Source organism: Hordeum vulgare, chromosome 7H (assembly GCF_904849725.1).
Source record: "Hordeum vulgare subsp. vulgare chromosome 7H, MorexV3_pseudomolecules_assembly, whole genome shotgun sequence".
Classification (NCBI taxonomy): domain Eukaryota; kingdom Viridiplantae; phylum Streptophyta; class Magnoliopsida; order Poales; family Poaceae; genus Hordeum; species Hordeum vulgare.
In genome coordinates, this window is record NC_058524.1 from 30,356,675 (window position 1) to 30,428,763 (window position 72,089).

A 72,089-nucleotide genomic window follows, 5' to 3' on the forward strand; every position below is an offset into this window, starting at 1 on the left:
CACCATTGAGACAATGCAAGGTCATGAGCGTGATTACGCTAATGAGATCGCAGAGCTATCTCAAGCTCTTGATAATGAACAAACCACCAAGGAATCTCTTGAGGAAACCTTTGCTCTAGAATTATCTAGATTAAAGGGATCATATGATAGAGCTCTCGAGGTGGCTAATGATTTTAGAACTAAAAATGATAAGCTTCAAGTTGCTCATGCTAAACTCCTTGAGGACTATGAGCACCTCGGAAATGGCTCAAGGGCTATTAAGAGCTCGCTCATCGAACTCACCGAGTCTCATGCTCAACTTGAAGCTTCATATGCTAAAGAGCTTGCCAAGGTGCCTTCTCCTCTTATTGCTAATGATGATGCTTGTGCTACTAACTCTACTTCTTGTGAAGCATCCATTTTAAAGGAGAATGTTGAGCTAAGGGCTCAACTAGAGTTGCTATCTAGCAATTATGGGAAATTGGAAGAAAGTCATGTAATGGTCACAAGCTCTCATGATGATCTTCTAGCATCCCATAATGTGCTAAAATTAGCTCATGGGGCTATTACTATCGAGTGAGCCTCATGTGGACATTAGCACTACTTCTAGTCAAAAAGCTATATTGCCATGTGCTAGTCCTTGTAATTCATCTACTCATAATGTTGCTACATCTTGTGATGAATTACTCTCCATGCCTTGTTGCTCTAACAATGAAGCTTATACTTCCTCTAGTACTTGTGTTGATACTAACCATGTAGAGGAAATCAAAGAGCTCAAGGCCCAAGTCACTTCCTTGAAGAAAGACTTGGAAAAGAGTCATGAAGGGATGTCCACACTCAACAATGTCTTGTGTGGACAAAAATCCCCGAATGATAAAAATGGACTTGGATTCAACTCCAACAAGAAGAAGAAATCCAAAAGCTTCAAGAAGAAGGGCCAAGAACAAGTCAAGAATTTGGCCAAGATTATTTGCTTCAAGTGCAAAATTGAAGGGCACCATGTTAGATCTTGCCCACTGAAGAAGAAGCCCCAAAGTCACAAGCAACAAGGGAAGAGGCCACAAGTGCACTCGCATACTCAACTACAAGTTGAAGAAAGGCCCCTTCCCAAGAAGACCCAATCCAACACTCCTCATGTTGAGAAATCAATAGGGAAGAAATTAAAGGGTAGATGTTGCTACTTATGTCGTGAGAAGGGTCACTTCGCTTCTTCTTGCACGAGAGGTAATTTATCCAACCCAATCATTATTGATGATATCTATTCTGTTGGGAAGGATAAGGTTGGCAATGTGTTTGCCAAGTTTGTTGGTACTCAAAGTGGTATCAAGAAAAGTACCATTTGGGTTGCCAAGCCTATTGTGACTAACCTCTTAGGACCCAACGTGGTTGGGGACCAACAAGCTCAAACTTGATCAATAGGTGAATATGGAGGACATTAGAGACTTGGATACATAATGAAGAATTAAGGGGTCTTCATTATTCATATTATCTCAAGCCAAGTCATTTGGATTATCGAGTTTCTATCTTATATCCAATGTGCCTCCTTACGGTAACTTGTACTTAAACTATTTACATTGTTAGTTGCTTGCCCCTTTTGCATGTTGTGGTTTTGTACCTTGCATGTGTTTGTATATGTTGTGCTTCCAACTTGCTTATCTTGAGTAAGCGAATATGTGTATGTTGGTTTGCATATCATGTTCATGTGAGTCTTCTATTGAGCCTTATTGCATCTTGTTTGTATCTTTCATTGGCTCTTGTGAGAGATTAATGGATTATTTCATTATGGGGGAGTGATGTGCTTTGCACACCTCACGATCCTATAAATGTGTATACATGGGGAATACCACTTAGTATTGATATTTCAAGATTATCTAGTTTCTATGTGGTATGTCTTACTCATGAGAAATTCAAATTCTAAATGGTCCATTAATTATCTCTTGTTGGTTTTTCATTTGCCACTTGTTAATATTGTTGGGTTATCACATTATGGGGGAGTAATATGCTATGTGCATATTACAAGCCTAGAGAATGTGTACATTTGAGGTATTGCCACTTAGTGTTGATATTGTAAATTATCTTGTTCCTAGGTGGCATGTTTGCTCTACAAGTGTCATTTGCTTGCGTTTTATGGGTAAAGATGATCTTGGATATATTTGCGATCTACCAATGAGTATCATTTCCAAAATACTTCTTGTCCTTGACAATTGGTATTCCCATCACGTGGTAGGAATTGCTAATCGTCTTTACATTGGATCTTGTGTTTCGTTTGTCTTCCTTGCCTCTTGTGGATCTATTTTAACTTGTCTAGTGTTTTTATAGATATATAGAAAGTGATGATCCCATCTTGTGCATTTTGTATTTAAATGCAAATTCTATATAATGCACAACCCTTGGGGGAGCTATCCTATTTTCTTTAGAACACTCTCTTTATTTGCCCATCATAAAATCTTTTGATCCCCATCAAGTGTATGTTGATGGGAGGCAAGTCTTGCTCTTTATGATGCTTTGTGCCATCACGAAAATTTGTCGAGGGTTTGGTTTGTTGGAACCTAGCTCTCTTTTGGAAACTAGATACCTCGTGTCTGTTTTTCTTCAATTGGTGTCTTGTTTCCTTGTTATTTGGCATGTGTCAATGGATATCTCATGCCTTGTTGTATATTTTATTTGATATCCCTCAAGTAATAGTTTTTCATTTGCTATCTTATTATCACTTGATACCTTGTCTTTTGGTATCTTATCAACTATATGTTGATTGGATTCTTGAAAGCCTTGAGCATGCATATTTACTATATGTATTTCCTTTGGCATGCTCTCTTTCTTTGACCCAATATATAGGGGAAACTCCACCTTGTCATAAAATGGCTAACGTGTGCATGAAATTCAAATTCATATCTATATGCACATATGTATGTGGAGTTTGTCCTGTGTATTGTTGGTTTTCTAACTCTTTGGTCCCAATGAGTTTGGGCACCTTTTTGTTTGTTTTGTTGTTCCAGGAACAATTGGAGATGCATTGGATGCTCGTCTCACCTATAAGGAAGGTGTTGAGACCATGTGATTATTGGAGCCAAGTTAGGATGATCAAAGAACAACTATCTACTACATCAATCCAATGTTGTCTCGGTAACAAGTATCTACTTCATGCATTCTTTTCTTTGCAGGGTGCATCATGGCATGAATCTCTTGATTCGTTCTTGTAGTACTTGTTTCCTCTCTCAAAGCATCCTAACGATGATGTCTTATTACTAGTTGGGATGTCTTTGATGTTCGTATGTTGGAAGTTCATATTGTACAATAAGAAAATATTAGGCCATGTGCTATGCTTCCAAGCAAAAGTTCTTATTGATATATTTATGACTTCCTTTTGGATATCTAGTTTGTTCCTTCTTGTAACCATTTCGTGTGTACATTCTTCTTTGTGGATATATATATCATCATGATTGTCTTCTACTTAGAATCTTTTACACATGAGAGAAGTTACATCTCTAATTGATATCCTCTTTTCTTTTTCGTCCACCGTTGCATTTCCTTTTTTAGTTTTTGGTGGCTTCGTGAAAGGATTTGTCTTGAGTGCGTATCTTATTTTACTACATCTTAATGCACTCTGTGGCCGTGAAGATTATTGTTCCTCATGCCTGTCTTGATGAGGGTTTTGCCATTTCGACTGGTATCCCTCCTCTCTTGAGAAGGTTCTTATTTCCTATCTTCACCATGGGTTGTCACAAGCGTTGGTTCTTATTTTGTTTATTAGTAAGCTTGTGAACCCAGTTTCTAGTATCTGTGTGTGGGAATGATATGTCTTGCACTTTGTGTCTCATTTCATCAAGACTATGTTGATGAGTAATGTTCATCCTGATCTCAGTCTTCTCAAGTGCCTTGCCATGACTCACACACATTATTTTGGTTGAGCCTAATCTTAAGTTGCTTCTTTTACATATTGCTCAACCACTTGTTTTGTGCAAGAGATTTGCTTATTGTCTCATCTTTCTTCTTGCACCCGTTGTGTGTTTTTATTAATTTTGGGGGAGCAACGATCCTATTTTGTGCACTTGTATCATATACAAAAATCTCTTATTAGTGCACAAATCGTGGGGACTTTCTCTAGTTTTGATAAAACACTCCGTTGCTTTTATCATAATATATTTTATTCATGTGGTTCGAAGGACCATATGATTGTTTGTTCCATCCGGTATCTTTTGATTGCTTGCCTCTATTTTGGTATGTCCTTGTGGCATACGATTCCTTTATTTGCAATCTTTGGGTCCTCAATATAGTTTGTTTTCCTCCAACTACTTATCATTGTATTTGTGTATTTCTTTGCACTCATTTGCTGAGAAGTACACACTTTTTGGAGACCACCAAATATATTGGCTTTCTAAACTTTTCGTCCATTTTGGCAATCGATGCCAATGGGGGAGAAGTTTAGAGAGTTTAGTTTACTTTGGATATGTTTAGAGGGGTTTGCTTTTATTGCGTAAGCATTTACATCTTGCACGCATGCATTATTGTTTTGTATGTGTGCGGTTGGTTATGCTTATTTCCTTATATAAACTCTTTTGAAGTAGTTGTCATCAATTACCAAAATGGGGGAGATTGTTAGAGCATATATCTCCATATGTGGTTTTGGTACTTGATGACAATTCCTATGGACTAATGGTTGCCTTAAGTTACATTTATAGGATTTGTCCATAGGCACTTCTTGAAGTCCATCTGTTGGGTTCAAGGAGTTTATATGATGACCAAGATGGTATTCAAGGAATTATCCAAAGAATGGTCATAGAGACACATGGTTGATCAAGATCTCAGACAAAGAGTAAATCAAGATGATCAACACACAAAGCGTACAAGATGTACCGAGAGGGATCAAGTGATCCCATGGTATGGTAAGCATTGTCCATTACGTGTTTGTGTACTAACCCATGGTCTTCGTGAGAGTTCTATGTGGGGGTTAGGTGTGATTCCATGGGCTTGCGTCAAAGGGAAGATCTCATACAACCCATGGAGTATGACGTCAAGTTGTGATCATCATCAATGGTTGATCAAGATCTCAGACAAAGAGTAAATCAAGATGATCAACACACAAAGCGTACAAGATGTACCGAGAGAGATCAAGTGATCCCATGGTATGGTAAGCATTGTCCATTACGTGTTTGTGTACTAACCCATGGTCTTCGTGAGAGTTCTATGTGGGGGTTAGGTGTGTTTCCATGGGCTTGCGTCAAAGGGAAGATCTCATACAACCCATGGAGTATGACGTCAAGTTGTGATCGTCATCAAGATTGCGATGTGCAAGTTCAAGTGGATCAGCACGAAGATAGCATGCTTGAAGCTTGCCGTCCATTGTGGTGGCAATGGACTTGTGAAGATATGCTGAAGAGTGGCTCACCCATAGTGAGTATGGGGGAGCAATCAACTAGTCTTCATCAAGCCAAGGCAATCAAGAAAGGTGGTCCATCTTGAGGAAGCCAAGATCATCATCATCTAGCTCAAGAGGACGAGGTGCAAGGTATAGGTTTGCCCTTGATAGGTTTTCTGGTTAGGATAGATTGTTGTACTATCAAGGGGGGCTCTCAAGTGAGTAGCTTGATCGTATCGTTCGTTGAGAGCTCAAACCATTTGCATCCTTGCATCATACTTCTTGGTTCTTGTTTGGTGTTTCTCTTTGTGAGTTTTAGAGCTTATGGTCATCTTCGTGACAAGCTCGAGTTCATCGAAAACGGAGTCCATATGCATCTACTATGATGTTTTCGATGTTGGAGTTTTTGTCGGTTCTTCATTCATAGAGGTCTCACATCTCTATATCATTGGCATTTTCATATCTGCATGGTCGCTGTTTGGATAGCTCTTGTCGTCCTGAATCCAACAAGCTTGGGTTTGCTCGATTCAGAGCTCATATGCGAAAGTTATGGCTGTTTCAGTGGCGAGCGGTAGTACCGCTGGACCTAACGGTAGTACCGCTGGACCTAGCGGTAGTACCGCTAGAGTTGGCGGTAGTACCGCTGGCCCTAGCGGTAGTACCGCTGGCTGGCGGTAGTACCGCCACTGGTCAGCGATAGTACCGCTCCAGGAGCTTAGTACCGCCTGCCTAGCGGTTGTTCGTGGACGGACCTTTTTGCGAAGACTTTCTTGGCGGTGGTAGTGCCTTTGCACTACTAGGGGCCCAGCGGTAGTACCGCTGGAGTGCCAGCGGTAGTACCGCTGCAATCAGCGGTAGTACCGCTGGAGTGCCAGCGGTAGTACTGCTGCAGCCAGCGGTAGTACCGCTGAACTCGGGGAGATAGTGGGGGTAACGGTCTGATTCCTTCCCCCACTATATAAAGGGGGTCTTCTTCTGTTGGGAAACGTCGCATGGGAAACAAAAAATTTTCTACGCGCACGAAGACCTATCATGGTGATGTCCATCTACGAGAGGGGATGAGTGATCTACGTACCCTTGTAGATCGCACAGCAGAAGCGTTAGAGAACGCGGTTGATGTAGTGGAACGTCCTCACGTCCCTCGATCCGCCCCGCGAACAATCCCGCGATCAGTCCCACGATCTAGTACCGAACGGACGGCACCTCCGCGTTCAGCACACGTACAGCTCGACGATGATCTCGGCCTTCTTGATCCAGCAAGAGAGACGGAGAGGTAGAAGAGTTCTCCGGTAGCGTGACGGCGCTCCGGAGGTTGGTGATGATCTTGTCTCAGCAGGGCTCCGCCCGAGCTCCGCAGAAACACGATCTAGAGGAAAAACTATGGAGGTATGTGGTCGGGCAGCCGTGAGAAAGTCGTCTCAAATCTGCCCTAAAAGCCCCATATATATAGGAGGAGGGAGGGGGACCTTGCCTTGGGGTCCAAGGGATCCCCAAGGGGTCGGCCGAGCCAGGGGGGAGGACTCTCCCCCCCCCCCCAAACCGAGTCCTACTTGGTTTGGTGGGAGGGAGTCCTTCCCCCTTCCCACTTCTTCCTTTTTTTTCTTTCCTTTGATTTTTTCTCTCTTGGCGCATAGGGGATTGGTGGGCTGTCCCACCAGCCCACTAAGGGCTGGTGTGACCCCCCAAATGCCTATGGGCTTCCCCGGAGTGGGTTGCCCCCCTCCGGTGAACTCCCGGAACCCATTCGTCATTCCCGGTACATTCCCGGTAACTCCGAAAACCTTCCGGTAATCAAATGAGGTCATCCTATATATCAATCTTCGTTTCCGGACTATTCCGGAAACCCTCGTGACGTCCGTGATCTCATCTGGGACTCCGAACAACATTCGGTAACCAACCATATAACTCAAATACGCATAAAACAACGTCGAACCTTAAGTGTGCAGACCCTGCGGGTTCGAGAACTATGTAGACATGACCCGAGAGACTCCTCGGTCAATATCCAACAGCGGGACCTGGATGCCCATATTGGATCCTACATATTCTACGAAGATCTTATCGTTTGAATCTCAGTGCCAAGGATTCGTATAATCCCGTATGTCATTCCCTTTGTCCTTCGGTATGTTACTTGCCCTAGATTCGATCGTCAGTATCCGTATACCTATTTCAACCTCGTTTACCGGCAAGTCTCTTTACTCGTTCCGTAATACAAGATCCCGCAACTTACACTAAGTTACATTGCTTGCAAGGCTTGTGTGTGATGTTGTATTACCGAGTGGGCCCCGAGATACCTCTCCGTCACACGGAGTGACAAATCCCAGTCTTGATCCATACTAACTCAACTAACACCTTCGGAGATACCTGTAGAGCATCTTTATAGTCACCCAGTTACGTTGCGACGTTTGATACACACAAAGCATTCCTCCGGTGTCAGTGAGTTATATGATCTCATGGTCATAGGAATAAATACTTGACACGCAGAAAACAGTAGCAACAAAATGACACGATCAACATGCTACGTCTATTAGTTTGGGTCTAGTCCATCACGTGATTCTCCCAATGACGTGATCCAGTTATCAAGCAACAACACCTTGTTCATAATCAGAAGACACTGACTATCATCGATCAACTGGCTAGCCAACTAGAGGCATGCTAGGGACGGTGTTTTGTCTATGTATCCACACATGTAAATGAGTCTTCATTCAATACAATTATAGCATGGATAATAAACTATTATCTTGATACAGGAATTATAATAATAACTATACATTTATTATTGCCTCTAGGGCATAATTCCAACAGTCTCCCACTTGCACTAGAGTCAATAATCTAGCCCTCACATCACCATGTGAATTACATTGTAATAAATCTAACACCCATACAGTTCTGGTGTCGATCATGTTTTGGCCGTGGAAGAGGTTTAGTCAGCGGGTCTGCTACATTCAGATCCGTGTGCACTTTGCATATATTTACGTCCTCCTCCTCGACATAGTCGTGGATGAGGTTGAAGCGTCGTTTGATGTGTCTAGTCTTCTTGTGAAACCTTGGTTCCTTTGCTAAGGCAATGGCACCAGTGTTGTCACAGAACAAGGTTATTGGATCCAGTGCACTTGGCACCACTCCAAGATCCGTCATGAACTGCTTCATCCAGACACCCTCCTTAGCCGCCTCCGAGGCAGCCATGTACTCCGCTTCACATGTAGAATCTGCTACGACGCTTTGCTTGGAACTGCACCAGCTTACTGCACCCCCATTAAGAATAAATACGTATCCGGTTTGCGACTTAGAGTCGTCCGGATCTGTGTCAAAGCTTGCATCGACGTAACCTTTTACGGCGAGCTCTTCGTCACCTCCATACACGAGAAACATCTCCTTAGTCCTTTTCAGGTACTTCAGGATATTCTTGACCGCCGTCCAGTGATCCACTCCTGGATTACTCTGGAACCTACCTGCCATACTTATGGCCAGGCTAACATCCGGTCTAGTGCACAGCATTGCATACATGATAGAGCCTATGGCTGAAGCATAGGGGACGGAGCGCATATGCTCTCTATCTTCATCAGTTGCTGGGCACTGAGTCTTACTCAATCTCGTACCTTGTAACACTGGCAAGAACCCTTTCTTGGACTGTTCCATTTTGAACCTCTTCAAAACTTTATCAAGGTATGTGCTTTGTGAAAGTCCTATCAGGCGTTTTGATCTATCCCTATAGATCTTAATGCCTAGAATGTAAGCAGCTTCTCCTAGGTCCTTCATAGAGAAACTTTTATTCAAGTAACCTTTTATGCTCTCCAAAAGCTCTACGTTGTTTCCAATCAGTAATATGTCATCCACATATAATATTAGAAACGCCACAGAGCTCCCACTCACTTTCTTGTAAATACAAGATTCTCCAACCACTTGTATAAACCCAAATGCTTTGATCACCTCATCAAAGCGTTTGTTCCAACTCCGAGATGCTTGCACCAGTCCATAAATGGATCGCTGGAGCTTGCACACCTTGTCAGCATTTTTAGGATCGACAAAACCTTCGGGTTGCATCATATACAACTCTTCCTTAAGGAAACCGTTAAGGAACGCCGTTTTGACATCCATCTGCCAGATTTCATAATCGAAAAATGCAGCTATTGCTAACATGATTCTGACGGACTTAAGCATCGCTACGGGAGAGAAAGTCTCATCGTAGTCAATTCCTGGAACTTGTGAAAAACCCTTTGCCACAAGTCGAGCTTTATAAACGGTCACATTACCGTCAGCGTCCGTCTTCTTCTTAAAGATCCATTTGTTCTGAATAGCCTTGCGGCCCTCAGGCAGCATCTCCAAAGTCCACACTTTGTTCTCATACATGGATCCTATCTCGGATTTCATGGCTTCTAGCCATTTGTTGGAATCTGGGCCCACCATTGCTTCTTCATAATTTGCAGGTTCATCGTTGTCTAACAACATGATTGATAAGACGGGATTACCGTACCACTCTGGAGCAGCGCGTGATCTCGTCGACCTGCGTGGTTCAACAGAAACTTGAACTGGAGTTTCATGATCATCATCATTAACTTCCTCCTCAACCGGCGTTGCAATGACAGAGGTTTCCCCTTGCCCTGCGCCACCATCCAGAGGGATGAGAGGTTCGACAACCTCGTCAAGTTCTATCTTCCTCCCACTCAATTCTCTCGAGAGAAACTCCTTCTCGAGAAAAGTTCCGTTCTTAGCAACAAACACTTTGCCCTCGGATTTGAGATAGAAGGTGTACCCAACTGTCTCTTTTGGGTAACCTATGAAGACGCACTTTTCCGCTTTGGGTTCCAGCTTTTCAGGCTGAAGCTTTTTGACATAAGCATCACATCCCCAAACTTTAAGAAACGACAACTTTGGCCTTTTGCCATACCACAGTTCGTATGGTGTCGTCTCAACGGATTTCGATGGTGCCCTATTTAAAGTGAATGCAGCTGTTTCTAATGCATAACCCCAAAACGATAACGGCAAATCAGTAAGAGACATCATAGATCGCACCATTTCTAATAAAGTACGATTACGACGTTCGGACACACCATTACGCTGTGGTGTTCCAGGCGGTGTTAACTGCGAAACAATTCCACATTGTCTTAAGTGAGTACCACACTCGAAACTCAGATATTCACCCCCACGATCAGACCGCAGGAACTTGATCTTCTTGTTACGATGATTTTCCACTTCACTCTGAAATTGCTTGAACTTTTCAAATGTTTCAGACTTGTGCTTCATCAAGTAGACATAACCATATCTACTTAGATCGTCAGTGAAGGTGAGAAAATAACGATATCCGCCGCGTGCCTCCACGCTCATTGGACCACACACATCGGTATGTATGATTTCCAACAAGTCACTTGCACGCTCCATTGTTCCGGAGAACGGAGTCTTAGTCATCTTGCCCATGAGGCATGGTTCGCACGTGTCAAGTGAATCAAAGTCAAGTGACTCCAAAAGTCCATCAGCATGGAGTTTCTTCATGCGCTTTACACCAATATGACCCAAGCGGCAGTGCCACAAAAATATGGCGCTATCATTGTTTACTCTAACTCTTTTGGTCTCAATGTTATGTATATGCGTATCTCTATCAAGATTCAATATGAACAATCCTCTCACATTCGGTGCATGACCATAAAAGATGTTACTCATAGAAATAGAACAACCATTATTCTCAGACTTAAAAGAGTAACCGTCTCGCAATAAACAAGATCCAGATATAATGTTCATGCTCAACGCAGGCACTAAATAACAATGATTTAAGTTCATCACTAATCCTGATGGTAGTTGAAGTGACACTGTGCCGACGGCGATTGCATCAACCTTGGAACCGTTTCCTACGCGCATCGTCACTTCGTCTTTCGCCAGCCTTCGTCTATTCCGCAGTTCCTGCTTCGAGTTGCAAATGTGAGCAACAGAACCGGTATCGAATACCCAGGCACTACTACGAGAGCCTGTTAAGTACACATCAATAACATGTATATCAAATATACCTGATTTTTCTTTGCCCGCCTTCTTATCTGCCAGATACTTGGGGCAATTGCGCTTCCAGTGACCCATACCCTTGCAATAGAAGCACTCTGTTTCAGGCTTAGGTCCAGCCTTGGGTTTCTTCGGCGGATTGGAAACAGGCTTGCCGCTCTTCTTCGAATTGCCCTTCTTGCCTTTGCCGTTTCTCTTGAAACTAGTGGTCTTGCTCACCATCAACACTTGATGCTCTTTACGGAGTTCAGACTCTGCGACTTTCAGCATCGCAAACAACTCGCCGGGAGACTTGTTCATCCCTTGCATGTTGTAGTTCAACACAAAGCCTTTATAGCTTGGCGGCAGTGATTGAAGGATTCTGTCAGTGATAGCTTCTTGCGGGAGTTCAATCCCCAGTTCAGCTAGACGGTTTGAGTACCCAGACATTTTGAGCACATGTTCACTGACAGACGAGTTTTCCTCCATCTTGCAAGCATAGAATTTATCGGAGGTCTCATACCTCTCGATCCGGGCGTTCTTCTGAAAGATAAACTTCAACTCCTGGAACATCTCAAATGCTCCATGACGCTCAAAGCGACGTTGAAGTCCCGGTTCTAAGCCATACAAGACTGCACATTGAACTATTGAGTAGTCCTCCTTACGTGCTAACCAAGCGTTCTTAACATCCTGATCAGCCGTAGCGGGTGGTTCATCTCCTAGCGCAGCATTAAGGACATAATCCTTCTTTCCAGCTTGTAAGATTAGCTTAAGATTACGAGCCCAGTCTACAAAGTTGCTTCCATCATCTTTCAACTTAGCTTTCTCTAGGAACGTATTAAAATTCAGGATGACACTTGCGTGAGCCATGATCTACAACACAAATACATTCAAAGTGGACTTAGACTATGTTCAAGATAATTAGAGTTCAACTTAATCAAATTATATGCTAAACTCCCACTCAAAAAGTACATCTCTCTAGTCATTTGAGTGGTTCATGATCCACTTACACTATCCCAAGTCCGATCATCACGTGAGTCGAGAGTAGTTTCAGTGGTAAGCATCCCTATGCTAATCATATCAGCTATATGATTCATGATCGACCTTTCGGTCTCATGTGTTCCGAGGCCATGTCTGCACATGCTAGGCTCGTCAAGCTTAACCCGAGTGTTCCGCGTGCGCAACTGTTTTGCACCCGTTGTATGTGAACGTTGAGTCTATCACACCCGATCATCACGTGGTGTCTCGAAACGACGAACTGTAGCAACGGTGCACAGTCGGGGAGAACACAATTTCGTCTTGAAATTTTAGTGAGAGATCACCTTATAATGCTACCGTCGTTCTAAGCAAAATAAGGTGCATAAAAGGATTAACATCACATGCAATTCATAAGTGACATGATATGGCCATCATCACGTGCTTCTTGATCTCCATCACCAAAGCACCGGCACGATCTTCTTGTCACCGGCGCCACACCATGATCATCCATCAACGTGTTGCCATCGGGGTTGTCGTGCTACTTATGATATTACTACTAAAGCTACATCCTAGCAAAATAGTAAACGCATCTGCAAGCACATATGTTAGTATAAAGACAACCCTATGGCTCCTGCCGGTTGCCGTACCATTGACGTGCAAGTCGATATTTCTATTACAACATGATCATCTCATACATCCAATATATCACATCACATCATTGGCCATATCACATCACAATCATACCCTGCAAAAACAAGTTAGACGTCCTCTAATTTTGTTGTTGCATGTTTTACGTGGTGACCAAGGGTATCTAGTAGGATCGCATCTTACTTACGCAAACACCACAACGGAGATATATGAGTTGCTATTTAACCTCATCCAAGGACCTCCTCGGTCAAATCCGATTCAACTAAAGTTGGAGAAACCGTCACTTGCCAGTCATCTTTGAGCAAAGGGGGTTACTCGTAACGATGAAACCAGTCTCTCGTAAGCGTACGAGTAATGTCGGTCCAAGCCGCTTCAATCCAACAATACCGCGGAATCAAGAAAAGACTAAGGAGGGCAGCAAAACGCACATCACCGCCCACAAAACCTTTTGTGTTCTACTCGAGAAGACATCTACGCATGAACCTAGCTCATGATGCCACTGTTGGGAAACGTCGCATGGGAAACAAAAATTTTCCTACGCGCACGAAGACCTATCATGGTGATGTCCATCTACGAGAGGGGATGAGTGATCTACGTACCCTTGTAGATCGCACAGCAGAAGCGTTAGAGAACGCGGTTGATGTAGTGGAACGTCCTCACGTCCCTCGATCCGCCCCGCGAACAATCCCGCGATCAGTCCCACGATCTAGTACCGAACGGACGGCACCTCCGCGTTCAGCACACGTACAGCTCGACGATGATCTCGGCCTTCTTGATCCAGCGAGAGAGACGGAGAGGTAGAAGAGTTCTCCGGCAGCGTGACGGCGCTCCGGAGGTTGGTGATGATCTTGTCTCAGCAGGGCTCCGCCCGAGCTCCGCAGAAACACGATCTAGAGGAAAAACTATGGAGGTATGTGGTCGGGCAGCCGTGAGAAAGTCGTCTCAAATCTGCCCTAAAAGCCCCATATATATAGGAGGAGGGAGGGGGACCTTGCCTTGGGGTCCAAGGGATCCCCAAGGGGTCGGCCGAGCCAGGGGGGAGGACTCTCCCCCCCCCCCCCAAACCGAGTCCTACTTGGTTTGGTGGGAGGGAGTCCTTCCCCCTTCCCACTTCTTCCTTTTTTTTTCGTTCCTTTGATTTTTTCTCTCTTGGCGCATAGGGGATTGGTGTGCTGTCCCACCAGCCCACTAAGGGCTGGTGTGACCCCCCAAATGCCTATGGGCTTCCCCGGAGTGGGTTGCCCCCCTCCGGTGAACTCCCGGAACCCATTCGTCATTCCCGGTACATTCCCGGTAACTCCGAAAACCTTCCGGTAATCAAATGAGGTCATCCTATATATCAATCTTCGTTTCCGGACTATTCCGGAAACCCTCGTGACGTCCGTGATCTCATCCGGGACTCCGAACAACATTCGGTAACCAACCATATAACTCAAATACGCATAAAACAACGTCGAACCTTAAGTGTGCAGACCCTGCGGGTTCGAGAACTATGTAGACATGACCCGAGAGACTCCTCGGTCAATATCCAACAGCGGGACCTGGATGCCCATATTGGATCCTACATATTCTACGAAGATCTTATCGTTTGAACCTCAGTGCCAAGGATTCGTATAATCCCGTATGTCATTCCCTTTGTCCTTCGGTATGTTACTTGCCCGAGATTCGATCGTCAGTATCCGTATACCTATTTCAACCTCGTTTACCGGCAAGTCTCTTTACTCGTTCCGTAATACAAGATCCCGCAACTTACACTAAGTTACATTGCTTGCAAGGCTTGTGTGTGATGTTGTATTACCGAGTGGGCCCCGAGATACCTCTCCGTCACACGGAGTGACAAATCCCAGTCTTGATCCATACTAACTCAACTAACACCTTCGGAGATACCTGTAGAGCATCTTTATAGTCACCCAGTTACGTTGCGACGTTTGATACACACAAAGCATTCCTCCGGTGTCAATGAGTTATATGATCTCATGGTCATAGGAATAAATACTTGACACGCAGAAAACAGTAGCAACAAAATGACACGATCAACATGCTACGTCTATTAGTTTGGGTCTAGTCCATCACGTGATTCTCCCAATGACGTGATCCAGTTATCAAGCAACAACACCTTGTTCATAATCAGAAGACACTGACTATCATCGATCAACTGGCTAGCCAACTAGAGGCATGCTAGGGACGGTGTTTTTGTCTATGTATCCACACATGTAAATGAGTCTTCATTCAATACAATTATAGCATGGATAATAAACTATTATCTTGATACAGGAATTATAATAATAACTATACATTTATTATTGCCTCTAGGGCATAATTCCAACATCTTCCCCCTTGGCTTTATCTATCCGTTGAGCTCTTGTTCTACCTCCATTGTTGACATTCTTAGAGCTTGCTTACTCTCAATCCCTCCAATGATTCTTGCTTGTTCTTGAGGGAGAAGAGAGAGGATATCTGGATCCACATCTCCACCAATCACTTTCTCCTCTATGTGAGGGGAACCCCTTGGATCTTGATCTTGGAGTTCTTTGTGAGCTCCTTGTTCTTCCTCTCATATTTCTCCATAGCTTTTGTTGTTGTGGAGGGATTTGAGTGTGAGGGACTTGACCACTTCGTGTGTTCTTGCCATTGCATTAGTTGCATCGGTTTGAGTTCTCCACGGTGATACGTGGAAGTGAGAAGTTGAGAAGCTTACTACCTTTGGTACTTAGTACCCTAGATATTGTTCTTCGTGGATGCTTTGGCATCCTAGAAGCTTGGTGGTGTCTCGAAGCTCAATCATTGTGGTGTGCAGCTCCGGGCAAGCGTCGGGGCCTCCAATTAGGTTGTGGAGATAGCCCCGAGCAATTTGTACGGGTACCGGTAACCGCCCCCAAGGGTTGCCACGTGTACGGGTTCGGTGACCGCCCCCAAGGTTTGCCATTTGTACGGGTTCGGTGACCGCTCTCAAGGGTCCCTTAGTGGAATCACGGCATCTTGCATTGTGCGAGGGCGTGAGGAGATTACGGTGGCCTTAGTGGCATCTTGGGGAGCATTGTGCCTCCACACCGCTCTAACGAAGATTAGCATCCGCAAGGGTGTGAACTTCGGGATGCATCATCGTCTCCCCGTGCCTCGGTTATCTCTTACCCGAACCCTTTACTTATGCACTTTACTTTGTGATAGCCATATTGTCTCTTGTCATATATCTTGCTATCACTTAGTTGTTTATCTTACTTAGCATAAGTTGTTGGTGCACATAGGTGAGCCTAGTTGTTTGAGGTTTTGTGCTTGACATATTAAACGTTAGTTTTATTCCGCATTTGTTCAAGCCTAAACCTTAATTATTTTAAAGCGCCTATTCACCCCCCCCTCTAGGCGACATCCACGTCCTTTCAGCATTGGGGAGTAGTAAGTAGATGATGGGTTGCTGGAGTGGCAGAAGCTTAAACCCCAGTCTATGCGTTGCTTCGTAAGGGGCTGATTTGGATCCACTAGTTTAATGCTATGATTAGACGTTGTCTTAATTCTTCTTTCGTAGTTGCGGATGCTTGCGAGAGGGGTTAATCATAAGTGGGATGCTTGTCCAAGTAAGGGCAGTACCCAAGCGCCGGTCCACCCACATATCAAACTATCAAAGTAACGAACGCAAATCACATGAACATGATAAAACTAGCATGACAGAAATTCACGTGTGTCCTCGGGAGCGTTTTTCCTCCTATAAGACTTTGTTCAGGCTTGTCCCTTGCTACAAAAGGGATTGGGCCACTTGCTGCACCATTGCTACTACTTGTTACTTGTTACTTGTTACTTTTCGCTTTCTACGTTTCACCTCGCTACACCATCACTTGTTACCGCTACTTTCAGTGCTTGCAGTTATTACCTTGCTGAAAATCGTTTATCAGAGCCTTCTGCTCCTCGTTGGGTTCGACACTCTTACTTATCGAAAGGACTACGATTGATCCCCTATACTTGTGGGTCATCAAAGGTTCCTAAGGAAGAATGAATTAATGGTGTTAATATTACCCTTCAAGAAGAAAGAAAATGAAAATAAAAAAAACATTGACAAATTTTCCACATAATTTACAAATGATTTGAGATCTTTTATAATATGCAAGATTAAGCATATAATAGTGGAGCTTTAACAAACAATAAGGTTTTTAAGAGGGAATGACTTGGTGGCATTGGCAATACTCTTAAGAAGAAGGACAATGAAATAAAAACTAAAGCAAATCAAAGTAATGAAGCTTTCTAAGTGAGAATGAATTAGTGGCATAGGTGTTACCCTTCAAGAAGACTGAAATGAAATAAAAACTAAAATGAAACCAAAATATGAAGTCTTCTAAGGGAGAATGACTACTAGCATTAATATTACCCTTTAAGTAAAAGAAAATGAAGCGCATTAAAACAAATAATGAACAAACTTGCACACAACATACACAAATATTGTGTTTTTTTATCATATGCAAGAATAAGCATATAATAGTGAAATTTTCACAAAAAGATATTTTCATAAGAAGGAATGAACTAGCAAAATTGTTACTACCCTTAAAGAAGAAAGTAAGTGTAATAAAAATAAAGCAAAACAAAAAACATGAAGTTTTCTACGCGAGAATAAATTAGTGGCATTGGCATTATCCTTTAAGAAGAAATAAAATGAAACAAATAAACACATATAATGACAAAATTACGCACACACACACACACAATTTACATAGAAATTGCACCTTTTATAATATGCAAGAATAAGCATATAATAGTGGAATTTTGCAAAACAAAATCTCTAATAAGGAATGAATTAGTGGCATTGGTATTATCCTCACAGAATAAATAAAATGCATAAAAATTTAAAAATCAAACTATAAATTTTTCTAAGGAAGAATGAATAACTGGCATTAGTATTACCTTTAAAAATAAAAATAAAATGTAACTAAAATAAATAATGAGAAAATTTGCAGACAATTTAAAAATAAATTTTCATTTTTTAAATTGCACGAATAAGTGTATAATAGTGGAATTTTCAAAAAAAAAAATTCTTAGAAGGAGTTATTTGGTGGCACTGGTATTGCCTTAAAGAAGAATGAAAGTGAAATAAAACTAAAACAAAATCATAAAAATAAGTTTTCTAAGAATTAATGAATTATTGTCATCGGTATTACCATTAAAGAAGAAGTAAATTTGAAATAAAAATAAAGCACAATTAAAATAGTTAGGTGTTCTATGGAACAATTATTGAGTGGCATCCATATTCCCTTTAAGAAGGAAGATGAGAAGGTAAAACAAACAACAACAAACTTTATAATAGAACGAAAAAGAATGAAATAGTGGAATTTTGGTAAAAAGGAAGTTTGCTAAACATGAATGATTTAGTATCATTAGTATTACCCTTAAAGAAGAAAGAAACTGAAATGAAAACTCGGCACAATAGAAATAAGGAAGTGTTATTAGGAAAAATGAATCTGCGGTACTAGTATTATTTTACATCCAGCAATCTGAGTTCTGCCTGGCCCTAATCCAAACTTCAGGACCCATGTGTGGATGTACCCTGTATGCGACTTTCTTTTGTTAGCAATCAAACACGGCACCTGGATGCCTATGGGTTTGGAAACGATTGTAATCTACTCCCTTCATAAACTAATATAAAAGCGTTTAGATCATTAAAATAGTGATCTAAACGCTTTTATATTAGTTTACGGAGGGAGTAGCTGTGAGCTTGCGGTTTAGTCTAGTCCGTGTAAAGCTTGAGAGTTAATTGGAGATTTTCTTAAGAAAAAATAGAGAGTTAATTGGAGATTATTAGCATTTGTGGACAATATTTTAGAAAGGAACATTGTTTCAAACATTTTAACTAGTCTTGAAAATAACGAACATATTTTAAAACTTACAAACATTTTTTGGAAAACTGAAGTTTTTTTATATTTTCTAACATTTTTTGAGAAATCCCATTTTTTTAAAAATAAATAAATTTTCAAATTCCATACACCTTTTGAAACAGAAAAATGCTTAAGAAAAGAAAGGAAAATCCATTTTTTAAGAAAAAAAGTAAAATAAACAGAAAGCCAGTGAAAAATATTAGAAAAATGGAAACAAATGAAAAAAGGTGAAGGAACCATAACCAGCGGCCTCATTGGTTTTATATGCTAATCAAACCATTCTGCAAATGGTCCAATCACACTAGACATTTTTTTGCTCAAACCGACAGAAAAAACAAAACCGGTTGAGCCGTTAGCACGCGCTAGCATTGTTGGGAAAATGACGCTGGTGGGGATCGACCCTTGGGCTCTAGGAAAGCGGATGGCGTCACCAGTTTAGCCCAACAACCCACTAGCCAATCCAACTTAGCTGTCAAAAAGTAAAAGCTTAGTATATTTGACCTATTTTTCACATATGTTTATAGCTCAATAACACAAACAAATGAATCCGTGAATCAGCGCTCACACCGGTAAAAACCTGAACCGAGGGCATCCGGTTCGATCACCGGTCATGATTTCTAAACTATGATTGTAAGTGAGACAACACTTACTACAGGCTCAGTTGTGAGTCGAGGATGGACTTTCAATTGGTACAAGAATAAAAAGAATGGCAAGATTGCGAGTCGACGATGGACTCGCAAGTGGGACAAAAAAGGTTGGGTCCTAGTTGCGTGTGGATTTTTTCATGATTTTGACCCATGGGATGAAAGTATTTCACGGAATGAACTCTGATTGAAACCATTTCACGATCTGACCTTTTTTGAAACGCCAGAGCCCGTGGCGTTGCAGACGTACATAGAAACGCCAGTCTAATGTGGCGTTGCAGACGCACAAGAAACGCCAGTCTAATGTGGCGTTGCAGGCCACGAGTGAAACGCCATGGTCCATGGCGTTTCAGCAGTACACATGTTGCTGGCAGCATGCCGTGGGCTGGCTGGATGTCGTCGCAGCGTTCCATAGTGGGTTTGCAACGCCAGCACTGTTGACGTTTCACAATCGGCCTGCAACGCCACATTAGACTAGCGTTGCAAGAAAGGAAAAAATGCCACGGTAGACAGGCGTGTCACTTTAGGGCAGCAACGCCAGCACTGTTGGCGTTTCACAGTGGGTCTGCAACGCCATTGTAGACTGGCGTTGCAAAAAAGAAAAAACGCCACGGTAGACAGACGTATCACTGTAGGGCAGCAACGCCACAGTAGACAGGCGTTGCATAGTGGGGCAGCAACGCCACGGCTTGTGACGTTTCTAAAAGGGTCAGATCGTGAAATGGTTTCAGATCTGGTTCATTTTGTGCTCACGTTTAGAAAAAAGGTTAAAACAGTGAAAAAATCCGTTGCGTGTCGAGCATAAACTTACAACTGTAACAAAAAAGGTCAGACCCAGTTGCGAGTCTAGGGTGGACTTGCAACTGGGACGAGAAAAGGTCGGGCTTTAGCTATGAGTAGAAGGTGGACTTGCAACTGGGACAAAAAAAAGGGCAGACCCTTGTTGTGAGTCGAGGATGCACTTGCAACTAGGATAAAAAAAGGATCCCTAGTTGTGAGACAAGAGTGGACTTGTAACTGGGACAAAAAAGATTAGGCCTTAGTTGCGTATCGAACGTGGACTTGCAACTAGGACAAAAAAGGTCGGGCCTCAGTTGTGTGTCGAGGGTGAACTTTTAATTTAGACAAAAAAGGTCGGACCCTGATTGCAAGTCGGAGATGGACTTGCAACTAGGATAAAAAATGATTAGGCATCAGTTGTGAGTTGAACATGGACTTACAACCGAGACAAAAAAAAGTCAGGTCCAGTTGCGAGTCAAGGATGAACTTGCAACTGAGACAAAAAAGGTCGGACCACGAGTCGAAGATGGACTTACAAGTAGAACAAAAAAGCATGCCCTAGTTACGAGCCGAGGGTGTTCTTGTAAATGGGACAAAAAAGATTAGGCCCCAGTTACGAGTCGAGGGTGGCCTTACAAATGGGACAAAAAAAGGTCAGTCCCTAGTTGTGAGTCGAGGGTGAACTTGTAACTGGAAAAAATTGATTTCCCCAAAGTCCAAGATGGGCCCTGCTACTAGGAAAAAAAAAAGGCAATCTCATTGCTAGTCGAGGATGAACTTGCAACTGGGATATAAAAATTTGAGAGTTAAAGGTATACATATAATTCTCGTTCACTACGACAAATACAAAGCTGATGAGGTTAATTTTTATATTTTTGACAAGCAGGGAAATATTATTTGTGTCGGGTCGAATAAGAACTGGAAAAGAAAAGGAAAAAAGGGATGACACTTACTCCCTCTGTTCCTAAATATAAGTCTTTCTAGAGGTTTCATTAATGAACTACATACGGATGTATATAGACATACTTTAGAGTATAGATTCCCTCATTTTGCTTCGCATGTAGACATCTATTGAAATATCTTAAAAGACTTATATTTAGGTACGGAGGGAGTAGGTGATTAGAAAATGATATATTTAGTGTATCAGTCTATCACTGGTCTCTGCTCAAACATCGAACCTCTTGGCATGTGCTTACCAATTGCTTTCCAAATAAATAAAAAAGAGCTGCTGCGGATGGCTAACTGCAGTCCAAAACTGAACACAACCAAAACTACAACGGCCCAATGAACAACACAGGAAACGGGCGAGCTGAAAACAGCGAAACAACCGCTTCATACGAGCCTGCGCACACAAAAAAAATGTACTCCCTCCGTTCCTAAATACAAGACCTTTTAAAATTTCTACTATAGACTACATACGGAGCAAAATGAATGAACATATACTCTAAAATATGTCTATATACATCCGTATGTAGTTCATAGTGTAATCTCTAAAAGATCTTATATTTAGGAACGGAGGGAGTAAATATGCATTTGATCAAACGGTCCTGGACTTAAAAGTGGGTTAACTATTTCACATCTACTCCCTCCGTCCCATAATATAAGAGCTCCGTATAAATACACGAAGACCGTTGAACAGAAATTGGTCAAAGACAACACCGTTACAAGACAGCTGTCAAATTATTTCTTCATCATCTGATGTAGAGACTTACCAGTAACTTTTTTATGGCTTGCCGATCATAGCTGATACACAAGAGAGAAATTCGTCCCATGGTGGCTGACGCCAGGGATCCCATGAAGGTTGATTTCTGAAGCCCAACACCATATACCCAAAGCGACGGATCCTAACTAGAACTCGCAAATGCTGCTCCAAATCGGATTGTAAAAGGCGATCCAGTAAACATGGTTTCGTTTACAGTAAAATTCAAAACCGGGACGCCGATACATAACGGGCAGTTGAGTTCCGGCGTGCAGCCAGGCAAAACTTGGGTCCTCACTCACGCTAGAATGCTGTATTTTTTGTACGATTATGCAGTGCAGCCAATAATGTCTTACTCAGTTCAAACATATCATCATACCCCAAGTTCTGAACAAAAGGAAGGTAAAGAAAAACTCCAATCACTTGCTTTAGTTAGCGTCGCTCTACAGATTGTCCTCCAGCTCACGGCACGTGGTCGAGCATTTGTCGCCTCACAATGCGATTTGCCTGTGAAAACGAAGATAGGCCATCACTGGAATTGTAAAGGAATTGCAGTAACCATGTATGTGCACTTCAGCGGTTTATAGGATCCATTACTTGAAGGTGGCAAGTGGCGATCCCGCGGTCGTGAAGTAGTCAGAGAGATCGATGTTCAGGTCGTCGTACATGCTCAGGAACGGATGAGCCTGGGCGTCGGAGGCAACGGATAGAAGACATGGATCAAGATCAGTAATAAGCTAGCTAATGATGCTTTCGAATGAACATACAAAATTGTGAAGCGGACAGAAATTTCCTTACCGATAGGGTTTGGGCAGATGACCTATCTGTAGCATTTTTTTGGATACTGAAAAAATCCAGAAAGAAATTAAGAGAACAGATATATTAGCCTTCTTTCAGACACTAATGCTCCGTAAGTAAAATACAGAAACCATTTAATCTGTCTACAGATGAGATGAGAGAATAACAAAAACATATTTGGAAGTTCAGATAATATGATGGATATTCCAAAGCAAGAATTTTGGATTGAGAATCACTACTTCACAAGCAAAAGGTAAAAAAAAATGATAATATTTGTAACTAAGCTCCTCATTTAAATCTACACAATTTTCAAATGAACAGTGCTTAAGAAGGGGGGGGGGTCAATGGAGAAGCACAAATACCATGCGGAAACGAATGAACAGAACTCTGCTGAGAACTGGTCTGGTGGTGCAGAAGGTGATGGTTGGTCGACAACAGCTTCAAGAAGTTCATAAAAGCTATCACGAGGAGGATATGGGAAGTTGCCAGTGGCACATTCCAACATAACTAGACCCAAGCTCCAGATATCACTCATATAACCATGTTTCTGCCCACTGATTCTTTCAGGCTGTCGAGAGTATACATTCTACATTGGTTAGCTGAAACAAAAAAAAATGGTGGGCATATATTCATGCCACACTGGAAGACATGTTTACATAAACTTGAGAAAACTTTCACCCACCGCCATGTAGTTAAACGTGCCAGTAAAAGTATCTCGCTGTGCGGAAGAACTAGCAATGATGGCACTAACACCAAAATCCGATATCTTAACTTCACCCCTGTGATTTATCAATATATTCGATGGTTTCAGATCTCGGTGTAAAACGTGCTTCTCATTATGCAAGTACATCAGCCCTTTCAACACCTGCACGAGGAAGTTGCAATTGTCAATTGAAAAGGTCTATTTGATCTTAAGGTGACATTCTGAATTTCTGATAGCCAAAAGATATTAGGGAGATGTGACATTTCACTGGCCTGCTTACAAATTGCAGCGAGGTATGCCTCTGGAACTGTTCTAACAGCCTTGAGGAAATCAGCGAGAGAGCCGCCATCCATATACTCCAAAGCAATAGAAATGACACCATTGACATAGAAACACTGATAGCATGTGACAACATACTGGCACTGTGTTGACAAGCTTATTTTCAACTCCTGGGCAATCTGTTTGCGTATGCTTTCCTGAATATTGAGTTGTATAACCTGCAGATACATGTAGGCAAAATACCACAGAGACAGAGGCTAGTTACAACGACCACCGTAAGTTTTGTACAGAAACAAAGTCAAAGGAACCACAAACATGAAGCAGCAGAGATAATGTATGTTTGAGACAAAGGCAATACCTTGAGAGCGAAAAACTGGCCAGTCCATTTGTGGCGCACCAGCTGCACGGTTCCGCTGCTACCTTTCCCGATCACTTTGATCGAGTCCAGATCATCAATGCTCAACTGGTGATTATCCAACGGCTTGATAGGAGGTGCCTAGAGAAGTCGAGTACGTGAACGGGAAGAAGGTGAGACAGAGACAAGATAAATGAAGAGTACAAAAAGTTAAGAACAGGTTGCAATTAGACAGTTCCCAAAACAAAAAATGGCGATAGACAGCTCTTCCACCATAAGCAAGCGAGCATCACCATTTCCGGAAAAATATGAGCAACCACTTGAAACCTGGTAACCGCGCGTGCCAATTTTCGCTGCTCATGCCGTCGACGAAATCAGTACAGATAGTACCAGTATAAATGGTACTAGTACGTATTACTCCCTCCGTTTTCGCATACAAGGGCACAATCGAATTTGTGGACAGAATGCAATCAGACAACTTCCCCCTAAATCGTCGTTCCGAAAAGGGTAACCACCACTGGACGGTAGGAAGCCCCTGGCCGGCACATGCCAACGCTAGTCACACGTCCCACTCTTTTTTTTTTATGTGTGCTTTGTAAATGTATTGATTGATGACACGAACGAAATTATTACGAAAAAAAAAACAGTAGAGGTTGGTTGTGGTTGTACCGATCTGCCGGGTCCAGCCCTACGTTTCTAGGCGAAGATGAGATGAGGCGGGGGATTTGATTGGCTGGCTGGTTTGGGCTTACCTCGCCTTCCTCGCTCTGGGGGACGATGCGGAGGCCGTCCTTGTTGACGAGCAGGTCGCCGTCCTTGAACGTCCCGCTCTGCGTGCTGCTCCCCCCGGGCGGAAACCAAAACCAAATCAGCGCGTCAGAAGAAGGAGGGGGCAGATGGACAGCAGCAGCAGCAGGAGGAGGAGGAGGAGGTTAGCTGCTTACAGGAATTTGCCGATGGTGGAGTCGTGGGAGGGCAGCGCGAGCTTGCCCGGCTTCTTCATCGGCTCGCTCGTGGGCTGGACGGCCTCGGAGGAGAGGGGAGGGGAGGGGAGGGTGGAGACGCGGAGGGAAGGGTGGGGGGAGGAAAACGGCGGTTGGGGGGAGGGGTTGCTGGTGACGACGGGTCCTGCTCACCGGTCTTTGCTTTGGTCGCCTGGAGATTTGACCTTTCCTCGCTGTCCAATTACGCGTTACCCTTGGAAAAAACGCATACGAGCAAAGCACACGTCCTATCCTACGCACGCTCGCTGTACAATGAGAAGGCTGAAAAGAAAACCACTAGTCTTTGGTAGCAGGCGCACACGCATATGCCCGCTTCTTTTAGCCGATTCTTTCAGAAAAAACTTGAGAACCGGGCCTTCCCTGGCTTCTCCTACGATTTTAGACTCGTATTTCTTTTCCTTTTTACAGTGCTAGGTAGTACTTATTAGCATGTGAACATCCTAGTAGGATTGTAAAGGAAACACATGGGTTCCGTATTACTTTTTGGGAGAAGCTGGATGAACGAATCGGCCAAAAGAACTACTCCCTCTGTTCCTAGATACTTGTTGTTGAGGAGAACTAGATTAGTTCTTCCCAACAACAAATATTATGATACAGAGAAAGTAGACAATAAACTAGGACTGCAACGTCATTTCTAGATGACTGTAACATCTTGTCAACTTTAGATTTGATTTTTTATTCTTTTACAATATCTGATTGCAGAAACCGATATGGTACTAGTAGGATCCTTTACAAAGAAGTTTAATTGAACTTTTTTTTTCTTCCTTCAATGATGGTACGAAGCACGGCGCAAAAAAAAATCATGTGCCGATGAAGAAGAAGAAAATGTACGATCTCAATCCTCGCAAGTTGCACCACAGTTTTTTTTCCCGGAAAGATAATGAGATGGCTCCCTGTGCTCTGATTGTTTTTTTGTACTATGATCTATCTAGGAGCAATACCAAAGTGTTTCAAAGGAGGATTGCCTTGACTTATCTGGAAACTTTTAGATTTTTTTTATTTTTTTGGAATCAAAGGGAGGTTGTCTGCTTCTACGAGGTTTGATCCTTTCAGTCTATGTATCTCTTCATACACTGGTCAGGGTCTTAGCACGACGACTCATCAAATACCTATTACAATAGCATTGCCTGGCTTCTACAAGGAAGGGGCGATGACGAAGCGCTTTGTAGTCATCGCTAGGTAGTCCATAGACCTGGTTGTAATTTTTGTTACTTTTGATGTATTTATGGATCCGGCGACAAGTCCGATTAGCAATCTCATACCTTGAAATTGATGACAGATGATGAATAGATTAAAAATTCTCTTGAAGGAGGGACATCGCCTGTTGTTATACTCGAGGCAGTCATAATGGTGTGCGCACACATACACTCATCCATATAAACGTACACACACGCACACCCTACCCTTATGAACAACTCCGAGACACCGAGTCAACATATCATCTGAAGATTTACAAAATCATTGTAAGCGCCTCGTCATTGATGGAAACATCTCCTTTCACTGAAAATGTATCTCCGAAATTCCTAAAATAAATTCAAAATAGTGCAAGCACCAGGACTTTGAACCCCACCAAAGGAATTGTTCGAAGGCGTGTCTTCGTTTTTTCCAAATTGGCCAAGTTCATTAAAGTCGAAACTAAAGCACTGGGTGGTCTGGCAGTGCAGCCGAGGTGCCATGGCAAGCAAGGAAGGGTAGCTCTCACGCCGTCTCACCACCCAATTTGGGAGGCGCACGCACGCCCACTTCCCATCCCGGCCACATGGAAATACTGTGGAAAATGCCAGCGCTCTGCCGAGTTGAGCCATCAGTACCATCATCTTTTCTAAGATCCAAGATAATAATAAATACTCCCTCCGTTCCAAAATAAGTGATTCAGAAATGACTCAACTTTGCATTAATTTTAGTACAAAGTGGAGTCACTTTTGAGTCACTTATTTTAAGACGGAGGAAGTAAAACATAAAAAAAGCTAAACTGGCTACATATAGGCACCAACAAGTGATGTGCTGCTACATGGAAATCTTGTCTGCATATGCGTGGCAAGTCCTAATGCAAGAGATGCTCAGCTCACCTTCAAAAAGCCACGTGTATGACTAACTAATTCCAACTACCCTCTCCATTCTTAAATACCCCCTCCGTCTCAAAATTCTTATCTTAAATTTATCTAGATATGATCTAGTCACGTTTTAATATATAGATACATTCATTTCTAAACAAACCTAAGACAAAATTTTTGAAACGGAGGAAGTATAAGTCATTCTAGAGGCTTCGCTAATGGACTACATACGAATGTATGTAGACATACTTTAAAATATAGATTCATTTAATTTGCTCCGTATGTAGACATCTAATGAGATCTTTTAAAAGACTAAGCACATCTTTTGTGGCTGTTTCTCAATATGGGCTAGTAAAAAGAAAAGTAAGGTGAGAAGAAAAGCTCACCAAGACGTATCAAACTTGTAGAGGACATCAAAGGACTGCAATTTTGCAAACGAAATAATCGCGTCGGTAGAAAACGCCAGCATTCTAGACGTGCTAGCTTTGGTAGGGGCGGCCGCGATGCTACAGCCTACAGACACCTGCAAACTCAAGCCACACAGATAAAGCTGACAACAAGAGAAAACACGATAATACATATATTCACAATCCAATGGCTAACCCACACGACAGGGATTTCTCTGAAAACCCCAAACCAGGTCGCCAGTCAGCCTCCTTCGGGAAGCTCCAGCAGAAAAAACCGTTGCGAGAGCGAAGGTGAACGCGTACGACAGGCGGGCACTTGTCACCACCGTCGACGTCCCGCCTTCGTCTCAAGCGCTCACATTCCACGGCAAAATCAACGGTAAGTCCAGCGGACCTGAGCATCTTGTCTCTTGTGGTTCCTGTCCCCAATTGACAGCTCTGGCCTGTGGTGGCTGTATCAGGCTCCGGCTACAAGATGCCACTCTCCAGCATCACTAGTGGCAAGCCCAGGACATCAGCCAGATTGTACTCTACTGCTGCCACTGGAGTTGCAAAGACAGTAACGGTTTATGCATAACATTCCCAACATATCCACCCGCGAAAAATGCGACGCGGGAACACGGCGAATGTGCCAAGTAAGGCAGGTAGGTGTCAGACGAGCCTGTCCAGCAAGCCAACCTCCAACTGACAAAAGGCCCATCACAGGTTGCTACCACAGTCTGAACATAGCTGATCTACAATGGCCCACTGCCTACAATACACTGCTGGCAAAGGGGAAGATATATAGATGACGGTGATCAACGAGCGCTAGGGCGTTTCCGCTCTTCATTGGCTGGCGGAGGTCGGAACGGGAACCTTGCAAACTGGATCTTAAGGAACGGGCCGTCGGCCTTCCTCTCGTCGATGCGGTATCCTGCAAAACAGCAAATGTTGATGTTCAGTCTGTGTGGCAAAACTCACTTTTTTTTTTTGCATGTGTTGATATACATGAATAGCAAACATACAGATAAAAACATTTGGTTTTGTATATTAAATGTGTAAGACACATGTGTTTCCAATACTTGCAAAGCTCCTATTGACACTTTATAAGTATGCTGTGATTATTCTTGTTAAAAAAAAAGAGATAACGTCTCCACTAAAAGATATATGAAGGAATATAAAGTGAAAGTATCAAAGCAACAAATACACGCCACTGAAACAAGAACCTTGGAGAGCCTCCATAGCAGTCCCTGCACATTTTGCGTCACTGAACTCCACAAAGCACAGAGCATAAGCCTTGTCACCACTCTGCAAGAGGAAAATGGTAGTAGGAAAAAAGTGAGTTTGAAATTGGCTAAAAAGAGGAAATTTCACCAGTAATAAGGGGGGTCAGCTCTCTGCAAATGTAGACAAGCAGAAATAGCTATTTGTTCATTACCCAAGAAAATGAGGTAACGCATTGCAGTTGACACAAAATACCAAGATAAAGTTCAGGAATAAAAACTTGACATAATTTGACATCTATGAAATTTCTGTTGCTTTTCGAGCCTTAGGTACTCAAAACCTATAAGTAATAACAATTAATTTCTGTCCTAATATCCTACATACCTTTTCAAATAAATACACTTTGCAATTGCTTACATTTCACGTCATAAACATATATTTAGCAAAATGGGGTTCTCATACAAATTCACATGTGCACAAGTTTGTAAGTGAATGGGTGACTGGTTATGAACTACCCTACTGTTTGGAGTGTGGAGAAAATGATGTATTGGAAAAAAAGCACAGGACATACACGTCTGGGCTCCTTGTGCACAAGTCTGAGGTCCTTGAAGCCAACGAAAGGACGGAACAAATCTTCCAGAGGAAGTTAAGGTTGCAAATGGAACTAAAGAGATACAAAAATATGATGCAGAGAATACTGATAGCAAAGGATACGAGCTACTTCTCTCCTGGTGCAATCAGTTGGCAGACCATCAACAAAAAGAATGTTGGATTCATCTTCTGATGGCATCAAAAGGGGTTTGGGGCGCTCAACTTCAGGAATACTGACACTTTTGCCAAGTGAAGAACTTCTCTGGACTAAAGCTGGGTCTTCCAAAGGGCTAGGTCCCTGCGGCCTAGCTCCAGCTGGCAGTCCACCCAAGCCAACCAAAGCAGGATGGCTCACGCCTGCTGGAACATCCAAACCATAAGCAGGATGGCTCACGCCTGCTGGAACATCCAAACCATAAGCAGGATGGCTCACGCCTGCTTGAATATCCAAACCATAAGCAGGATGGCTCACGCCTGCTGGAACATCCAAACCATAAGCAGGATGGCTCACGCCAGTTGGAACATCCAAACCATAAGCTCTTGACTGCAATGGTACCTGTGGATCAAAACAATGTGCTGTGTGACAAACCAAAAAGGTATTTACCTTGCTCTTGCTAGTAACTATAAATCTGCTAAAGTCAAGTTGTCTTACATCAACTCTAGGTATATTTGGTACTCCTCGCAGAGCAGCCATTTTTGAAGCATAATAGGATGATTCCTCAGGTGGAACATACCCAGGATAACTGCCCAGTGGAACTGCTTATCAAATAAAATTAGCCCACAGCAACAAAATCCATGTTAGGCATTTATAATGCGGTATAAGAGTCAATTTCCACATCAAAAGAGAAAAAAAAGGAAATAAAGAGATAAAACAGAAAGTACGCCTCATCAAAGCAGGCATATATGCATGTATATGAATACAAACTACATACAGCCCCCTACATTCATCTTCACCATGTATAAATATGTACATACAGTTATTTGGTTATTCTTGCGCTTCTGACAACTCAGCAACATCAACAATCTATCCAAACAAATGCAACTGAAGTAGCCACTAAATAGATTGAACAATGGGCCACTGTCCACAATTGGCACGAGGGAGTGCTTCCAAAATTACAACTATACACCAAAACCATATCTCGTGTTCCAACCTTCAATAGACAATAGTATAATCATATAAAAAGGTAACAATTGCAAACTGCCTTGACAACCATAGAGGTTCTTCCTACCTATAAAAGTTCAATTCAAGAATGATTTCCGTGGACCACATGGTATCAGATACGACGCCACATTCCCTAAAAAAGATACAATATCATATTAACCCTCACAACATAAGCCGCCTGATTCAGGGCAATCTTACACTCCACTATGTTCTAGCACACCTCATATTCCTCCAAACTACTTTTACCAGAGCCAGTTCCAAATAGCAAAATGCTCACATGGGATAGTGGGAAAGCCATCCTTCCCTTTCCTACAACCACTTAAAATCGAACAAAGAACACTATGACACGAATAAGCAATTGGTACCGAAGGTCCAGGATTTGTGGTAACCATGTATTACTAGAAAATACCGGAAGTTACCATGCGGAATTTTCAAACGAATTTCCAAATTTCCTGAAAAATTTATAGGAAAACTGTGACCGCAAGTCTTACACATATGCAACCATGGTGCAGTGGTAGCTTGCACTTGATGTCCCTTGGAACGCGAGTTCGACGTGCCTATCCCACACCTCTAGTTTTTTCGATCTCTAAATGATTAAATCTTGTTGCACCGACAAGTGACAGAAAATATTGAACATAGTTTGCTAAAAATGTACCGTCGGAGGATTCGTACCGGCAACGTCTCGCTTGCGAGCGTGCGGAGCTACCACTACAGACTGTGCGAAGATTAGCATCCAATTGAGATGCTAACTTAATTATCACCAGATTCGGTACTAAAATTGGAAAACATTAAAACAACTCGGCATTTTTTGACTGGCAACACGTTTTCTGGAGGAGGGCCGTAAATGCCTTTACTCTTGTTGGATACGTTTCACGTGCACTCGTGGATTACTCTTGCCATGAAGACCCATAACTCATCAAGGTCAACAGAAACCTCAGAAATCACAGATATCACCTATCTGGACCATAGAGGTATATAGCAGTGTGGTATGGGATGCTACTAAAACTCGCCGCAGGTTAGAAACTAATAATAACCCAATTGAACGACGCGGCCACGGAGCGCGGGAAGATTGGTACCAATCTATAATACACACTGATTTCTCCCAGTCGAAAAAATCTCACCACAATAAGGGTTCCCCTCCTCTGCAATCTATCTACGGCCCAATTACCCAAAACCTCACTCTGCGAGAACGAACCATACAGACGGAACAAGGGGCGGCTATCCGCGCCACTCCCATCACCAATCATCTAGGGATTCGTCTCCTCGGCTCGAGGCGCGGAGAGAATCGATCGCGCGGAACGGGAGACACGGTTGCGTGGGGGGGTCCGAGCGGGAGCGGGTGCGGACGGCGCGTACCTCTGTCGTGAGAGGAGGACGGGACGTATGGGCGGTAGGGATCCCCCATGGGGTCGGTGCGCGGCGGGTGCGGGGGTCGGCGCAGGTGCGGGGCGGCGGCCGGCGGCGAGCGAGCGGGCGAGCAGGGGTTGGGTTGGGGTTTGGGTAGAAAGGGGCGGAGTGGGGCGGCTTGGGGGAGCCCTGGACTCTGTTGGTGCGATATGGGCTTGTTCGTCTAATCAGGACACGGCCCGGATCCCATTTGTCTTTTCTTTTTGTAAACAATGGCCCAGTTCTTCCCGTGGGACCGCGTGAGTATTCGGAAGATTTTAAAAAACTTGTCTAAGAAAAGGATTAAGAAAAAAAGGAAGATGTTCATATTTGGAGATCACCTCCTAACCAGTGATTGCATTCAACTAAAATTAGAAAGGCCGTCGTTCACAAAGACATACTCCCTCCGTTCCTAAATATAAGTCTTTTAAGCGATTTCAATAGATGTCTACATACGGAGCAAAATGATTGAATATACACTCTAAAGTATGTCTATATACATTCATATGTAGTCCACTAGTGAAATCTCTACAAAGACTTATATTTAGAAACGGAGGGAGTAGTACTTTTTTGTGTTGTAGAAAAGGTAATAGAAATGATGTAGTACATGTGTAGCGTGATCCTTGCTCATGGTATGACAAGTTGTCGTCGACTCGTCCTGTCAAAAATATACATATTCATAGCCCCTGTGCTTGTTCATCATCTTCTTCTATGCTCCTTCTCATCTATCCCTATACGTGGCCAAAACTCGGGTTAGGCCTAAAAAAGCCCGTGGTACAATATTTAGGTCCGAGCCCGATCGTCGGACCTAGTTTTTAGGCCCAAGCCTGTCCTAAGCCCGAAGAAGCCTGGCTCGACCCGATAAGTTTGGCCCAACGTAGGCGTAAAGTCGGGTTTTTCAGGTTCGAGCTCGGTCCGGTAAGCCCGATGGGCTCAGAATCTAGGCCCAAGTCCGACCCGTGGGCAAGGTCAGATCGGGCCAAGTTGGGCTTTTTCGGGTCGGGTCGGGTCGGGCCAACCGGGGCCGGGTTTTCCATGGACAGGTATGGCTACCCCTACCTGCCAACCCCAATCTATGCAGTATCATCCTTCTCGTCAATTGAAGTTTCACAGTTTGGTATTGAGAGCCGAATTCCACCCACCTATGCTTCGGCATATTGTTCCTCCAACTTCTATCCTGATTTGTAATATATAGAAATGTATGAGTACATTGCATTGAGTGTGATTTTTGATTCGATGAATTCAACACAAATCCTCTTGATAAGTTGGACACGACGCCAACCAAGTCCTTTGACTCAAACCTGCCATGAAGAAAACCACGAATTAGACCAAGAACTTGCTGGGCACTATCCTCAAGCAGACCGACAACCAAACTATCGCACCGGAAGCACCTTGAGGATCAACTCCAATTCAAACCCCAGGTATCACTCGAACTATATGGCCTACACAAGCAACTCAATCTCACGTAGACTGACGTCCACAAGAAGCATAGGACGACGTTCCGAAACAACGCCCTCAGAACCACCGTGTCCATGTCCACGACTAAGTCAAAATTAACACTACAATAATATCTTCGCATAGCGATGATTCCAACACCCAAAACTATGCTAGGAAAGGTGAACTCCAGAAGTGAACCAGTAAAAAAAATCTACATTGGTGGAGGCATCGAGATGAAGGGCATGATAAGGTTAGCACCGGCGAAGTTGAGATAACAATAAAAGGAATTCACAAAGAGGGTCATGGTGCATCTAGTCCAACAAAAAATCAAACCCAAAATTTGACTCTCTCGTGTCTCATCATGTGGATTTTTTATTAGAGGGGACCTTTCAATCAACAGTGAGATGTTCGTGATCATTTCGCTCATTTAGAAACCATGTACTCCCTCCGTAAACTAATATAAAAGCATTTAGAACACTAGTTTAGTAATCTAAACGTTCTTATATTAGTTTACAGAGGGAGTATTTCCTATTTGATCTTTAGTAGACATAAAATGAAATAATAACAAAGATTTCTCTAAGCCTACTTATCTAACCTGGTTGAAATTTTCTTATGCCAATGCTGCCTCTCAAAAGTGTAATTTAGACTTAGTAAAATTAAGTTTCCACCTTTTCAACAGATTTTACTTTCACTAATCCTTTTTTTTTTGGGAATTACTAGCTTGTATGGAAATGATTTTTTCTTAGACGTGTACTGTGTATGTAAACAAATTGAGCGTGGTAAAAATCTTCCTTCGGCGGTTCCTTCCTCTGCAGGCTTCGTTCAATCATTCCATTCGTTCGGCACGAACTTCGAGGCCTCGCTACCGTCCAAATGGCGACGGCCCCACCACCACCACCGCCGCTGCCCGCCGGTCGCCGCCTCGCCTCCGCCGTCCGGCGCTTCCCGCCGGGCTGCGGCCGCCAGCAGGGCAATGCCGCCCAGCCGCCTCGTCGCCCGTCCCCCGTCCCCTCCGCCGCCAGCATCGGCCCACCGCCCAACCCCTACGCGCCCGCGGCCGCCAAACCCTCGCCAACCCCCGCGGCGGCTCGCCTCCCCGGGACCGGGGGCCACGATCGCGGCGGGGCGGATGGTCCGACGGCCGGGATCAGGGCTCCGGCGGTCGCGGAGGTGGTGACGCGTCGCCTCTCGGCCGTGCGCAGGTACCCTCCGGGCTGCGGGAGGCGCGTCGCGGTGCCCCAGCCAGAGGCTCCGTTGGCGGCGGTGCCTGAGGATGACGCCGGCGCTATCGACCTGCTGGCGGCGGTGTGCGACTTCGAGGCCGAGGCGCTCGCCGCTTATCGGAAGGGGGTGCCTTGCGCGGGTGATGGCGGGGAGGCCGACGACGGCTCTGAAGGCAAGGGGAAGGGTGGAGGTGACAGCGTCGGCGCGCTGGCGGGGTGCGGCAACCCTGGCCCGCCGCAGGACATGGCCGGAATCGCGCTGGTGCCGTGGGCGCAGCACGGGCAGAGGTCGCAGCAGCGTCGCAAGTCTTTTGAGGGGGGACTGTGAGGCGCCGTGTCCTTTGTTTTGCTGAACGGGGTGCCTGCCTGACTTGACGCATTTCGAGGCTGTCGATGGCTTGCTGCTGGATGATGATCCCCGGCGACAATGGAAGACCTGCTCACTTACTGTGGCATCAGATGGTTTTGTAACTCTCTTTTTTGCTGAAGATCAGCATTTCAGTTTTTGATTGCTGATCGATGGGGTTCTGTTTCATGTTAAGTGCTACCTGATGTGAACTAGCTACTAAGTCAAGTGTTTAGTCTAGGCGTCCGAAGAAGGTCCGTTAGGTTACTATATCGGTATGCTGCTGCAAGACTGTAGGTTTTGAGATGCCTGGAAACATCACAGGCTTAAACTACTTGGTTAAAGCACCTTTGTGTTCAGTATTTATCTGTTCTGCATTATCTTATTATCCAAGAACTGCGCCGAATTGTTCGCTTGGATGCATAACTAGGAGTATCTCCTCACTCATAAATTTCACAATGATCCACATTGGAGACGCAAGATTGTGTTATGTACATAGATTGTCCTGTGACCTGCTAGCTTACTGAACCTTACATGTGAAGAGTAGATACTTCTCTACTGTTCTACTTCCAGTTATTTCCGATGGAGTTCAGTTATGATTTGGACACTTGAATGATGTTACAGTTGATGCCTTGCTTGATAAGGGTATCATTGTCCTTGTATGCTTCATTATGTTAGTTGCACTGTCATCATCTCCCTAACTGTTGTCTCCTTCATGTTCCGTAGTTAAAAGATCTGTCCTGTCGAAAAGAACTGCATTTCACTTTTCACCAGAAGGATGCCAATAATTACAGAAATATTTTCCGCATTGCGCCCTTATCTCACTCATGCTGAACTCTATCTATTCTGGGGTTTCTTCTAGTTGTTGTTATGTTGAAATCTGTAGATACTGTTTGACAGATTCCCAAAAGGCTGTCCTGTCGTTGGTATTTGAATACACTGATTATGACATCCAACTGATTTTGCTGCTACTTAAACACTATCATATATTCCTTTCAAGAGCTGATGTTCCACAAGGGAAGAGAGCTATAGTTGAATATGTACTTGTTTCTGTTACACCTCATTTTTTTTAATGTTTTCTCTGCATTTACATGTCTCAACTCTGAATATACCATATATATGGCAACTATGGGCTAATATTTTTGGCTTAGTTACCGCATCTGATCTCTCTGACCCGTGCATGGTAAACTAAATATACAATGAACGTATTAATTTCTTTTATCACTTCATCATGAATGTCAGTTCAATACTCTCTAGCTCTTGTGCATAATTTGTGGAATTCGATATATTTTATATGTTGATTGAGGTCTGGATATGCTATATCTTTCAAGCTTCGTTTGAACACTGGACACAAGAAAAAGTTCATTATGTACTGTTCTAGCATCATTTGGTAGCCTTCTATATCTCATATTTCTCTTATTTTTTCCAGACTCTTTTCACATGATTTTGACAGAATAAAAGATCGATGCAACATTTTGAACTTCTGTGACTAAAGCCTCAGTGCTTGGCTGCTTGCTGAGGTTGGTACCTTTCTTTTAATTTGGTTGTGTTTACTACTTGCATCATGGGTGGTTTATATGATAAGCTAGGGCAGTCAACATTGGTGTTAACCTCATGGAAGATGATCATTTATGTATATATTCTTGCAATGGTAGGTCCCTGTGTTAACTGTAGCCATTGAATTTTATATATGGTATGGAGTATATTATAATGTATACCTATCTTCTTATATGTGGTGATGTCAACCTTCTGTAAGGAACTGTCTAGAAAAGTATTGGATAGATCAGTTTAGCAGCTTGGTCGGTTATCAGAAACTTGCAACTATTCTATTATTACTTGTCATTTTCACAATCTTATGTATGACACAGAAACACACGTATATTTCTTTCCTTTTCTTCCTTAAAAGTTATCAAACAAGGTATGACCCTTTATCAGCTCTTCTGATTTCAAGGTGATGCCATGCTTTCTGTGTCAGATGAATCTTTATATAGGATGCCTCTATTTCTTCTTTTTAAGTTTTGAGATCACAATACAAAAGCAATACCCCTTATAATGAGATATGGTTTCTGCGGCAATCATGATAATAGCTATGCATGGTGTGCATACTTGGTTAAACTAAATATGCTGTATAGGCCAAATTGTCAAGCTACACTTTATTATATTGCTTTCTGTGGAAATACAAATTTTATTGTATATTTTTTTGTAACATTTTTAGCGCAGCACTGCTATTTTGTTTTTAAAAAATTGTACCAAAAAAGCTTTGTTGGATATTGCTACGTGGAGTAACATATATGAAGAAATATCCTCTTTCATGCATGTTCTAATACATCTTCACTCCATTTACTAGTGCAGTAAGACGTCAGTTTTTTCTTCACACAAAAATGTTTACCAGATCATATATCTGTTTCAGCATTGTTGTATTTTCTTAATTGTAAAACTGCTGATTTATCTCACCCTGGTTTTATTTCCTTAATTGTAAAACTGCTGATCATATCATCCTGGTTTTTTAAATGGAAATGCAGTCAATGGTGCTTGCCACCAGAAAATGGCAGGAGAAGCCATGACATCTACAACAACATACAGTTTTATCTCCAAATCATCCAGTCTACCGACTACCAGGTCCTTTATGAGGTAAGTTCATCTTAGCTTTATTGTGTGCCCAACACACTTTAAATTGGTAATGTTTCCAGTATACCCCTGAATCCACCAAAGAGCATGCTAAAAATGAAAATCCATGTTCCTTTTGGAGAGAAAGAAGGCCCACCTACAGCTCTGGTCCCACCAATCAGGAACGGACAAGAACCTTATAAGAACTCTTTTGCTCTAATTCAATAATAGTAGTATTACTTGTATACATGAGTATACGGTACCATCCTGGTACCACTGCCAGTCTACCACCAAAGCCACTGCTTTCGCCCTAGCTTACAAGTAGTATGGTACTACGTACTCCCTCCGTCCCAAAATAAGTGTCTTATAAGCTTAGTTCAACTTTATACTAGAGCTAGTACAAAGTTGAGACAGTTATTTTGAGACTGAGGGTACTAGCTAACTTCAACCAGGAAAGAAACTTATCACATGAATTCCCTCTACCCTTCTCCCCACAGCATTTTCCTAGAGCTGACGCGTGCAGCACCACAGTCCACAGCATTCACTCTCTACTGGCATTGATGGAAGTCGTCCAGACAGATCTCCCAGCTGCACATTGTACTTGAGAAAGATCTGCACCGCACAGACCACATCCTCCTCCAGAATCCACAGTCTATTACGCCCAGCACCGGCAGGCAGGCCCTGCGAATGATCGGTCGTTCCAGTTTGGACCCAATGCACGAGCCCCGGCCGCGTATATTGTGCTAGTACTCCAACATGTGCAATAACTGGCTAACTAGCTAGTGGTTGCGTGGTGGCCGTTGGTGCCTTCGTCTCATGTTCCTGCCATTTTGTGATGCGCACAGCATCAATAAACCCCCACAACCACCGCCCTGCTTCCCTATCAGCGCCATAAATAGTCGCCATTGTGGATGGACGGAGGAGTTAGTTTGGAACTGTGGATAACCATGCATGCGGTGCGGTGGGTGCAGGGCATGGTGATGTGATGTGATGCGTTAACCGTGCGGGGAGGCTGCCGCTGCTATCAAATTTGTCACCAAAGATCACGCGGTACTGTATTCAGATAAACATGATACACAGAAACTGGAGTGCTGCTGCTGGATGGATGACAGCCGGGTCCCACCGGCTGGGTTGGGTGCTTCCTGGTCTTTGTCAGGGCAGCTTGTTCACATGGTGTAGTTATGGACTCATAACAGACGCATTAACCACTGCACACACACTTATATAAAGCTCACACACGTTCCATTAGAGCAGACCGTGTGTGCTTCTCTTCCAAAGATAATCAGAGACTCGATCAAGAGCTTGTCTTGATTCTGCAATGGGGGTGAAGAGCTGCCTGTTGCTCCTGGCTATCCTCCTCCTGACGGGGATTCATGGTGGGGAGGCGCAGCCGCTTGTGCCAGGGGTCTTCACGTTCGGCGACTCGACGGTCGACATAGGCAACAACGACTACCTCCACACCCTCATCAAGGCGGACTTCCCTCCCTACGGCAGGGACTTCCCCAATCGCGTGGCCACCGGGAGGTTTTGCAACGGCAAGCTGGCCACCGACATCACTGGTCAGTTTCTAGTCACACCCTTACCCTTGACAGATGTGTTCTTCAGCATCTACTTACATGGTGTGGCGGTATTGTGATTGCACTTGCTAATCTAGATAGATGTATCTATTGTTACAACTTGTGTGGTTGCAGCTGATACACTTGGGTTCACAAGCTACCCGCCGGCATATCTCAGCCCGCAGGCTTCGGGGAAGAACCTTCTGATCGGTGCCAACTTCGCGTCGGCTGGATCCGGCTACTACGATCACACGGCGCTTATGTATGTAAGTATCATCGATCATCGGTCTGTCGAGGAATCGACACCGTGAAAGGAGAAGCTCTAGCTGAGATGTTCTGCCTGCATGCTACTTCATGTTAATTGATCATCAACTTGTCAATCATAAATGGATTAGTTATCTGTCGCCGCCTCGTTATTATGTTGATAGACATCAGTAGCACTTTACAAATTTGTTGTAGAGCTTAAATGTTCTCTAGTTTACTTTGGCAAATGAATTGTGGGATGCAGCATGCCATCCCTTTCTCCCAACAATTGGAGTACTTCAGGGAGTACCAGTCCAAGCTGTCAGCGTTTGCCGGGAGCAGCCAGGCCAAGTCCATCATCAGCGGCTCGCTGTACATCGTCAGCTTCGGTGCAAGTGATTTCGTGCAGAACTACTACATCAACCCCCTGCTCTTCAAGACCCAGACCGTCGACCAGTTCTCGGACCGCCTTGTCAGCATCTTCGTCAACAGTGCAACAGTAAGCCATTCCATCCTCGACACGAGTCCGGAGTTCACGATTTCATGACCGATCATGTGATAATTTCTAAAATTTTAACCAAATGCAGCAACTCTACGGCATGGGAGCGCGGCGCATCGCGGTGACGACGCTGCCGCCCCTGGGCTGCCTACCCGCAGCGATCACGCTGTTCGGGCACGGGAGCACCGGGTGCGTGTCGAGGCTCAACAGCGACTCCCAGAGGTTCAATGGGAAGATGAGCGCCGCCGTGAGCTCCCTAGCGAAGCGGTACCACGACCTCAAGATCGCCGTCTTCGACATCTACACGCCCCTCTACAGCCTCGTCACCTCCCCTGGAGATCAAGGTGGGTGCATGCTAATCCCATGCACGGCACTGTCTCTCTTTTCCTGTCATACCGGCAATTGATCCGGCATTGCAGATTTGTGACGCCATGCTCAACTATCTGTGTCGGGGTTTGTGGTGTCAGGGTTCACGGAGGCGAAGCGGGGATGCTGCGGGACGGGGAAGGTGGAGTTCACGGTGTTCCTCTGCAACCCCAAGTCGGTGGGGACGTGCTCGAACGCGACGACCTACGTGTTCTGGGACGCCGTCCACCCGTCGGAGGCGGCCAACCAAGTGATCGCCGACGCCCTCCTCGTCACCGGCATCGACCTCGTCACATAATAAACCAGGCACCGGTCGGCTAGCGTCGTCGGTCGGAGGATGACGATGGCGCACGCTTTTCAGGCGCCCTGAAGGGAAAATAATGTGTGCACTGCCCAGAGCTCCGGTGCCAAGCCTGTCCATGTGGCGGGAGGGGTGGTTACTTTCTCAGGCTGTGTCACTCGCTATATCGCCAGCGTTGTAGCTAGGGAGTGGGACATATGGTTTATACGTACGAAAAGCTCAAAGTCATGGGTGCACGCTGCAAGGGCACTGGATCTTTTCTTTTTTCTTTCATGTACCGTGTTCTTTTAGCAAATTATTGCATGGCTCCTTTTGAACAGAAACCATGTTTCAAGTTTCTATCTAGTCTATGTGGTGCTTTCAAAAGAAGAAGTTCTATCTATGCGTTGACATGCCAAACAAAAGTTTTTTTTTTCTTTTTCTGCTTGGGAAAGAAGATATAATTTTTAGGACCCCAATATCTAGCCTCCGGTCGCCAGGAGGAGCATCACATCGAACGTTTGGCCGAATCCTATTTGATGCCTTATGCGTCAGTTAACGTGCATTTCGTTAATTGGCGTCAAAACGCTCAAACTTGGCCGGCCCATAGGTTGGAACAGGATACAGCTGCTCTAGTTTGGGCAAGCTTCCCAGCAATTTTTCTTCTTTCAATTTGATTTTTTTGCTGGTTTTGTTTGGTTATTTTATTTTTCTTTTCCTTTTTTTTTATTTTCAGAATTCACAGTTTTTTTTTTTGCAAAAATGAAAATTTGAAATTTGCTTATTTCTTTCCAAAATAGATGAACTTTTAAAAAAAAGATGAATATTTGTTTTACAAATTTGGCGATCGTTTCAGAAATGATGATTTTTTGTTTCAAAATTGATGAACTTTAAAAAAATGCAAAGTTTTCCCAAAGTGGACATTTGTTTTTCGGATTTGTGGACTTTTCAAATTCATGATATTTTTTCGAATCTCTAGAAGTTTTCACTTTCATGGTCATTTTTTAATTTCGTGAACCTTTTTGAAAAAGTCAATCGGTCCATATCATCTGGTGAACAGGTTAACTGCATGGGACCTGGTCAAAATGATCGATTGAACGGGGACGACTTCGTGAAGGAGCGAGCATTACTGAGCGGTCGAGGCAAGGGAACCTGTGTTGTTTTGGCCGGCCCAAACAAGCAGCCATGTGTTATATAAAAAATGCCATATCCTAAATAACAAAAATGCCATCCTCAAAATAATAAAAATGCCATCCTATATTAAAAAATGGCATTCTCTTATAAAAAAGCGGCATCATCTTATAAAATAAAATGACACCAGCTTATAATAAAACAGTACCGTGAGAAAGTATAAGAAAAATCGGGATTTTTGGACCAACTAAAAATAAAAAGCTTCAAAAATACCAAGTTATATGTATAATTATGTTTTGACATAAATGTTCACGAACCACCTCTTTAGTCTATTGGCAAAAAGGCCCCGCGCTCTCACAAGAGGTTGCGAGTTCGAGACCTCCCCCGCCCCGCGCCTCCATCCATCTTAAGCTTAGGAACAACAATGGAGCTTTTGGGGGGAAAAGGCGAAGTCTCTTGGAGAAGAAGATCCACTTATATAGGAGTGGAGAATCTGACCGTTTTCTGCCACAAGTCATGGATAAGCGTTAGTACCTCTCAGGGTAGTGGTACTTCCGCTTGCACGGAAGTACCACGCTTCACACGCAGTTTGACATAGTCAGGGAGGCGGTAGTTCCGCCAGAGCGGTACTATCGTTCCCGTCAGCGGTACTTCCGCTTGCACGGAAGTACCACGCTTCACACGCAGTTTGACATAGTCAGGGAGGCGGTAGTTCCGCCAGAGCGGTACTATCGTTCCCGTCAGCGGTACTTCCGCTTAGCACTGCATGAAGCCCAAGCTTAACAGAAATGAGGAGGGCTGCATGGCAGTACCGCTCAGAGTGGTACTTCTGCTTATTACTGCCGCTCAAAATCTGCTCGAGTGCCGAAGACATCAGAGAGCTAAAAATAAGCAGAAGTGGGGGCGGAAGTGGAGGGCGGCAGTACCGCCCGAGCGGTATACTATACCGCTCCCAGCAGTACTTCCGCTAATTGTGAGCAAAGGCACCCGATGACACTAGAGAGGAAATATAAGCGGTAGTGGACCTAGTACTACAGGGCGGTAGTACCGCTGGGGCGGTTCTACCGGTCTGTAGTGCGACACTTCCGCTTATATGACACTGAGGGCCTTTGGGGGAGAACAAGGGCTCCAAAGTGTTGGGAAATGGAGGGGGTGAAATTGTGCACGTGATAGTTCCTCCCAACCTTTCCAAATGCGGATCCCCTCTTGATAGTATGGATATTTCGATGACTCAAGTCCACCAACACTAAATTGATAGTAAAACACCGTCTTCTCTTTTAACCATTGAGGGGATGAAAACCGTCGCGTGCCACCTGATAATCTCGAAAAGCTTAATGAACACGATTAGTCCGCAAAGGGGCATTATCATCAACCACCAAAACTACTTAGGAAAAAATATGCTCTTACATAGTGGCTGCCTCATCTATACTATGTGGAATGCATGGAAGGAGCGAAACCGACGAATTTTTAAAGGCATAAGAGGACCTACATCGAGGTGGTCGACCAAACCTTTGAGGAGGTCAAGCAACACGATATGGCATTCCGGCCAAGAGTGGCCCAAATTCACAAGTACTCCCTCCGTTCCAAAATATAAGACCTTTTAGGGATTTCACTAAAAGACTACATACGGACAAAAATGAATGAATCTATATTCTAAAATATGTCTATGTACATCTGTATGTAGTTTATAGTACAATCTCTAAAATGTCTTATATTTAGGAACGGAGGGAGTAGTTAGCACACGGTGATCCATCAGATCTTGGGGGTTTCTCGCATGTCCCCTTCAAAACATGCCACGTGTACATATTTTCCTCTGCTTAATGAAAATGTAGTGCTCCTCGCAGTTCCTAAAAAAAATGCTTACATTGTGTCCCCAATTATTGAATCCACCCAAGTGCAATGTAGTCTTCGTTTAGACGCTGTAAAAGAGAATTATTTTTTGATACATAACAAAAAATTCATGTGCTACAAATGAAGTCACTTTCTCCACGAGGTGAGAGAGAAAACTTTTTGAAGTAAACTAGAGACAGTGTATAGTTCATCTTTATTGATGATGAGTACATCTATATATAGAGTTACAAAGGACATCAAATGAAAAGGTGTCTGTATGAGGAGGCATGACGGACCGACGTTGGTTCCATATGGTAATCACCATCTATTCCTTAAGCATGGATTAATAGGATTAATTAAATCCTAACACTTCCCCTAATCTATGCTTGTTAATGTAAGCATCATCATCTTGAAACAACTCCTCTAAAAATCGCGTGGGAAAAAATATGAGGAGATGCGTGTTTGATATGTTGCTAAAATTCCTTCAAACCTAGTGGGAAAAATAAGGAGAAAATGATGCAACATATAATTGTTGTTGTCTCTTTTAACTCAATACAAGAAACTTGTAGAATTTTGAGGACAATAAATATGTCATTTTTTTTAAATCCGACAGGGAAACCAGAAAGTATGACATATGATCTCATGTTGATATTACCTCATTAAAACCTTTATGAGAAATTGTAAAGTAAACTCATGAAGGGAAAAGAGTATAGTATGATGCTTTGAACAGGAACAATTCAGGAAGATAATCCACCTGATTCTCGCAAATTTCAAAGCCATCACATACCAATTCCATGAACATATTTCTGAAAGGTAGAAGTTGGTAGAGACTTCATGAACAAATCAGTCACATGATTTGACTTGCAAGTTATGCAATATAACGATATTGCTTATTGTGTAACCGGTTTGCATCTGGGTAACACAAGACACATTATCTTTGAGATAATGGTTGGTGGAAGTAAACATGAAGTCTGTTCGAAGACTCTCATGAGATGGCTACCACGCCTAGCAGGAACACTAATCTTGTCTACGATCTCACATAGTAGGGATCTGATCATTGTATCCAATGATATTGGTCTCCTAATTTCTGCTAAACTGAAAGATTAGGACAGAATGTTTGATGCATTGAAGATATTGAAAGATATTCTTGAGTCTCAACCAATTGTGTTTGGTGGATCCAATGCATGCACGGTGATATGGAACCTTAGGTCCCAACATCTTATTTCCATCTCCTCATGGTCTAAATGAACTTTCTCTATGTCCATAGAGCAAATAACCATGGAAATTATGGATGCATAAGACTTGTCCACAATCAATTTCTCCAATATAATCTGGATATAGACAACATGGTGTACCATAATGTATGAGTGAAGGTGATTGAGGTTTTACCTAGATCCTTCATCTCAAATTTGGTCATTTAGATGATCACATGCTTAACATGTATGGATAATCATCAGTGTAGGAGTAATCCTTGTGTTTAAGGAACTCACTACATCACTTGTACCAAATATACAGACAACAATAAGTCATATGGTGACCTATTGATTTTTTACACAATGTATGTTGAAATTTGCGTTCGATTCACAAGTAAGATTCCATCGGGAACCATCTATATCTGAATCTAGTGATCCACATGGATATGTAATGACTACATCTATCAAGTGCATAGATAGATGATTTTGTACTACCAATTATATAAGTTTATCATAAAGATATTCCACCCCTGGAGAATAGTTGGGTATCTACGTTATCCCTTGTGCTACAATACTTGGTTTATGTTTCACCACCTTGTTGTTCTTAATTCTATTTCCAAAAGAAAACTGGTGTAGGTATTGAATACTTTTCCATTATTGAGCAAGTTTATTTCTACCTAGATTATATCCTTTGCTTGAGTTCAGTCCGAGTGTTATTCACACTTTGCCATGGACATGGTCTTTGGACCTAAATCATGTGAAAGGTTTTTGCAATTTAGTTGAGAAATATATACTGACAATTGTAGACTTCCATTTATATGTTTCTCCATAATCTATATATCAATTTATAGTTGATGGAAATATCGTTACCCATGATGACTTCTCACGATTTCCCAATGCGATTGAGTCGGGTATTCCGATGTTCCGGTCATTGTGTGCACTATGAACTAGGTTGGTGGAGGTTGCCCATCCACTAGGTATATACTACCATTAGGTGTCTGTCAACGTGAAGTTGACTTGCATTTACTGATTCAGAGGCCTTGATATCCTTGCTTGCGAGAAGCTGAATCCTGATGTACTTTTGCCATACATATCCTCCTGTTGCATCGAAGAGGGAGTGGAGTGGTTTTTGTTGGTAGCTTCACTCTTTGAGACATTTTTTGCAGGATTGTAGGATTGTGTGACAACTTTATAGTCAGTAAATAAATCTGGTAGGTTAGTTGCATTGTGTTGCAAATCTTCTGAACGTATGGTTAAGATCTTTGATTACGTGGATTTGAGGGAGAAATATGTTGAACATTCCACTAATTTCCTGGTACTTGAACCCCCCCCTAATGGGTGGAAATATTCCTCATGAATCAGCATACTGGACTTGAATAAATCCCCGTGCATGGGGCTTGAGGTATTGACGAAAATACAATTATTCCTCACATAGATCCCAAGTATATGTTGAGGGGCAATGATGTATGCCGGGTGGTGATATCAATATGTAACCGAATTATCACATATGGTGGAAATACTTGGTAGATTTCCACATATCAAAATATAGGGAAATACTATTTTGCAGTTTGGTCATGAGCGTGTAAAACTACATGACTCCAACATAAAGTTGGTAAGTTGCAATTTCAAAGTAAAGATCATGCAATGAGCTTAATTCTTTGCATATAGGATTCTACCAAACCATTTTAGGTCTAGACATGAGGACAAATTGCTAAACTTCAATATGAAGGCCATAGTGAAGGCACTCACGGAGATTTGTGCAATGTTATCCATTCGATTTTCTTGAAATCAATGTCAGTATAATGAGCCAATGGTTTCGTGTGAATAAAGCATACATTTAAGACCATCGTATAGATATGTCTGTTAGAACCATGAAATATTTGAATAGTCTACTCAATGGTTGGGAAGAGCCACTTACCTCGACTTCATGCATTCAAGGAGTCTGAGTTATTCAACATAGACTTTAAGGTGCACAGACCTTAAAATTAGCTTCTGTGTGTCACATGTAGTGCACAGAAAATCATTTTTTTTGAGAATTTAGCATCATAATAATCATAAACTATTGGAATTGCTGATAGTTTCGGTTTCAACCCAACGTATTGACGATCAAGGTGAGTATGCTAAGTTTCTCATATACAAGATATTTTGGAAAACTATCTTCTATGCAACACGTGCTATGAGTTCTGGAGTATGTGTAGTACAATCCCGATGATACATAGAGAATATGCTAGCCATATTCATTGCGTATGGTAAAGAGAATATATACCTTTTTGTTGCCATCATAAGTTTCGCCATGAAAACTATTTTGACGGATACCTCTATAGTTTAGTAGGGTACAAGTTGACCTAGACACAATAAAGCATCCTTGATGATACTCGAGTACCCACAGGGATAGTAAATATGATTCGAGTTGAGCCAACAAATACCTCATCGCATCTAGCGATTTAAAAATATCTCATTTCTCTCAACGAGAGTGGAAACATTCCACTTCCCTGACTACAGAGTTCGTGGTGCATATGTCCACAAGGCACACATCATCTTTCATCAGATAGACGCTGTAGAAATCTATATATAGACATGAAGTTTTTTAATATGAAAATCAGTGTCAGATATATAGAATACATATATATGTATTTGTACCAAAGTATCGAAACAATATATTGTGATATACAATATATGATTGATACTTGCGATGTGCGTTGAGTTTTCCATAAAGAGGAACGGATGATGCAACACAATATACATAAGTATTTCTCTTAGTAGAGAACCAAGGTTTATTGAACCAATAGGAGTAAAAACCAACCCCCGTGTTCAGGAGTGCACACAAAGAAGCAAACACTTGCACCCAACGTGGGCAAGAGGGTTGTGAATCTCCTTGGACTCGCTATTTGCAAGCAAGTAAAGTGTGTAGATGATAGTTGATAATTGCAAAGTAAATAAGGGCAGTGAGGTAATTGTAGCATTTGTAATCTTAGAAGTGAATCGACCCCGGGGCGGTAGTTTTCCCTAATGACATCTCTCATGTCGTAGGCATATGGTGGGTAAACGAATTACAGTTGGGAAATTGATAGAAAAGCGCATAGTTATGTGACATTCACGACAATGATCATGTATATATAGGCATCACGTCCATAAGCAAATAGGCCGACTCCTGGCTGCACCTATTACTATTATTCCACCCATCGACCGCTATCCGACATGCATCTAGAGTATTAAGTAAAACAGAGTAATGCTTGGGGAACAATGGCATTATGTAGACAAAGAGAACTCAATCAATATGAATTAACCCCATCATTTTAACCTTAGTGGAAACAATACAAAGATGTGTCATTGTCCCTTTCTGTCACTTGGATATAGAACTCCGCTAGATTGAACCCACTACGATGCACCCCTCTTACCGAAGAAATACCAATCTAGTTAGCCAAACTTGATCGGAGAGATTTACGAAGCTATAATAATGATGCAAATAAGAATCATAATAGAATTCAGGGAAGACTCAAATATTTTTCATGAATAATCTAAACATATGAGGAATTTGATCTTGAGATATTTGATCAGCTTGAATTTCCTCATCCATGGGTGTTGAAGCAGCAGAGCGATTTTCTTCCACTTCTTAATTCCCTTCTGGGATGGTATATTCCTCACCATATGGCACAATCACATATGATGGTGCTGTTGGAAATATGCCCTAGAGGCAATAATAAATTGGTTATTAGAGTATTATATTTCCTTGTTCATGATAATTGTTTATTATCCATGCTAGAATTGCATTGATTGGAAACTCAAGTACATGTGTGGATACATAGACAAAACACTGTCCCTAGTGAGCCTCCGAAGGAGTAGCTCGTTGATCAAATATGGTCAAGGTTTCCTGGCCATAGACATGAGATGTAATTTTATAACAGGATCACATTATTAGGAGGATGATGTGATGGACAAGAACCAAACTATGAACGTAGCATATGATTGTGTCAGTTTATTGCTGCTATTTTCTACATGGCAATGTATCTGTTCCTATGACCATGAGATAATGCAACTCCCAGACACCGGAGGAATACCTTGTGTATATCAAACGTCACAACGTAACTTGGTTACTATAAAGGTACTCTACAGGTATCTCCGAAGGTGTCTGTTGGGTTGGCTTGAATTGAGACTAGGATTTGTCACTCCGTATGACGGAGAGGTATCTTGGGGCCCACTCAGTAATACAACATCACAATAAGCCTTGCAAGCAATGTGACTAAGGAGTTAGTCACAAGATCTTGTATTACGAACGAGTAAAGAGACTTGCCGGTAACGAGATTGAACTAGGTATGGGGATACCGACAATCGAATCTCGGGCAAGTAACATACCGATGGACAAAGTGAACAGTATACGTGATTGATTGAATCCTTGACACCGTGGTTCGACCGATAAAAATCTTCGTAGAATGTGTAGGAACTAATATGGGCATCCAGGTTCTGCTATTGGTTATTAACCGTAGAGGTGTCTCGGTCATGTCTGCATAGTTCTCGAACCCGTAGGGTGTGCACACTTAACGTTTGGTGATGCTAGAGTAGTATTGGGAATTGGACATTGGTGAACGAATGTTGTTCGGAGTCCCGGATGAGATCCCGGACATCACGAGGAGCTCCGGAATGGTCCGGAGGTAAAGGTTTATATATGGGAAGTCCTATTTTGGCTACCGGAAAAGTTTCGGGTTTTATCGTTATTGTACCGGGAAGCTTCTGAAAGGTTCCCGAGGGTTCCAGAGGAGTCCGGAAGGGTTCCTCCAGCCACTAGGACGTGCATGGGCTGTAATGTGGGGTCCAAGACTTGTTGGGACAGCCCCAAGGGCCCATGCGGTTTGGAGGGAAGAGTCCCTAAAGGGGAAGGCACCTCCTAGGTGCCTTGGGAAGGGAGGAAACCTCCCTAGGCCCACGCCCACTCCTTGGAGAGGGGATAGGGCTGCAACCCAGACCTCCCTATTGCCTCCTATATATAGTGGGGGAGAGGGAGGGGCTGAACACACCAATTCCCACACCCCGGGGGCAGCCCTACCTCTCCCATAACTCCGTTTTCTCCTCAGATCGGTTCCGACAACGCTTGGCGAAGCCCTGCTCTCACTGCTCCACCATCATCTCCACCATGCGATCGTGCTAGCTGAGATCCCATCTATTTATCCTTCCTCTCTTGTTGGATCAAGAAGGAGGAGATGTCATCGAGCCGTATGTGTGCTGAACGCGGAGGTGCCATCCTTTCGGCACTAGATCGGGATGGATCGTGATGAGATCGCGGGATGGGCTGCGATTTGGATCGGGAAGATGTTGTTGGAAATATGCCCTAGAGGCAATGATAAATATTTATTATTATATTTCCTGTTTCAACATAATCGGCTATTATCCATGCTATAATTGTATTGAATGAAAACATAGATACATGTGTGGATACATAGACAAAACAATGTCCATAGCAAGCCTCTAGTTGGCTAGCCAGTTGATCAAGGATAGTCAAGGTTTTCTGACTATATGCAAGTGTTGTCACTTGATAACTGGATCACAGCATTAGGAGAATCATGTGATGGACTAGACCCAAACAATGGATGTAGCATATTGATCGTGTCATTTTGTTGCTATTGTTTTCTGCGTGTCAAGTATTTGTTCCTATGACCATGAGATCATATAACTCACTAGCACCGGAGGAATACCTTGTGTGTATCAAACGTCACAACGTAACTGGGTGACTATAAAGGTGCTCTACAGGTATCTCCGAAGGTGTCTGTTGAGTTAGTATGGATCACGACTGGGATTTGTCACTCCGTGTGACGGAGAGGTATCTCGGGGCCCACTCGGTAATACAACATCACACACAAGCCTTGCAAGCAATGTGACTAAGTGTAAGTCACGGGATCTTGTATTATAGAATGAGTAAAAAGACTTGCCGGTAACGAGATTGAAATAGGTATGCGGATACCGACGATCGAATCTCGGGCAAGTAACATACCGAAGGACAAAGGGAATGACATACGGGATTATATGAATCCTTGGAACTGAGGTTCAACCGATAATATCTTCGGAGAACATGTAGGATCCAATATGGGCATCCAGGTCCCGCTATTGGATATTGACCGAGGAGTGTCTCGGGTCATGTTTGCATAGTTCTCGAACCCGCATGGTCTGCACACTTAAGGTTCGATGATGTTTTAGTATAAGTTGAGTTATATGTGTGGTTACCGAATGTTGTTCGGAGTCCTGGATGAGACCATGGACGTCATGAGGGTTTACGAAATGGTCCGGAAACGAAGATTGATATATATGATGGTTTCATTTGGTCACCGGAAAGTTTTGGGCATTTCCGGCAGTGTACGGGAGTGACGAATGGGTTCCGGGTGTTCACCGGGAGGGGACCACCCACCCGGGAGTGAGCCCAGTAACCCTAGGGTGGCGCACCAGCCCTTATTGGGTTGGTGGATCCATCCCAAGAGTCCTATGTCACCACAAGTGAAAAAACCAAAAGGAAAGAAAGAAAAAAAAGGAAATTTGGAGGTGGGAAGGAAGAGGAGGACTCCTCCTTCCCAAACCGAATTGGAGGAGGAGTCCTCCTCCCCCTTCAGACGATGCACCCTTGGGGCCCTTGTGCCCCAAGGCTTTCCCCTCCCCTCCTCCTATATATATTGGTGGTTTAGGGCTTTTTGAGACACAACTTTACCACGTGCAACTCAAGCCTATTCCACATAGTTTTACCTCTAGATCGGATTTCTGCGGAGCTCGGGCGTAGCCCTGCAGGAGTAGATCATCACCACCACCAGAGCACTGTCACGCTGCCGGAGAACTCATCTACTTCTCCGTCTTTCTTGCTGGATCAAGAAGGCCGAGATTGTCATCGAGCTGTACGTGTGCTGAACACGGAGGTGTCGTCCGTTTGGCGCTAGATCGGAACGGATCGTGGGACGACGGTGATTTGAATCACGAAGCTGTACCACTACATCAACCGCGTTTCTCAACGCTTCCCGCTTAGAGATCTACAAGGGTATGTAGATCTAATCTCCTCTCGTAGATGGACATCACCATGATGGGTCTTCGTGTGTGTAGGAATTTTTTTTGTTTCCCATGCAACGTTCCCCAACAGATGTTACACTACATCAACCGTGTTATATATGCTTCCGCTTATCGATCTATCACTACTGGAATCAGAGAATTTGCCATCTGCCGGGTCTTTGCCGTCTGCTGGCTGATGGCAAAGAAGCTCTTTGCCGTCAGCTACCAAAAAATAGATGGCAAAGATCTGACAGATGGCAAAGAAGTGCTTTGCCATGAGTCGCTTCTTTGCCGTCAGCTAGCGGACGACAAAGATGGACCAACCTGATGGCAAAGAAACGGCTGACGGCAAAGATGACCCATGCAGACGGCAAAGAAAAATCGCAGTTGTAGCCATTACGTTTGCCATCCGCCGTCTCTTTGGCGTCCGCCAAAAGCTCCTTTGCCATCTGCCTTGGAGCACAACGGACGGCAAAGACATCAACCCACTAACGGCTGCCCACTAACGCTCCAACCCCACCTCGTTGTTTCAAAAAAAGAAAAGAAAAAGCCCACCTTGTCGCCCTCCTCCCGCACGCTCCCTCCCCCATCCAGCTTGCGCCCACCGGCCGTCGCCTCCCCGCCCTCCCCACCGGCCGGCGCCTCCCCCACCGGCCGGCGCCTCCCCGCCCTCCCCACCGGCCGGCGCCTCCCCGCCCTCCCCACCGGCCGGCACCTCCCCGCCCTCCCCACCGTTGCCACGTCCTCCCCCACCGGCCGGCGCCTCCCCGCCCTCCCCCACCGGCCGGCGCCTCTCCGCCCTCCCCACCGTCGCCACCCCCCCTCCCCATCGGCTCCCCTCCCCATCGGCTCCCCCCTGCAGGCCGCACCTCTCCTCCGATCCGGCCACGCCGTCAGGAGCACGAGCAGCCCCCCTGACGCTCCTCCTCGCCCCGGACGCCCTGGAGCCTCGTCCCCACCCCCCTCCGTCGCCCGCACCCTCCTCCTCCGCCTAGCCGGAGCAGCCACCTCTCCGGAGGAACTCCTCTCCCCTGCCAGCAAAAACGGTGAGATTCATCTGTATAGGAGAAAATGAAAAAAATGAGTTCGTACTGCTATTTACCATCAATTTGGTAGTAATTCTTGGACACATGACACATCATACCTACACAAAGAAAATATTCTCATGCTAATATCTATTCTCTTTGAATAAATGATACAAAATAAAGGAGGTGACACCTTCGAATATGTAGAATGGCACAATGTTGTTATAGAAATTATGCAAATACAAATATCTTTTTGTCTGCTGTGGAAATATGATTAACATATAAATGTCAGTTTTACTTAATGCGTTGTGTTAAACAAAGGCCATACCAAGTTCCCAAAATTTACAGTGACATGTGACAACTTTGGTTTAATTGATTTTCCTAATGATTTAGTGTTCAACAAAATAAATTCTGAGACTGCTGCGAATAATGGTGCGTGTATGCATGTGGAGCATGTCATTAGCCCTCCATACCCTATGGCGCTTAGTTTGTGTCATGGCTCTATGTTTGGCCGTTTTGATATGCGCGTGTTAACTTCCTGTTGGTTGTATGCATATCAATTATATAGACCCTGGCATCGACTCTCTATATTTACACCAACTCAATGTGATGTTAAGATGGGTAAAAGTGCCCCTAATATGTGATGTTAAAGAGTTATACACTCATCGCGTATGTAGAGGACATCAAGTACTATCCATGCATCAATCCGAGCAGACGCACGTGCCCTGAATTCAGGAATCTAGTGAACAAAACCAATGTATAAGTAGAGGTCATGGAAAAAAGTGCATCGTATATACAATAGAAGACTGAGTAAGTATTTGTATAATCATCCAAAGACTCAAGCCATGAGCGGGACAATTTCTAATCATCAGTTTCATTCTCTCCCAAGATTGTGCAACATGTTCATGATCAAGTTGCTTGAAATTCATGATATCATTACCGAGACAGATAATCTTAGCCGACGGAAAATACTTGGATATATAAGCATCTTTGCACTTGTCCAAGAATCAATACTATTTTTGGGCAAAGACGAAAACCAAGTTTTTGCTCGATCTCGCAACGAGAAAGGAAAAAAGCTTCAATTTAATCACATCATTATCCACATCTTCCTTCTTTTGCATATCGCAAAGCTCAATGAAGGTATTAAGATGGGATGCGGCATCTTCACTAGGAAGGTCGGAGAATTGCTCTTTCATAACAAGATTCAGCAAAGCAGCATTGATTTCGTATGATTCCGCACTAGTGGCGGGGGGAATCGGAGTACTAATAAAATCATTATTATTAGTATTAGAGAAGTCACAAAGTTTGGTGTTTTCAGTCATGGTGACTTCAGCAAGCAAGCAAGCACACAAGCGGACGGAAAGCAAGCGAGAGAAAAGGGCAAACGAAAAAGGCAAATGAAAAAGGCAAACGAAAAGGGCAAATATTTTTGTAAATTTTTGTTTTTCAGAAGTGGGGGAGAGGAAAACGATAGGCAAGAAAGTAAATGCAAGAGATGAGTTTGCGACACTTACTTGGATGAGTTTTTGACTTGACCCTCCCCGGCAACGGCGCTAGAAATTCTTCTGCTACGGCGACAGAAATCCTTCTGTCGTCTCTTGAGCTTGCGTTGGTTTTCCCTTGAAGAGGAAAGGGCGATTCAGCACAGGAGCAGTAAGTATTTCCCTCAGTTTGAGAACCAAGGTATCAATCCATTAGGAGAATCACGTCAAGTCCGGAGTACCTGCGCAAATACAAAAGAGCTTGCATCCAACGCTATAAAGGGATAAACCTTCAAGATTGATTGCAAAGTGAGATCTGAAGGCGGAAAGTGCAACGAAGTAAAAGAGTAAGGCTGAAAATATGGTGTGAACTAGACCCGGGGGCCATAGTGTTCACTAGAGGCTTCTCTCAAAATAGCAAATATTACGGTGGGTGAACAAATTACTGTCGAGCAATTGATAGAACCGCGCAAAGTCATGACGATATCTAAGGCAATGATCATACATATAGGCATCACGTCCGAGACAAGTAGACCGATACTTTCTGCATCTACTACTATTACTCCACATATCGACCGCTATCCAGCATGCATCTAGTGTATTGAGTTCATGACGAACAGAGTAACGCCTTAAGCAAGATGACATGATTTAGAGGGATAAACTCAAACCAATGATGAAAACCCCATCTTTTTACCCTTGATGGCAACAACATGATGCATGCCTCGCTACCCCTTCTGTCACTGGGTGAGGTCACCGCACGGTATGAACCCAAAACCAAGCACTTCTACCATTGAAGAATCATAGATCAAGTTGGCCAAAAAAAACCCCACAACTCGAAGAGAATTACAAGGATATGAAATCATGCATATAAGAGATCAGAAGAAACTCAAATAAGATTCATAGATAATCTGATCATAAATCCACAATTCATCGGATCTCGACAAACACACCGCAAAATAAGATTACATCTGATAGATCTCCATGAAGATCATGGAGAACTCCGTATTGAAGATCCAAGAGAGAGAATAGGCCATCTAGCTACTAGCTATGGACCTGTAGGTCTATAGTGAACTACTCACGCATCATCGGAGAGGTCATGGTGTTGATGAAGAAGCCCTCCGTATCGGAATCCCCCCTCCGGCAGGGCACCAGAACGTGCCCTAGATGGGATCTTGTGGAGACAGAAGCTTGCGTCGGCGTAAAAGTGTTTTCGTGGATCTCTTGATTTTTTTGGGATTTTAGAGAATTTATAGGCGAAGGAGCTAGGTGTGACATCCCGATGCCGACGTTCCATAAGATTCCCCTCTCTTTCCGTTTTCTTGGTGTGTCTATTTTTATTTGTCGCATCATCATCGCATCATGCGCATCATCAGCATTGCATCGGCGTCTCCGTTGCTGCCCATTTTCAAAACTTGCATCCGTTGTTAGTTGCCGGTTCTCGTTGTTGTCCGTTCTGAGCCCGACCGCACTCGCACGCGCCCGCGGCATCGTTCGAAACCCTGTTTTAAAAGTGTGCGTAAAACTTTCTCTGATCGGGTTGAGATTTGACATGCGGTGTTATTTTAATATAGGTAGGCCGCCTATCGAATTTCGTCGCGATCGGAGACCGTCTGGTAACCGAACGGTCAACCGTAGCGGCACCGTCTTCGGTTATTCGTCGGACATTTGTCGGTGTTTTAAAATTCGTTGTCGCGTCGCCCGTTTCCCTCTCGTCTCTGGTAAACCACCATACACGGCCACGTACCCATTCCCGCGTGCCGAATCGTCCGAATCCGACCGCACGGTTGGATCCGGAACGCGATTCCAGCTAACTAGCCCCCTCACTTGTCTATATATAGACCCCCACCTCTTAATTTGGACAGCCTCTCTCCATCTCTCCTCGAAAACCGTGCAACCCCACGAAACCCTAGCCGCCTCCCACCTGCTACCTCCTCCCCCCAGCCGCCGCGGCCCGCCGAGCCCAGATTGGGCCCGGCCGAGCCCATCCGCCGCCGGCTCGCCTGCCGCTCCACCGCGCCCGTGCTCGAGGGCAGCAGCCCGAGCCGCCGAGCCCCGCATCTCGTGCCTGCGCCCCGCCGCCGGTTCGTCGCCGCGCCGCCCCTCGTCGGCTCCGCCGCCTTGCCGCCGGCGAGCGCCCTCGCCGGAGATGGCCCCGACCGCGTCGCCGGAACTTCCCAGGCCGCAGACCGCCATAAGCCGCGCGCCGTGGAGCTCCTCCTTCCCGAGCTCGCCGCCGAATTGAGATGCCTCATCGGATCCCTGCGCCGCCGTGGAACCCGCCGGCAGCCGCCGCCCGACGTCGTCCCGTCGGTGTGCTCCTGCCGTCGTAGCAGTTGACCTCGCCCGTGCGGGCAGACGAGGCCAAGCATCGCTTGCCAGCGCGCTCCTGGTGCGTGGGCCTCCAGCGCCCCCCAGCGGCCTGCCTCTCCAGCGCCGAGCTGGGCCGGCCTCCCTTCGAGGCCCAGCACCGCTCCCCTCCAGGCTGGCCTCCTAGGCCAAGGTAGATCCCCCCTGCCCTATTAATTCCTCGCCCGTGCATCTGTTAGTTAAGTCACGAATGCCCAGTTTAGGCCCATTAGTTCATTTTAGGTTTTCCCCAGGATTAGATATTCCGTAGATAAATGCTAGTTTTAAAATGCCCGTAACTTTTAATCCGTAAATCGGATCGCGACATGTAGCATATGGATTTCGCGTAGTTTTGCGCGTAGATTACGTTGGTGCAACTTGCATATTTGTTTGACACCGTTTAGCGTGTCAAATGCATACTTTTACGTGCTGTTCCAATAGGATATGTCCCGTATTTAATTTTCGTGGAAGTCCGGATTGCTCGAGTGCCTTAGATAAAATGCTCATGTTTTAGGAACCATTTTTCCATGCATTTTAGAGCGGTCGTTGGTATTTTTGCGTGTAGGGATTGCCGCTAGTTCATTTTCCCGTGTATAGGTTATTTTCTCGCATTTACGTGTGGTATTAATTTTGTTGTGCAACCCCACATATTTTATATGTTTTCGGGGTAGATATATCCATCGGATTTTTCTGTGCTATTAGTTTTAGCTTTTGAGTAAGTTAGTTCGCGCGATATTTTGTCGTGATGCCCTTTTGTTTATTTCGTAGGATTTATTCCGTGCTTCATTTGAGGGAGTTGTCAACTAGAGAGTTGATCTTTGATGTTTAGACTAGCCCCTGGTATTTTTGGTTGCAATAGAAATGCATGTTTAGGTGTGGTTTGCTTGCTCTCAAGTTGCTAGAAATAGTGCTGATTTGGAGGAGCTGAAATATTTCAAATCTGGAATCTGTTATATTTTGTTGCTGTCTTGTCTTGCTTGTATCTTGTGATCTGTTGCTATTTTGAGGTTGGTGCAATGGAGTAAGTTGTAGCCCTTGTGTTTCTATAGCATGCTGTGTATTTTCATGCCATTTGGAGTCCTGTAGCTTATGATTTTGCTGCTGTCAATATGGCTTCAGATCGAAAACTGCACTTTCATGAGGTGTAATTTTCACTAAGTCTGAAATAGTGTGTGAGATGCCATTTTGTGACTTCTTTCCCTTGTGTTCCTTGCTGCCATGCTAGTTGTTGTTAGTTGTTTGTAGTAGTGCTTCTTGCCCTCTTTCGTGTCATGCCTTGCTTGAGTTTATCGGAGTTGTGTAGCCCGTAGTTGTGGGGTGTAGAAAATGCTATGTGGCTGATTTTGGCAGATTGTAGCGATTTCTTGTTTTGCTCGTAGTTGTTGAACCGTAGCTCCGATTTGATCGTGTCCTACATGAAACTTGCTTATAATCTCGTGTAGTTTCATTTTGTCTTGCTGGTTGTATGTTTTGAAGTGCTCGTGACCGTCGTTGCACACATATTGCATTCATGCCATCATATCTTGCGGTGCTTGCATCTTTTGAACCGTGGCTCCGTTGGAGATGTTCTTTATGTGTAGATTGCTTGAAATGACGCGTAGAATCACGCGAACCTATTTGTTTTCCTGTTTAACAACTAATTAAATGCATTAGTTCAGATCTGGACAGAATTGTAAGTTAGCATGTGAGGTCGTCTCGGAGATGCTATATGTCATTTCCGACCTGATTTAAAATGTTTAGATAGGTAGTTTAATTTCCGGTTCACCTCTTGCATGTATGACAACATTAATATTGCCGTGTAAATAACCGGGAGTGAACTAAATAATTCCTATGTGGAGTTTCGTCAATATGCAACTCGTTGCATATTGAATTTCACTTAATGTGTAGTATTTGATCATCGTGAATTGTCATGCCGTGTCTTGCATGTTTTCAGCTACTCATGCATCATTTGTGTTGTGCGTCGTGTGGTGAATATCGTGTGTTGATTTGTGTTTCCGGTTTGCTTCGTCTCGATAGAGTTCTGCAGCGTGTCGGAAAGTGAGGACCCGTTAGACTACGTCGGTTCGTCTGCTTCACGGAGGCATTCTTCTTCCTAGCGGGATGTCAGGCAAGATGACCATTTCCCCAGATACCATTACTATCATTGCCATGCTAGTTATTTCGATGCTGCCGTTTATGTCTCGTTGCCTACCACATGTTAAATATCAGCCTCTCAACAATGCCATGATTACCTTCAACCTGTTCGACCTAGGAAACCACTGATTGGCTATGTTACTCCTTGCTTAACCATGTATTAGAGTTGCTAGTTGCAGGTGCAGTTGCTTCCATGTGATAACATGGGTCCTTTGTCATATCACCATATTTAAATGCTATTTAACTTAATGCACCTATATACTTGGTAAAAGGTGGAAGGCTCGGCCTTTCTAACCTGGTGTTTTGTTCCACCTTTGCCCCCTTAGTTTCGGCTACCGGTGTTATGTTCCATAATTGAGCGCTCCTAACACGATCGGGGTTGTTATGGGGACCCCTTGATAATTCTTTTTAGATTAAAGCTGGTCTGGCAAGGCCCAACATTGGTACTACATTTGCCTAATAACCTAATAAAATTGCATAGGGACTTTCCGGACCCCGAGGATAGTTAAATCAACCCCCCGGGCCAGTGCTCCGCATGAGTGTTGGTCCACCCACATAGCAGTCGGCGGTGCCACCTCGGGGCAACTCGAGGTTTGCCTACCGTCCACTATGCATAGACGGTGTGTCCTGAGAACGAGATACGCGGCTCCTATCGGGTTTGTCGACACACCGGGTGGCCTTGCTGGATTGGTTTTACCTTTGACGAGATATCTTGTGCATCGGGATTCCGGTGATGCTTTGGGTAATCTCAGAGTTGAGGTTTTCCACTAGGGAATCCGACGAGATCGCGAGCTTCGTGATTGAGGATTTCTATGCGGCTTGTGGTAATTTGTGATGGACTAGTTGGAGCACCCTGGAGGGTTAAATCTTTCGGAAAGCCGTGCCCGCGGTTATGTGGCAACGTGGAAACTTTGTTTAACACTGGTTCTAGATAACTTGAAGTTAACTTAATTAAAACATGCCAACTGTGTGCGTAACAGTGACTGTCTCTTTCGTGAGTTCCTTCTCCGATCGAGGACACGGTGGGGTTATGTATGACATAGGTAGGTGTTTAGGATCATTCAGTTGATCAACAGTAGTTCACGTCCGTAATGCGTAGATCTTCCCCTCTTATGTCTTGTACTCGTAAGTTTAGCCACCAAATATATGCTTAGCCGCTGCTGCAACCTCACCACTTAACCATACCTCACCCATTAAGCTTTGCTAGTCTTGATACCTTTGGAAATGAGATTGCTGAGTCCCCTATGGCTCACAGATTACTACAACACCAGTTGCAGGTACAGGTAAAGGTTACTTGACGCGAGCGCGTTGATTGTTCATTTAGAGTTGCTTCTTCTTCTTCTTCTTCTTCTTCTTCTTCGATCTAGGATGGGTTCCAGGCCGGCAGCCTGGGATAGCAAGGATGGACGTCGTTCTTATTTTTCTCGTTTGTTTTCGTCCGTAGTCGGACACTGCTCTTACTCTTGATGATTATGTAATGTACTGATGTGACTCTGATGTAGCCTGTGGCGAGTGTAAGCCAACTCTGTATATATATCTCTTCTTTTCAGTACATGTACTTGTAACGATATCCATTCTTGTGACACGACGAGATGCGCTTCTATCCCTGACGAGGCCTTCGTGCCAAATTGAGGATAGGGTCGCATCTTGGGCGTGACAAGTTGGTATCAGAGTAGTACCGACCTAGGAGCCCCCTTGATTGATCGAACTTGGCCGAGTCGAGTCTAGTGAAAAACTACTTTGAGTCTAGTTATATATCAGAGAGTAGGATTCTTTTTTCTTCTCTTCTATGCTCTGGTGAGGAATCTTGACGTAATATTTTAATTCTACTCCTCTTCTCACTCAAAAAAAAATTTAGGGCCACGCGGATATTTTTGGAATCTATATGATGCCGATGTGACGGAGTTCTGTCTTGGTGCCTCCTATCTGTTTTGAATTTCAGGGGAGTTGAGCTCCAGGGGATTCTTGAGCACATCGTTATCATTCAAAGTTCTTAGTATCTCAGAACGAAGGATGTTCGTAATTGCTTCAATACTAGTAGCGGTGAGATAACCCCGATGTCCCCAGTACTGGTGCAGATTGTTCGGGAGTACCGCCATACTTTGTATCGTTGTGATCACGAGGGTCTGTTGTAGATGAAGGTCCGAGATTCTGGTTGTGTGTTGACGGATGTGATACAGGTGACGGGTTAGTATAGAAGTTGTGTGATTATTACTCCTTGTATCCGTGTACCAGATTGCATGACCATATATGTTGGGAATTCATAGGTGGGAATTCAAGTAGTGACTTATAGGACATTCTTCCAACAAATGCATGATGTTAGGTTGGGGTTCGACATCTAGTGGATTCGTTTGTTCACGGTCGACTTACAACGGTACACGTTGTGTCTTAAAGAGTCCTTGTAGCTTGCTACGACTCGGGGACGCTTCGTATGTCGGGTGCACTGCCTTGCACTTGATGGCTACTGTAAAATCGAGCCCGTGCGATCCTGTCCACGAAAATATCAGATGAAATCTTTCTCATGAGTTTGTTCTGGCTTGTTTCATAAGCCTCACCCTTTGTTTTGTTGAAATATGGTAATTCAAGTTGCTTCAATGTCAAGTGGTGATTTCAGATCTTTCCAAGAGGTGTTCTCATAGTTTTTATGTGAATGCTAATTATTTTTCTCAAATCAGTTGTCTTGTCAATTCCTTTCAACCGGAGTCATCGTTTCAATTCCATTCAACTGGTGTGCTTCTCTTCAACTGAATTCAATCTTATCTAATTTTGCAAGATCATTCTCTCTTTTATGCTGGAGTTCATCTCATCTGTTCCAAGTCGTCTTTGATTTTTCCCCACCCTCCCGCCCTTTTGTTCAGTGATTCAATTTGCATCCAAGAATTTTCTTTTCATTGTGCTCCCGCTGTCTGTTCTTTTCTCTCTTACCCGGTGATTCATTGTGGAGATTCTCAGGAGTTGTGTTCATCTATATTAGTCTTGTCATCTTTCCGGTGAATTCAATTCAGGTATCCATGTTCATCATATCCTTTTTATCCTTGTAATTCTTTCCCATGGTGGAAATTCTCATCAGTCTTCTTATTGTCATTTCTCTCTATTCCATCCGGAGTGCTGAAGTTATCTCAGAGGTTCTTGTTTCCAATCCTTTCAACTATTTCGACGTGCTCAACCTCATCAAGTTTTCATTTGTACCGGTGCAATATCTCTCGTTCTAGCAATCTTCTTAACGGTGGTTTCTTTGAGTGGGCCCATAACCCACAATTTCTTTTCCACGATCTTTCCTGGCTCTTTTAATTTTTTCTCAGAGATTCGTGATTCTTTTCAACTATGACGTAGGTATGGAGTTCATCGGTCATATTCTTTATTCAAGATCAATTTGAATTAATTCTCATATTGGCCAACCTTGCATTTTGTTTTCTTTATTCTGGAGTGTCTCAGTTATTCTTGGTGATGTTTTCTCGTCATTCTCTCCATTAAAGATTTGAAGGAGTGTTCCTCGTAAATCTTGGTCCATTCTCTTCATGATTCATCGTTTCAGCCTTCTGGCATCATCTTGAATTTTGTCAATCATGAGTAATCCCTTTCGTGCTATCCGGTGCATTTCTGAGTTGTTTTCATTCTCGATCCTCCGAAGGCATCATTTCAAAAGACTTCTTCGTTCTCAGCTTTCAGCTTTCATTCTCTAATTCTTCTCCAGTGTTGTCTCTTCGTTCGTCTCTCGATTATCCGGTGCCTTGTTCTAGTTTCTCTCAGGTGGCTCATGAGATCTTCATTCTCATGTTTCTCCATTAATTCGTGGTGTTCCCATTCTATTGTGAATTCTTACCGGTGTTTCTTGCAACATTTCTTCTAGTTTGTGCTTTATCTATCTCTCTTTAATCTTTTCAAGAGGAATAAGTGCTATGCTAAATCCGTTGATTGTCGTTAATTTAACTTAATGAAGGATTAGCATAACATATTTCTTATTCTTGTTTCATCTAATGATTTCAATTCTTCTTCCGGAGGCCTCATGATATCAATTCCTTTTTCTCAAGTGTTATTATCTTTTCTTTTCCGGAGTTCCAAGTTTTCTCAAGTATCACATCGTGAAGCTTCATCGAAGACTTTGCAAGGCTTCAATCTTATTCTTTCATCCTTCATATCTTGCATCATCCTTTTGATACGGAGGCTCGTCATGGTGGTTCTTCAAGCATGTGTTTTTTCTCAAAGTGTTCTTCAACATTCCTGTTGGACAACCTCAAGCATTCTTTCCCTTGCATTTCCAGTGAGTTTGCTATTCCTTTATCCCTTGAGGTGGTATTATAGCATTCTTGTTAGTGTAGGAGCCTCGAAGAGTTTTCCTTTCAAGAATAAGATAATTAAACCCACCAATTCTATGATCATGAGATATTGTCAACCCATGATTTCTTCATTGAGCTATTTTGGTTTGGATTTCACCTAAAGCTTTTCCTATGGATTGTTGCTATCATGGTGCTTGTCGTTAATCCCAGTTCTCAGTGTACACTCCTAGTGTAAGAAGTTTTGATATCTTTGCTTTCAACTATCCTTGTTTCTTTTAGTGGTTGGTTGTCACCTCATATTTGTTGAGATGATCTTCATAAGCCCACTACTATCTTGTTCTTCGTTGTTGATTTTCCAACTACTACGTCAATTCTTCTGTCCGGAGGCTCTTCAATACTATTGTGATGATAGTTCTCATTCTTTTCTTCATTCTCTTCTTCCGCTTGAGCTAGTTCATATTCTCTTGTTCCGGAGGCATTGTGATGTTGCTCTTTTGGGTCTATTATGTTGTTCTATCGAGATCATGGTGTTCCCTTCCTCTATTTAGTTGTTTGTTATGAATATTGTCTATTTCTTCCATTTTATTGAATTTTTTGTCCCATTTTCCTACCGAAGTGCTGCCGAAATTTTCCGTGAATTCTTGCTTCTTTCTCTTATCATTCCTCATCTCCTTACGACCTTCAAGGATCGTTGGTTTCACTCGTTTGTCAAAGAAGCGACTAAGTTTTTACCTCTTGTTCTTTCTCATCCTCTTTCCCTTTCATTCTTGGATCTCGGGGCGAGATCCTCTTGTAGTCTAGGAGAGTTGTGACAGCCCAATGCCGACATTCCAGAAGATTCCCCTCTCTTTCCGTTTTCGTCGTGTGTCTATTTTTATTTGTCGCATCATCATCGCATCATGCGCATCATCAGCATTGCATCGGCGTCTCTGTTGCCGCCCGTTTTCAAAACATGCATCCGTTGTTAGTTGCCGGTTCTCTTCGTTGTCCGTTCTAAGCCCGACAGCACTCGCACGCGCCCGCGACATCGTTCCAAACCCTGTTTTAAAAGTGTGCGTAAAACTTTCTCTAATCGCGTTGAGATATGATGTGTGGTGTTATTTTAATATAGGTAGGCCGCCTGTCCAATTTCGTCGCGATCGGAGACCATGTGGTCACCGAACGGTCAACCGTAGCGGCACCGTCTTCGGTTATTCGTCGGACGTTTGTTGGTGTTTTAAAATTCGTTGCCGCGTCGCCCGTTTCCCTCTCGTCTCCGGTAAACCACCCTACACAGCCACGTACCCATTCCCGCGTGCGGAATCGTCCGAATCCGACCGCACGGTTGGATCCGGAACGCGATTCAGGCTAACCTAGCCCCCTCATTTGTCTATATATAGACACCCCTCTTAATTTGGACAGCCTCTCTCCATCTCTCCTCGAAAACCATGCAACCACACGAAACCCTAGCCGCCTCCCACCTACTACCTCCTCCCCCCAGCCGCCGCGTCCCACCGAGCCCAGATCGGGCCCGGCCGAGCCCATCCGCCACCGGCTCGCCTGCCGCTCCACCGCGCCCGTGCTCGAGGGCAGCAGCCTGAGCCATCGAGCCCCGCCTCTCCTGCCTGCGCCCCGCCGCCGGTTCGTCGCTGCGCCGCCCCTCGTTGGCTCCGTCGCCTTGCCGCCGTCGAGCGCCCTCGCCGGAGATGGCCCCAACCGCGTCGCCTGAACTTCCCAGGCCGCAGACCGCCGTCAGCCGTGCGCCGTGGAGCTCCTCCTTCCCGAGCTCGCCGCCGAACTGAGATGCCTCACCGGATCCCTGCGCCGCCGTGGAGCCCGCCGGCAGCCGCCGCCCGGCGTCGTCCCGTTGGTGTGCTCCAGCCGCCGTAGCGGTTGACCTCGCTCGTGCGGGAGGACGAGGCCAAGCATCGCTCGCCAGCGCGCTCCTCGTGCGTGGGCCTCCAGCGCCCCCCAGCGGCCTGCCTCTCCAGCGCCGAGCTGGACCGGCCACCCTTCGAGGCCCAGCAACGCTCCCCTCCAGGCCGGCCTCCTAGGCCGAGGTAGATCCCCCCTGCCCTCCTTATTCCTCGCCCGGGCATCTGTTAGTTAAGTCACAAATGCCCAGTTTAGGCCCATTAGTTCATTTTAGGTTTTCCCCAGGATTAGATATTCCGTAGATAAATGCTAGTTTTAAAATGCCCGTAACTTTTAATATGTAAATCGGATCGCGACATGTAGCATACGGATTTTGCGTAGTTTTGCGCATAGAATACGTTGGTGCAACTTGCATATTTGTTTGACACCGTTTAGCATGCCGAATGCATAGTTTTACGTGCTGTTCCAATGGGATACGTCCCGTATTTAATTTTCGCGCAAGTCCGGATTGCTCGAGTGCCTTAGATAAAATGCCCATGTTTTAGGAACCATTTTTTCATGCATTTTAGAGCGGTCGTTGGTATTTTTGCATGTAGGGATTGCCGCTAGTTCATTTTCCCGTGTATAGGTTATTTTCTCGCATTTACGTGTGGTATTAATTTTGTTGTGCAACCCCACATAGTTTATATGTTTTCGGGGTAGAAAAATCCCAGGATTTTTCTGTGCAATTAGTTTTAGCTTTTGAGTAAGTTAGTTCGCGCGATATTTTGCCGTGATGCCCTTTTGTTTATTTCGTAGGATTTATTTTGTGCTTCATTTGAGGGAGTTGTCAACTAGAGAGTTGATCTTTGATGTTTAGACTATCCCCTGGTATTTTTGGTTGCAATAGAAATGCATGTTTAGGTGTGGTTTGCTTGCTCTCAAGTTGCTAGAAATAGTGCTGATTTGGAGGAGCTGAAATATTTCTAAGTCTGGAATCTGTTATATTTTGTTGCTGCCTTGTCTTGCTTGTATCTTGTGATCTGTAGCTCTTTTGAGGTTGGTGCAATGGAGTAAGTTGTAGCCCTTGTGTTTCTCTAACATGCTGTTAATTTCTTGCCATTTGGAATCCTGTAGCTTATGATTTTGCTGCTGTCAGTATGGCTTCAGATCGAAAACTGCACTTTCATGAGGTGTAAATTTCACCAAGTCTGAAATAGTGTGTGAGATGCCATTTTGTGACTTCTTTCCCTAGTGTTTTTGCGGCTATGCTAGTTGTTGTTAGTTATTTGTAGTAGTGCTTCTTGCCCTCTTTCGTGTCATGCCTTGCTTGAGTTTATCGGAGTTGTGTAGCCTGTAGTTGTGGGGTGTAGAAAATGCTATGTGACTGATTTTGGCAGATTGTAGCGATTTCTTGTTTTGCTCGTAGTTGTTGAACCGTAGCTCCGATTTGATCGTGTCCTACATGAAACTTGCTTAGAATCTCATGTAGTTTCATTTTCTCTTGCTGGTTGTATGTTTTGAAGTGCTCGTGACCGTCGTTGCACACATATTGCATTCATGCCATCATATCTTGCGGTGCTTGTATCTTTTGAACGGTAGCTCCTTTGGAGATGTTCTTTATGTGTAGATTGCTTGAAATGATGCGTAGAATCACGTGAACCTATTTGTTTTGCTGTTTAACAACTAATTAAATGCATTAGTTCAGATCTGGACAGAATTGTAAGTTAACATGTGAGGTCGTCTCGGAGATGCTATATGTCATTTCCGACCTGATTTAAAATGTTTAGATAGGTAGTTTAATTTCCGCTTCACCTCTTGCATGTATGACAACATTAATATTTCCGTGTAAATAACCGGGAGTGAACTAAATAATTCCTATGTGGAGTTTCGTCAATATGCAACTCGTTGCATATTGAACTTCACTTAATGTGTAGTATTTGATCATCGTGAATTGTCATGCCGTGTCTTGCATGTTTTCAGCTGCTCATGCATCATTTGTGTTGTGCCTCGTGTGGTGAATATCGTGTGTTGATTTGTGTTTCCGGTTTTCTTCGTCTCGATAGAGTTCTGCAGCGTGTCGGAAAGTGAGGACCCGTTCGACTACGTCGGTTCGTCTGCTTCACGGAGGCATTCTTCTTCCTAGCGGGATCTCAGGCAAGATGACCATTTCCCCAGATACCATTACTGTCATTGCCATGCTAGTTATTTCGATGCTGCCGTTTATGTCTCATTGCCTACCACATATTAAATATCAGCCTCTCAACAATGCCATGATTACCTTCAACCTGTTCGACCTAGGAAACCACTGATTGGCTATGTTACTCCTTGCTTAACCATGTATTAGCGTTGCTAGTTGCAGGTGCAGTTGCTTCCATGTGATAACATGGGTCCCTTGTCATATCACCATATTTAAATGCTATTTAACTTAATGCACCTATATACTTGGTAAAAGGTGGAAGGCTCGGCCTTTCTAGCCTGGTGTTTTGTTCCACCTTTGCCCCCTTAGTTTCGGCTACCGGGGTTATGTTCCATAATTGAGCGCTCCTAACACGATCGGGGTTGTTATGGGGACCCCTTGATAATTCTTTTTAGATTAAAGCTGGTCTGGCAAGGCCCAACATTGGTACTACATTTGCCTAATAACCTAATAAAATTGCATAGGGACTTTCCGGACCCCGAGGATAGTTAAATCAACCCCCCGGGCCAGTGCTCCGCATGAGTGTTGGTCCACCCACATAGCAGTCGGCGGTGCCACCTCGGGGCAACTCGAGGTTTGCCTACCGTCCACTATGCATAGACGGTGTGTCCTGAGAACAAGATACGCGGCTCCTATCGGGTTCGTCGACACACCGGGTGGCCTTGCTGGATTGGTTTTACCTTTGACGAGATATCTTGTGCATCGGGATTCCAGTGATGCTTTGGGTAATCTCAGAGTTGAGGTTTTCCGCTAGGGAATCCGACGAGATCGCGAGCTTCGTGATTGAGGATTTCTATGCGGCTTGTGGTAATTTGTGATGGACTAGTTGGAGCACCCTGGAGGGTAAAATCTTTCGGAAAGCCATGCCCGCGGTTATGTGGCAACGTGGAAACTTTGTTTAACACTAGTTCTAGATAACTTGAAGTTAACTTAATTAAAACATGCCAACTGTGTGCGTAACCGTGACTGTCTCTTTCGTGAGTTCCTTCTCCGATCGAGGACACGGTGGGGTTATGTCTGACGTAGGTAGGTGTTTAGGATCATTCATTGGATCAACAGTAGTTCATGTCCGTAATGCGTAGATCTTCCCCTCTTATGTCTTGTACTCGTAAGTTTAGCCACCAAATATATGCTTAGCCGCTGCTGCAACCTCACCACTTAACCATACCTCACCCATTAAGCTTTGCTAGTCTTGATACCTTTGGAAATGAGATTGCTGAGTCCCCTATGGCTCACAGATTACTACAACACCAGTTGCAGGTACAGGTAAAGGTTACTTGACGCGAGCGCGTTGATTGTTCATTTAGAGTTGCTTCTTCTTCTTCTTCTTCTTCTTCTTCTTCTTCTTCTTCGATCTAGGATGGGTTCCAGGCCGGCAGCCTGGGATAGCAAGGATGGACGTCGTTCTTATTTTTCTCATTTGGTTTCGTCCGTATTCGGACCCTGCTCTTACTCTTGATGAGTATGTAATGTACTGATGTGACTCTGATGTAGCTTGTGGCGAGTGTAAGCCAACTCTGTATATATATCTCTTCTTTTCAGTACATGTACTTGTAACGATATCCATTCTTGCGACACGACGAGATGCGCTTCTATCCCTGACGAGGCCTTCGTGCCAAATTAAGGATAGGGTCGCATCTTGGGCGTGACACTAGGGCATGGGAGGCCCAGGGAGCCCACAAGCCTGGGAGGCGCGTGCCCCCTGGCTGCGCCATGAGGGCTTGTGGCCTCCCCCGGGCTCTCTGCCTTGGTTCCCAAGCTTTCTGCGTATCTTCTGTTCCGGAAAAAATCTTTTCGGAAGTTTTATTCTGGTTGGATTCCATTTAAAATCCTTCTCTGAAAAGGGTCAAAAACACGGAAAAAACAGGAACTGGCACTTGTCACTGAGTTAATAAGTTAGTCCAAAAAAAATATAAAAGGCATACAAAACTTCCAAAGTTTGACAAGATAATAGCATGAAACCATCAAAAATTATAGATACGTTGGAGACGTATCACCTATATTTCAATCTTTACCTGTGGACCATTCTGGAGCTCCTCGTGACTTCCGGTATCTCATCCAGGATTCCGAACAACTTTCGGTCACCAACACCTATAACTCAACTATACCGAAACGTCACCGAACCTTAAGTGTGCAGACCCTGCGGGTTTGAGAACTATGTAGACATGACCTGAGACTTTCTCCTGTCAATAACCAAAAGCGGGACCTGGATGTCCATATTTGCTCCTACATATTCTATGAAGATCTCTATCGGTTGAACCTTTGTGTCAAGGATTTAGTTAATCCCGTATGTTGTTCCCTTTGTCATTTGGTATTTTACTTGCCCAAGATTCGATCGTCGGTATCTCCATACGTAGTTCAATCTCGTTACCGACAAGTCTCTTTGGGCCATGACGGCATGCATACAACTAGAAACCCTACACGAAAGTTGGGCCAGGATGCAGGCCCGCAGGCCCAATAGGCCCAACAGGCACAGAGAGGAACGCTAGGCCCATAGGCCTCCTTTAGAGAGAAGCTCGATGTAGCTGCCGTGAGAGGGCTTATAAACCAATGCCAGCTCCCTTCGCTTGGGAGGTGGGACTAAACTCCCACCACCCTGCGCCATCGCCAGGAACAGTAGTTTAGTCCGAGTTGGTGGCTCCAAATGGGACTAAAGACCCCCCCCTTTAGTCCCGGTTAGAGCCACCTACCGGGACTAAAGGCCTCCACTTCCCGCCTATTGGCCTGCCAAAAAAGGACCTTTAGTCCCGGTTGGTGGCTCCAACCGGGACTAAAGGGGGGTCTTTAGCCCCGGTTGGAGCCCCAAACCGGGACTAAGCACTAGTAGATAACAGGGCTATCGTTCGGCCCTGGCCAGCCCATTAGTCCCGGTTCTTCAAGAATCGGGACCAATTGGGGGTATTAGACCCGGTACGTGAGCCCACGGGGTCGGCCGGGGCCTCGTGGGCATTGGTCCCGGTTCGTGTGGAACCATTTGTCCCGGTTCGAGCCATGAACCGGGACCAATGGTCCTCGCTGCTGGCCCACCACCATTGGTCCCGGTTCATGGCATGAACCGGGACAGAAGGGGCGGCTTTAGTCCCGGTTCATGCCACGAACCGGGACAAATAACTTGCCTATAAATACCCACCGCCGCGGCAGAGCACTCCACAGTGCTCTGTTTTTTCAATCCGGCGAGTAGAGGGCATTTGGGTGCTCTAGTTCACCTCCTATGCACATGAGGTGTTCGATGAAATGCCCGAGCCACACTACTTAAGCTTTCTCCTCACGAAGCTCGACCTAGGAGCTCCATTTTTTTCGAGATTTGTCTAGATTTAGGGGTCCGTCACGCCCCGTCCCCATTTTCACCGCCGTTGATCGCCCGCGCCGATCCCGTCACCGGCACCACCGTGGTGAGCCTCTTGTTCTTATCTTGTTTATGATACTTGTCTGATTTTCTTACTTTAGATAGATATTTGTCTGATTTTCTTAATTTTGACACACATAATTATATGTAATGCACGCAGATGAACCGGCAATGAATGTATGGTCACAGACACACCTCCGAGTACATTAAGGGCGTGCATATTTTTCTCCAAGTGGCTGAGGCAAAGAAGCAGAATGGTTTTATGTGTTGTCCATGCAGTAAATGTGGGAATACGAAGTCTTACTCTGACCGGAAAATCCTTCACACCCACCTGCTTTACAAGGGTTTCATGCCACACTATAATGTTTGGACGAGGCACGGAGAAATAGGGGTTATGATGGAAGACGACGAAGAAGAAGAGGACGATGACAACTATGTGCCCCCTGAATACGGTGATGCTGCAATGGGGGGTGCTGCTGAAGATCAAGAGGAACTAGACGATGTGCGTGATGATGCTGCAATGGGGGAAGCTGCTGAAGATCAAGAGAAACCAGACGATGTGCCCGATGATGATCTCCGTCGGGTCATTGTCGATGCAAGGACGCAATGCGAAAGTCAAAACGAGAAGCTGAAGTTCGATCGCATGTTAGAGGATCACAAAAAAAAGTTGTACCCCAATTGTGAAGATGGCAACACAAAGCTGGGTACCGGAGTGGAATTGCTACAGTGGAAGGCAGAGAATGTTGTGCCTGACAAAGGTTTTGAGAAGCTAGTGAAAATATTGAAGAAGAAGCTTCCAAAGGATAATGAATTGCCCGACAGTACGTACGCAACAAAGAAGGTCGTATGCCCTCTAGGATTGGAGGTGCAAAAGATACATGCATGCCCTAATGACTGCATCCTCTACCGTGGTGCGTACGAGGATTTGAACGCATGCCTGGTATGCGGTACATTGCGGTATAAGATCAGACGAGATGACCCTGGTGATGTTGACGGCGAGCCCCGCAGGAAGAGAGTTCCGGCGAAGGTGATGTGGTATGCTCCTATAATACCACGGTTGAAATGACTGTTCAGAAACAAAGAGCATGCCAAGTTGATGCGATGGCACAGTGAGGACCGTAAGAAAGACTGGAAGTTGAGAGCACCCGCTGACGGGTCGCAGTGGAGAAAAATCAAGAGAGAGTACTGGGCTGAGTTTGCACGTGACCCAAGGAACGTATGGTTTGGTTTAAGCACGGATGACATTAATCCTTTCGGGGAGCAGAGCAGCAATCACAGCACCTGGCCCGTGTCTCTATGTATGTATAACCTTCCTCCTTGTGTGTACATGAAGCGGAAGTTCATTATGATGTCAGTTCTCATCCAAGGCCCTAAGCAACCCGGCAATGACATTGATGTGTACCTAAGGCCATTATTTGAGGAACTTTTACAGCTGTGGAATGGAAACGGTGTACGTGCGTGGGATGAGCACAAACAGGAGGAATTTAACCTGCACGCGTTGCTGTTTGTAACCATCAACGATTGGCCCGCTCTCAGTAACGTTTCAGGACAAACAAACAAGGGATACCACGCATGCACGCACTGTTTAGCTGACACCGAAAGTATATACCTGGGAAGCTGCAGGAAGAATGTGTACCTGGCCATCGTCGATTTCTTCCGACCAACCATCAATGTCGAAAGAAAGGCAAGCATTTCAAAGGCGAGGCAGATCACCGGAAGAAGCCCGCCATGCGTACTGGTTATCACGTATACTTTCTATGGTCAATGATTTACACGTAATCTTTGGAAAGGGTCCCGACGGACTAGCTGTTCTGAGTGACGCTGGGGGACACGCACCCATGTGGAAGAAGAAATCTATATTTTGGGACCTACCCT

The 72,089-nt window shown here is 44.2% G+C and overlaps 3 protein-coding genes across 3 annotated transcripts; 1 reads left to right on the top strand and 2 right to left on the bottom strand.

Annotated features, from left to right (window-relative positions):
* Positions 1-22,069: 22,069 nt before the first annotated feature.
* On the bottom strand, positions 22,070-25,146 carry LOC123413192 (mitogen-activated protein kinase kinase 2-like). Its single transcript, XM_045106142.1, has 9 exons — positions 24,983-25,146; positions 24,791-24,875; positions 24,042-24,179; positions 23,677-23,901; positions 23,384-23,566; positions 23,064-23,269; positions 22,702-22,747; positions 22,501-22,589; positions 22,070-22,410 (listed from the first exon to the last, which is right to left on the bottom strand). Exons 1-9 carry the CDS (start codon positions 25,039-25,041, stop codon positions 22,395-22,397), a joined length of 1,047 nt encoding a protein of 348 aa, XP_044962077.1. The 5' UTR covers positions 25,042-25,146; the 3' UTR covers positions 22,070-22,394.
* Positions 25,147-27,655: 2,509 nt separating this feature from the next.
* On the bottom strand, positions 27,656-32,025 carry LOC123413193 (RNA-binding protein 2-like). Its single transcript, XM_045106143.1, has 6 exons — positions 31,816-32,025; positions 29,950-30,053; positions 29,421-29,853; positions 29,278-29,339; positions 28,709-28,790; positions 27,656-28,416 (listed from the first exon to the last, which is right to left on the bottom strand). Exons 1-6 carry the CDS (start codon positions 31,862-31,864, stop codon positions 28,301-28,303), a joined length of 846 nt encoding a protein of 281 aa, XP_044962078.1. The 5' UTR covers positions 31,865-32,025; the 3' UTR covers positions 27,656-28,300.
* Positions 32,026-38,699: 6,674 nt separating this feature from the next.
* LOC123411861 (GDSL esterase/lipase APG) lies at positions 38,700-40,762 on the top strand. Its single transcript, XM_045104819.1, has 5 exons — positions 38,700-39,017; positions 39,150-39,280; positions 39,523-39,756; positions 39,845-40,100; positions 40,224-40,762. The coding sequence occupies exons 1-5, from the start codon at positions 38,777-38,779 to the stop codon at positions 40,418-40,420; spliced, it is 1,059 nt and encodes a 352-aa protein (XP_044960754.1). The 5' UTR covers positions 38,700-38,776; the 3' UTR covers positions 40,421-40,762.
* The last annotated feature ends 31,327 nt before the right edge of the window (positions 40,763-72,089 follow it).

Bases quoted from the DNA above. Each gene is read 5' to 3' on its own strand.
- LOC123413192 (XM_045106142.1), bottom strand. From the start codon at position 25,041: ATGAAGAAGCCGGGCAAGCTCGCGCTGCCCTCCCACGACTCCACCATC. The intron at 23,902-24,041 runs GTATTGCCTTTG...ATGTATCTGCAG, and splicing joins GCCAGTTTTTCGCTCTCAAG to GTTATACAACTCAATATTCA. The intron at 22,748-23,063 runs GTATTTGTGCTT...GGATTTTTTCAG, and splicing joins TGTTCATTCGTTTCCGCATG to TATCCAAAAAAATGCTACAG.
- LOC123413193 (XM_045106143.1), bottom strand. From the start codon at position 31,864: ATGGGGGATCCCTACCGCCCATACGTCCCGTCCTCCTCTCACGACAGA. The intron at 29,340-29,420 runs GTATCCTTTGCT...TTCCTCTGGAAG, and splicing joins CACCAGGAGAGAAGTAGCTC to ATTTGTTCCGTCCTTTCGTT. The intron at 28,417-28,708 runs GTTCTTGTTTCA...GCTGTTTTGCAG, and splicing joins TGCTATGGAGGCTCTCCAAG to GATACCGCATCGACGAGAGG.
- LOC123411861 (XM_045104819.1), top strand. From the start codon at position 38,777: ATGGGGGTGAAGAGCTGCCTGTTGCTCCTGGCTATCCTCCTCCTGACG. The intron at 39,281-39,522 runs GTAAGTATCATC...TGTGGGATGCAG, and splicing joins ATCACACGGCGCTTATGTAT to CATGCCATCCCTTTCTCCCA. The intron at 40,101-40,223 runs GTGGGTGCATGC...TTGTGGTGTCAG, and splicing joins CACCTCCCCTGGAGATCAAG to GGTTCACGGAGGCGAAGCGG.